Genomic DNA, 72,089 nt, shown 5'->3' with positions numbered 1-72,089 from the left:
AGTGCCGTGTAGGGCTGCTGCTAATGATTTTTTTCACATTGACTAATTGACTAAAATAATTTGGTCTATGATGTAACAGCTTCCTTAAGCCCAAGCTGACATTTTCATATAGCTCGATTTTTCCAACAGTCCAAAATTTTTTCAACAGAAGCTGGACCTGAGAAATGTTTGGCATTTTTGCTTCAAAAATGAATGGCTCATCGTTTAGCGAAACAAATTATGGTAAAATATGCAAGTGGCTGCTAGATTTGCTTCACTCACCAGTCAAAACAACAATGGTAGTCTATTGAGCGGCTGGTAGAGTTTGGAATCCACCAGCCACAGAGGCAGGTGGACAAAAATTTAACTTTCAACCTGAGCTCCAGTGCAGTCCGCAGTACAGTACAGTACAGTACAGTACAGTACAGTACAGTACAGTGGGGCCTGAGGTGGGCAAGAACAATCCGGAACAATCCATGTTTCAGCAGCTTGGATTAATAAGTTAATACTTCTTATTGGCAGTTTCATACATAATGATATAAAGCGAGATAATTTTTCGTGCGCTTCAGCCTGGCATTTTTCCAGCTGATGCCATTGAGACACTTTAACAAATCAGACAGTGATGTCACCCCACGGTCCCGCCCCCACACTTAACACTCATCCTTTTCATGTGTGCAGATGTAAGCATCTAACTAGCTACAAAAAGGGAGCAAGCATAAACTGAGGTGAATTTTTCTGAAGTGGTAGATCACACACTCGGCAAAGCAACATGTGCCACACAGCAGCAACACAAGTAACCTCTTCAAAAATTCATTATTAATCATAACTGGCTATTTCTGTAAAATACTGGACTATTTCTTACACTTATTAGCACAAAGATTTTATTTAGCTTTGCTCATATTTACTTTTGTGATAAATTTGTCATTAATGGCTGGTATGTGTCATGTGATTTGTCTTTTAGTGTGGTGATTTCTTCTTTTTTTCTTTTTTTAAATAGTCTTTATTTTGAAAAACCACATACCCGTTCAGAAATGACCAGTATCAGTATCTGTGTTGGTATTGTTAAAACTGTGACATATTGAATTTCAAAAGTTTGGTATCGCCCATCCCTAGGCCCTGCTAAGGGGGTTTCTGATGGACATCGCAAGCAGCACTTGCCACAGACAGCCGGGGGACACTAATTATAGTCTAGTTCAACCGTGCTGGCAATGACTGTCACAAACCCCTTACAAGGTCCCTCCTCCCCTGGTCTGTCTGCACTCCCTGAAGTGTCCTCATGTTAGAAAGTAATGTCCTCATGTTAATGTGTGATAACTTCTCTCTCAAAGATGGAGAGAAAAAGAGCACAGAAGAGGGGGACAACAGAAGATAATTACAGGTAAGAATGTTCAGATAAAGTGGAGGAAATTTAAAGCTTACATAAGTAATGTAATTCTTTCAGGATCTTTTTTTTATCAAGCAGTGGATATGCACATAATATTTTGTTATCAGGTTAACTAATGATGTTAAAACAACGAATGAATGATCATCATTTTTGAGTTATTCAGAGTCTGTGTGAGAATACTGGATAGTTAGAACAACGGAGGCTATGTAACTGTGTAGTTTGCAGTATTGTGGTAAAGTTCACAGTAATGGACTAATGTGGCCTGGTGCAGGACAGGCTTTGGTATCCATGCTCACTGTTAGCTTAGGTCAAGGGTAGCAGTCATCAATTTGAATTTAAGCTGATGACGCTCTTTAGTATCACTTGCCAAATTGCACATTGATGCTGTGGCTAAGGTTTGGAAAGCAGCCCTGACTGAATGATAGCCCATGTAAACTCTGCTGATATATTGTAGAATGCAGCCCAGAGCCACAGCAGCCTTAAAAGAAGGTCAGAGGATCATAAAGCCTGTTGAAAAAGAAAACAAGTCCACCGCAGGTGACAGTACAAATCAGTTTGGCAGTTATTTTGAGATGAATCATTTTTCTCCACTACACTGCTCCTATGGATTTGGGGGCTTCCCCACCAGGCCAAACCCCACTTCAGCCCCTGAGTACAGTGCCCTGCTTCAGTGATGATGAAGTACATATCTGCTCATGTTAATACTAATGCATTTCTCTGTCTTTTTTTACATGCAGGGGGAAGGCCAAGAAACGCAAGTGCTAATCCCAGAGGGAGAATAAGTTTTGGCAGATGGAAATTAAAACTGAAAAAAGAAGGCAAACACTCCCTGATACTCACTGGTTTATTATGATTTACTACCAACATGTTAAATTGAGTTAATCTGAGTTGTAGGGACATTACATATTTAAAGGTGTTTGGTTTTGATGTTAATCGTGTGAATTAATGTGGTAATCAAATCAAATATTAGTTTGACTTTGAGTGATTTTTGATTAGAGGTTGTTTTTGGTGTTATGGTTGCAACTTGGTCATTTTACTGTATCTTTGCTCACCTACTGCATTTATCATTAAGCCCAAAGGGCTGAAAGACACATTAAATTTTCATCAATGACTGGAAGTTGGGTGCAGATCTTGCTCAGGGGCGCCATAATTTAAGGTAAAATGTTTTTAACTTGAAAAGTCCCCTATACCATAAGTCTGACTTACATGGAACTTGGTACAGACATCTATCTATTTATACTCTATAAATTGTGTGAATTAATGTGGTAATCAGATCAGATATTAGTTTGACTTTGAGTGATTTTTGATTAGAGGTTGTTTTTGGTGTTGTGGTTGCAACTTGGTCATTTTACTGTATCTAAGGTAAGGTAAGGTAACTTTATTAGTACCTGAGGGTAGATTTAGTTTGCAGTTAGGTTAGGTGAGTCGGCTGCTTTCACACAGACAACACTTGCGACAAAGATATAAGACAGTGCTCACCTACTGCATTTATCATTACTTATTTACTGTTCATCTTTTAATTTGTTTGTGAAATGTCTCTTATATTGTTTGCATCTTTTATTAGGGTTTCAAGTCCAAAGAGCTGAAAGATTTTCACCAGAGGTTGGAAGTTGGGTGCAAATCTTGTTCAACAAATATGATCCCAATAAGCCACACTGGGGCGCCATAATTTAAGGTAAAAATGTTGAACTTGAAAAGACCCCTATACCATAAGTCCGACTTACATGGAACTTGGCACAGACATCTATCTGCCTGACTACATTTTCTGCCATTTTTAATATTTTTTAAACCTATTTATGACATCTCCTCCTAAACTGTAGGTCCAATTTGTACCACTAACCAATAAACTTTGAGTGGGCGTGGCTTAGCACAGAAATAGGCCAATCATTATGACACTTTTCAGGAATGTCAGCGCAGGTACCTGAAACATACCCTGAAAGTCTCATTCAAATCGAGCACTAGAGGGCGCTACAAATGCAGACTAGATTTACTGCCCTGCAGTTGTCTCTGCTAACCAGTCAAGTCAAGCTTTCATCCATGTCTCTGCAGACTGTATATGTAGCCGTAGACAATGTTTCAAATATGGAGATGCAAAGAAGCTATTTTAAAATGTGGATGCTTCACACACATCTTCAATCTTTTAAAACTGGCCCTTGGGAAGCACTTTGTATTTAATCTGTCAATATGAAATAAAATAATTAGGATTACTATTATGATGACATTATATATCACTATTTCTCACTGTAGTCATACCTTAAAGCTCACTTTGCTTTCTTTGATGTAACCATCGTTGTGTTTTGCTAATGGTGTGAAAATGTATCAGATTCTTAAAGTTTTTCTCAATTGTTTATACGCAATTTTGAAAACAGGGCTCCTTTTTTTAAAATATTCACACGATTATCCAAACACCACACTCAATTTGCATAACTCCTAGATTGTTTGCAAAATGACACACTTCAGTCAAAACATATACACATATTTATAAAAATGCTGTTTTGTTTTCATCTCACTAACACAGTCTTCAAATGATCAGACACTATTGCAGTCAGTTACACACTACAGTGATCAATGCAAAATACATTTGTAAAAACCCCTATTTTAGGAAATAGCTGGTCTAGTGCTACTTTTTTGCCAGACATTTTTATGTAAGGGATAATTTAGATGACAAAAAGATATTGTCAAACCCACAACATTCTTCATGATTACTCTGAGGTATACAGAGAAAGTACACAAATACAACAAACAAACACAACACTGATTGCAGACTGCTGCAGACTGAAAATATTTATTTCGTACCATACTCAGTTACAGTAACAGATCAACAATGAAAATCAGAACAAAATAGTAGTTTTTCTTACTACTGTAAAGTGTAGACAAATAAAAATTCCTCTACTGGGTTCAGGAATGGGGAGTATGGTGGAAGGTATAAGACTGCAAATTCAGGGTGCTCATGGGACCAATTGTGGACCAGAGCAGATTGATGGAAAGATACATTGTCCCAAACGACAATGTACTGCATGTGGTCCACTTGGTTTACAGTAAGCACCTGTGTGCTTCCACACCAGGTGGATGTGATTATCCAATTTGTTCATTAGTGTGGTCGTTGGCAAGCAGGGGCTTTGTAATGAGAAGGAAGTAACCTCACAATCCTTATCTGTGTCTAAGGTGTGATAATGTGTGTAGAGTTCTGCAAATCACTGTGTGTAATGTTTTGCAAAAAGTGTTAAGCTGAGTCTGTGCTTATTGTTGTGCAACTATGGACAGGTGTTTTGCTTCTTGAGTGTAAAGAGCTGTTAATTATGTGAAAATTTTCATTTTAGTGTGTAAACAACTGTAAAAAACTGTAATATGTGATGGGTCTGTAAAGGTAAACCTACCAAAGGTTATTAGAGCCTTTCAACTGTATTCCTATTGACATGGGTTGATAACAGATTATGCCTACCTGTTTGAAATAAAACTCTTTTTCCCTCGTCATTGTACAGTTTCACTTGTCCAACCCCAGATGACATCATCTGTACAAGTACCTTAAAATTGTACTTAAATACAGTACTTGACTTACTTTCCACCAACTATGTTTAATAATAGAAGTTGTGAGATATTCTGTTTCTACTCAAAACTAATGCTAATTTCTATAAACTGCTGATATTTTTAACATCACAACTCGCAAGAAATCTGTAAAGTAGGCTGAACAGCGGTGCACATTTCAATTTTTCAATGATTAAGCTCTGTATTTTTAATAAAAATAAGGTGCCAGAGTGCAAAAAAAAAAGCATCAAAACAGAGCTTGCTTATGGCAACATTTCCCTGGGAGTGTCCTCAAACCCAGGAAATTGTCTTGTCGTTTACCTTATTATTTAAAACTTCAACCTCCTTTAACATGAACATCTTTTATTGTAACATGATATATGAGACTCCAAATATGAAAACGCATAATAGCTCCCCTTTAATGTGTGTGCGTAATTATATATATTTTTTTACTTGTTTTGTATGTTTTTGTTACTAATTTTTGTGTTTTACTCAGCAAAGACAAAGATCAAGCATAAAAAAGCATGACTAATTCAAAATTACACATACAGTACTTAGTAAATACTCTTAGTTACCTTCTTGTGACCCGGCCTGTCAGCTTATTCACCACCTAATTCAGGGTGATTCCATTCTTTTATTTTATTTTATTTTATTTTATTTTATCTTTATTAGTAATCCTGTTTACATGAAGTTTTATCTTTATTTTATCTCAGTATAATCATGTTCATCTTTACTCACCTCATTTTCAGTTCTTAACAAAACACTAACCACATCAGTAATTAAAATATATCTAAACTAGTCCATACCCATTGAGTGCACAGTTGTCCACGTACAGTTTCACATGGTGTGTGTTTGGGATACAGGTCATAGGAAATTGCAGATTAAATAGTCAACTGAACCCATTAAGAAGAGCAATGTATTCAGACGGAGTTTGGATTGCAGCCACAGCGATCTGTCACATTTTAGCCATTTTTCTGTTGTTATAGCGCCACCCAGTTGCCAGTTAGAGTTACATTTCTCCAGTCACCTTGAGGCGTCCTGTTCTACATATCTACCAAGTTTAGTAAAAATCCATATGGCGGTTAGGCCTAGATAAGAAACGAGCTCTCTAGCGCCCCCACTGTGTTTGATGGGGTCAATAATGGAGGGGTCCCCTCAGATTATGTGTGGTCATATGCCTACAAAGTTGCGTGGTGATCGGTGAAACCCTTGAGATGTTATACACCTTTATGTGATGAGCCACGCCCTCCGCAATATTCATTGCCTTATAGAAGCTCAGTTTTAGTAAGTTTTCCAACTTTTACCAAGAGGGAACTTTAGATATTATTCCCTAGATTATGTTCACTGAGTTTCATGCAGATCGGTCAAACTTCCTAGGAAGAGATCGATTTTAAGTGTTTTTCAAAACGTTCAAAATGGCGGAAAATCTATATAACCGGAAGTTATGGGTTCTTGAGGTAAATTTGTGTGCAAAGTTTCATGTCTCTACGACATATGGGGCATGAGATATGCCCATTCAAAGTTTGCAATTAAAGTTAAAGTTTGCCAGTAAGAGTAAGCAGGCACGCAGGAACCTGAAATCAATGCAGCTTAATGGAATTCAGCCATTATTAATGTCATTATTTGCACCTGTGCGTTTCCTACTATGACATGTCAAAATGTTTTCCCTGGAAAAGACTCTTTCCCCAAACCCAACCACTGCCATTCTCCTGCCATCTACCAGATGTCCTCCTCACCTGACCGCCCCATGATCAACACACACCTGCATCTCATTACCTCATCAGTCACTTTGCATTCATTCCCTGCCACGTTGTCAAAGTGCCTAACACTTTTGCTTTCTAGGCACTGTAATCTGCATTCAGTTATCTGTTACTTGCCTGTTTTTGGACTGCCTCAAGTTTCCCAATGCTTTTGTTGCTTTTTTTTTGTTGCTATTAAACCCTGAACTGTTTCTGTCAGCTCAGATATCTGCATTTAGGTCCTGTCCCTGTTGTCTCACACTTACCAGCCATGACATGAGGACCTTGGCCCAAAAATAAGGTTTTATCATCTTGATGACGCCAAGAAAACCAACCACGCTATCAGCCTAGTCGGATAACAATTCTGATGTCAGTTGTCAAGACTTCTGAGGTTATCTGACACTACAGCAACTACAGCCTGTAATTAATATCTGCACAAAAAGTGTCTTAAAACCTCCACCTATGACGTCAAAACTAGAAAACTAGTAGAAAACGGTCATGTTCCCATTCTGGATAGGACGGGGGGAGAACATCACACATAACTTACAGAATTAAAATTAGAATTTTAGATAAATATACCAGGAAACCCAACAGCACCCAACAATGATAATATTACTAGAGATGTCCAACCTCCTTTGTTGAGATACAAATATTTCTAGATACACTTACTAACAAGATGGGGCGTCATCATCATAGAAGGAAAGACCAAAGTCCCCAGAGGACCAAAGAGTACTACTTAGTTGGGCATATGGTGCAGCAGAGCACATTTTATTGGAACAAAGCAGACTGAACTCTAAAGATTTGAGCAACAGTGACATCTTGTGGCCACTTGGTGTAGTTGTATAAAAATACCCATGTGTAGAGAACAAAAAGTGAGTTCACACAGAAGTGTGTAAATTATACATAGATCACTGCAGGCAGTGAGTTTACAATGGGAGAAAAGAACCAGAACTTTAATCGAAATATGTGTTACTGAACAGTTTCCTGATATTTCAGATGTACAATTTAGGATATTTCTGAATGCTTAATTGAGTGTTGCAGTAATACGTCTTGAAACCGGGAACTAAATTGGCTTCAGTTCAGTTGAAGTCAATGTATTTTGGAATGGGTTTTTGGTTAGATACCTTAAATAAGGTCGGTGGTCTGTGTGCAGATTTTCACATTTTGTTTGACAACATACACATCAGTAAATACCCCACTTGTGAATTTGGAAGCCTTTATGAGTCTTTAAAAAGAGAGTTGCTAACAAGTGGCTACATGTGACAGCGGAAGGTCATCGAACCCAACACGGCTTTACAGCCTTGTTGTGGTGGTGATGTTGAAGTCATGTGACTGTGGTGTGGTTTCAAAAAATCATGTAAGTGGTGTTCATTTGTGATCTTTTTTTTTTGATGAACAAAGTGTTTAAGTGTCATAAGAGTTTGTTTGCCACAGAGTCTATTTTCGGCAATAATCCATAGTTCAATGGAAAAATTCCATTAGCTTTTTAACAAGGGAACCACTTTAATCAGCCTTTAGTGTGCCTTTCAGTGCTTTTCAAAACAGGGTGTGCTGTAGCATGCATGTTAGCCAACAGTGTGCATCACATGTTGGCAGTAAAGCTCTTTTATTTTATTTGAAAGTATTTCCATCATTTATTCATAGACTGACTTTTTTTTTCAATCAAGCCTCGAAACATTTGTAACCTGACATTATTTTATTATATCTATCTTAACATATGACTAAACATACAGGGATTGTCTTATTATGTGACTTATTAACCATTTAACTATTTATTTAATAGTTAACAAACATTATGTCACAACATGGTATAATGATGAATTTGAAGGAAACAAATCCATAACACTATCATTACATCAGAAATATTATATCTCACACATACACCAATCAGCCAGAACATTAAAACCACTGACAGGTGAAGTGAACAACATTGATCATCTTGTTACAATGCAATGTTCTGTGGGGAAACCTTTGGTTCTGACATGTGGATGCTACTTGACACGCTCCACCCACCTAAACACCAGTGCAGACCAGATACCCCCCCTCATGGCAGTGGCAGTCCCCAGTAGCAGTGGCACCATGCCACACCAGACAAACTGCTCAGGAATAGCCTTAGAAACACGACAAAGAGCTCAAGGTGTCGACCTGGCCTCCAAATTTGCCAGATCCCAATCTGATCAAACATCTGTAAGATGTGTTGGTACCCCACCTCACATACCACAGGACTCAAAAGATCTGAAGCCAACACCCTGGTGCCAGACACTATGGCGCACCACTCAGAGGTCCTGTGTCCATGCCTTGACAGGTCAGAGTCAAGTCCAGTCCTAGGAGCACCCACCGTGGATCTTGGGCACCTCAAGTGTACCAGCACGTCCCTCAAATGTCCGATCAGATTGAGATCTGGGGTATTTGGAGGCAAAGTCAACACCTTGAGTTCTTTGTTCCGTTCCTCAGGTCATTCCTGAGCAGTGTTTGTGGTGTGGCATGGTGCATTGTCCTGCTGGGGGGCCACTGCCATGGACAAGTTCTATTGCCATGAGGGGGTTTATTTTGTCTGCAATGGTGTTCGGTTACCTGGCAGTGCCTTGTATACACCCTGCTGTGACACAGTGATGGAGGAAGTTAGGCACTTAGTAAATATTATCAGCAATATGAACTATAAGTGCCAAAATGAAACTATTTGTATTGCAGACAAATGGCCACTGTGATTTTCATATGATTATATATAACCTTTTGGATGATTATTGCTGCTACATTAATGTGTACGCAGCATTTTAATGTTGTAGTTGGTTGAGGTGGAGCAAATTTTAACCACTTTATAGACTGTTGGGTGGTGTGTCACCTTTCTTTAAACTAACCATGTGTTTTGTATGTAAAATCTCCACATGAAGCAGTAACTACAGCAGTCAGATCAATTAAGTGAAGTGAAAGTATAAAGTAACGCAGAATGGGAACACTAAATGAAAGAACAAGTAGCTCAAAACATGTACTTGGCGAGATTAGACTCCACCAAAGCAACATCCTCATGCCCAGGCGTCCTAAAAGATGGAATTTCATCCTGCGCACACAAGATAACATTGTGGTAAATTAGAAGATAAAAAAAAGTGATGAAAAAAGGTAAAGATGTGTTATTTTGGGGGTCATTGAGGAGTCTGCAGCATCTTATCACTGCGGACAGTTACAGTTCAGCAGCATTGGACAGCTACTTTGAAACTGTTTCTAGTAAAGTTCAACACTCTTTACTGATAAATGGGTGACAAAGTAAAGTTAAGTTTCAGTTTTACTCATCATGAGATGGATAAACCAGTTTTAAATGTATCATTCATTAAGTGTGTTGGCATGATGCTCTGTAAACACTGCAGCTTGTGACTCTTGTGTGACTGGTTGGCCCTATGTGCAGTGGCAGGTAAACACAGTGGAGGAGAAATTGAGCAGGACTGGCATCTGCTCTCTGTTACTGCGACAGTGCATTTAATATACTGTGAGGGAACTAACTGACTGTTGCTATCAGTTTTATCTTCCCCTAGACCGGGGATATAACAGTATGTACCCACAATGCAGTAAGGTCCAAACAAAAAGTTCTGGATTCTTTAAAGTTTTCATTTTCATGCTCACCTTTTCTCTCCTGTGCACTCTCTCAAAAATTCTAATAAGCTTCATCAGCAGGAAGATAACCAAATAAAATGAAGACAAAACTGGGAGTGGTTTTTCCTGGTACTATTTTGGGTCATAAATAGGTGTGTCTAATTCTTCTTTTGCCAGGTGCTTAATGATTTCATCAGCGTGTTTTTAAAGCCATCCCTGTGTAGCTGTGGCTTTATGCTTGGGCTCACTGGGCCTTATGCAAGAGCATTTTCCTATACTTATCCTGAGTCTCTTTTTCTTCTGTGAAGTTTGCTCCTTTGAGTGCTCCAAGTCCGATTCACCAAACCCTCGTAACTGCACAACATTCTTGTGAATTTCATGTCATTCTGATGAAAAGCAGCTGTGCATATTTGTGAGATTTAAAGGTGCTGTATGTAACTCTGGAGAAAGACAGGTGATTGTTGAGTCTCATTGCCAGGTCATCAAATACCGATGCTTTGGGGTGATGGTTCAACCAGACGACCAACCCAAAGCATTGGTGTTTGACGACCCGGGAATGAGACTCAACAATCAACTGTCTTCTTCCAGAGGTACATACCTTTAATCATTAGCACAATCAGTGTCCACACATTTCAATGTAGGGCTACCTCTGCTGTGTTTATGGGAAGGTTTTGTTTCAGTTTTATTAGTCAGTGCTCTGAAATGTTTTTGTTGTGTAATGAATCACAAAAGAATTTTATTATGATGGCAGTGACCAAACTGATAGGTGTGGCAACGACATAAAAGGCCGGTGTTGTTTAAACCCTGTCGTTGTGCAAGTCTGTCTTGATCAGCTGGATATACAACGTGGTATAACATTATTCATGTGACTATCCTGATATTGCCAGCGCTTGTCATATCAACATCAGAAAAGACAAATGCAGCTACGACCTCTAGACGCTACAAAGAATTGAACTGTGATTGATGGGAAGTGGATGAAACTTGTGAGTACCTACAAGTCGAAGAACGAGGACATAGGTGGATAAATTCAAAGGTAGGTTTTCTGGTTTGGTAAAATAAGTTGATGACTAGTGTCCATCTCACTGCTGGCCTAAATAAGTTAGCTGTTGAGAACTGTTTTTACATACAGAAATGCTTCGATGTTGTGCAGTGTGGTAACAAATATCAAGGTCATTTGTCATGATAAATACAATGTGATATGTAAAATATAAAATGAAACTATGCACACAATTCTGAAAGCTCATGTTTGAACACCAAGACTCCAGACTGCACAGTTCAATTGTTTTCACACAAATAGAAATTTAAATTATATTTTCGTAAAACTCAAAGCACAAATTGTATCATTTCGCACACTTTTTTTTCCACATGGAATACACTGACCTTCAAAACACCACAACCTAATTATGTCTCACCTCAACTCAGTTGGCAAAACACACTTTTAATACTGTGGATATATCAGATAAACATTGCATTAATACAATCTAGGTCATAACTCCAAATGATCTCCACTTGGACTAAACTCACAACCCAGAGTCACTCTGTAAACCTATAGTTGACACTGTAACATTGTTAGAGTTGTAAGAATACTCAGATGTTACCTGTTTTGGCCAGACTCACAGTAATTGAAGTGATAGAGTAAGTACAATGAGAAACACTACAGTAAGAAATGATAAGAATGTCTTTCTGGGGATGTGATGATGAAATAAGTGCTCAAATACAAAAAGGTCACAAAACAGATATTTATTTGTTACTGTAATACGATTAGATTTTCATCTGACTGTAAAACAAATGTTTTTTGGTCGGCCTTCCTCTCCGTTTTCTGTGCTGCTCCATTTTTCTCTGACACAGCAGAAGTCACCTGAGGCCTTTGTAATGCTCTGACACAGGATTGGTGTGTTTTGCTAATTGTGTTTGAGCAGGTGAGATGTGAGTCAGACCAGCTTGTAATAAGGGCGTGTTGTTTTACAGGCCAGATTTTTTCAGGTGAACAAAGTGTGCTAAATTATGCAAAAATGTGATTTAAAAATCTCTACTTGAGTTAAAACAATGGAATTGTGCTCAAAGTTCAGCAGTCTGGAGTCTTGGTGTTGATACATGAGCTTCAAGTTTTCAGAATTGTGTCCATAGTTTTACTCTGTGTGTGTATACAGTGAAGAAAAACTGTAACTTTAATCTGAGGTAAGACTCTGGGAAGTGAGTTTAGTCCAGCTGGATCGGACAGACAAATGTGCACTGTATCCTATACTGATACAAAGTAAATTCACATTGTATCACAATATGGAAACAGTCTTTACAGTTTACATATAGCAAAAAATTGCAGCCTATTTTGAGACGAAAAAACCTAAACTAAAAGCTGAAAAAGGAGAAAAAACGGAAAGTATTTCTACACAGTTTTAAAAATTTAAATAAGTAGCATGGCCTCATTAAGCCAAAGCATACAGTATATAAACAGTATTTTAATTGTTGCATTTTAAATTTCTCTGAGGTGGTTGCAGTTATTCAGTGCAAGAACACTCACCTCATTGGATTTGTTTTTCTTTCACGCCTCACTTTTCTTTCTTGAAGTCATTCCCTACTGTGCTCTTATGTACATTCTTTTTTCCATAGAAATCACTTTCTCCAGAAAATCCAGCACAGTATCAGGAAGCTTTGGAAGATGGAACAGCAAGGACAGCACAAGGTAACACATTGTGTTTAAATTAAAACATTTTCTATGTCAAAGTATAGCAGTTTGGTGTGGTCTCAAAGAGGTGTGATTTTAAATCTTCTCACAAGTTTTTTTTTTTTCAATGATCTGCCATTCATTTGAATGGAAACATTTATGTTGTTTTTTGTGATTTTCATAAAGACCGCTTGGCAAATCTCTGTTGAACAAGAAGAATAAACACAACGGATCATATATAGTTGCCTTGCTGTTGCACAGCAGGTACCCTCAATAAAGGAAAACTAGTTCACTAATTGTACCTTTACTGGAATCTCCTGGGTCATAGATAAACTAGGTGTGCCCCTTTTTTGTTGTATTTTGTTCTATCACATGCTCAGTGATCCTGTCAGGGTGTTGTTCAGCCATTCCTCTGTAGCTTTGGCTTCATGTTTGCTTCTGGTTTTACTGGTACTCTTGTAAACATAACAGGACTTGGTTTCTGTTCTATGTGCTGTGCCAGGTGTTTAATGATCCCATCCACGGGCATATGACGTTACACCCACTACTCGTCAAAATCATTGACACACCTCAGTTCCAGAGACTACGAAACATCAAGCAGCTTGGAGGGGCTTACTTTGTTTACCCTGGAGCATCCCACAACCGCTTTGAACACTCTATTGGGTAGGTCCGCATATTATCAGATAGATACAGTTTTGTGTCCCGAGGAAATCACAATCCAAAGCAGGAAGAAAAGCACCTAATATAACTGATACAACCAAAGCAAACACATTAGTATAGGTATAGTAAAAGTTGATGTTTCCAGTTTCGCAGCAGGATACTCGTGTGGTAATTGTGTAACCCGTTTTTTGTTGATGTGTTCTGTATGTGGGGATAAAGGGTGGGGTACCTAGCAGGAGAACTTGCAAAAGCTCTGAGTGCAACGCAGCCAGAACTCAACATCACTGAAAGAGACATCCTTTGTGTGCAGATTGCTGGTCTTTGCCATGACCTGGGTGAGTGACACACTCTTTTTCACTATTACATGTAACAGGTTTTAAATAGTATTTGCTGGGTGTGAATAAGAGCGGAAATGAAAGTGTAACTATCCACAAAATGTCACATAAAAGCCAGTTTTTCTTTTCTTAACAAAACTATTGTTTTCATTTCAGTGTTGAGCTAAACTCAACAGTTCCTGCAGGTCAATCAGATTAACCGCCTAACAGGAGAGGTGAAAGATTGTGCCCTTTGACCAAGTGGGAGAGCACTTATTGTGAAATATTTGCAGCAAGTACACAATTGTTTAAATGTACAACAGCATTTTCAGACAGTCTCTCCTGGAAGGCAGTTATAGTGTTGGCGCACATTTGTAGCTACACCAAAAAAGTGGCTCCCTCATTCATTATCAGTGAGATAGACAGTCAATAGTCATGTTTTTTAGTCCGCAGTTAAGATCTGAGATTTTATTAATCATAGTCACTATAAATCAACATAAACAGATACGCTCAATTTTTTCTGGAAATTCTGAAATTGATATTAGTGCTGAATTTGGATGGAAACTAATGTTTTATAGACACACAGTGGAACTGTGTGTATGGTATGACTACTGGTATGTTGTTGCTTTAAAGAAAATAAACAAACAATAATAACAGTCATTTGCAGCAGATTACAAAACATATTTTTATAATATCATCAATATCAGTAAAGGCCTGTCTCTAATACTAGCCTAAAATAAAACAGGCCTGATAAGATACACTCACAAATGTTTCACTTCACAGTTTGACTTATTTTATGGTATCTCCCATATCTAGGACATGGACCCTTTTCCCATCTGTATGATAAGATGTTCATCCCCGAGGCACGTCCAGGACATGAGTGGAGGGTGAGAAACTGTTATTTCTGTTGTCCCTGACATATGACATGATATGAAATACTGTAAAACTGTTACTGTTAAATAAACACCTGTCTTAATCAGACGCCTGGTCTGGTTTTCAAGCAGTTCATGTTTTATTATAGAAGTTCTTCAGATGTATAAAACCAGGTTGTTGGCTACCTCAAATCATGTGTCCATTCCTCTATTACTCTGTAAGTTATTCATATTCTTTAAGTCTGTAGGGGTCCTCACATCAAAAGAATCCAAATGGTTTTTCATAAAAAATGAATCCTAGTTGTAAATATTGTTTTTACAGGATAAAGTGATGTTGTGTTGGTATGCTGGGTGCCGTAACTCCCTCTCTCTCTCTCTCTCTCTCTCTCTGATGGGCTGTCTATCCGACCTAAATCGAATGAATGATTCATAATTGAGCCCTAAGGTTTAAACAAGTAATATTCATACTGGTTTACATAAACTGTTTGATTGTATTTACCATCTTTGCTGAGCAACAGTTTAACATTCCTTTCAACAGTGAAAGGAATTAAAGGCCTGTCCCATATAGACGCCTGTTGATGCAGTGATTTAAGCAATTAGTAGCCCGGGCTATTAACTGAAGTTTTGCAGTGATAACCACTGAAATCATCGTACATAGGTGAGTCGGGCTCAATGAGGAGAGGGGAGAGCGATTCTTGTCTCTGCTGCTGGTATTTTAGTGTGGGGCAGCGTGGTTCTTTCAGCCAGATGAACCTAAAGGCCAACATGGCACAGGCTTGAGAAGTTATAAGTCTTTACTGTATCAATACTCCATCTGTTACAATCAACAAAGTGAACCCAAGCACAGAACACAGACTCTGGAAGAAAGTGATACTTACACCTCTGTGAACAGATGTTCCTTTACCCAAGTTTGGACCTATTATGTAATATATAATGTGTGCAATTAAATATGGAATCCATCAGCTGTGTAATTCTGGGCTCATACTCATGTTTAAAATATCAATTTAATAATAATATTAATTATGAAAAAATTACTGAACTGTTCAGTCCTTCATTATGCTATCTTTGAATGAGCACAAATGTATTCATACAAATTTATGAAAGAACCTTTAAAATAACATTCTTTCATGTGAAAAAACTTTTTTTAAATAACTGCTTCAAAAGTCTTTTTACTATATTTCATAAATTCCCTCTCTAATATTTGTTTCATATTGGATACATCAACAAATTTCTTCTTCAAACAACTGCATTTATTCAAGTTTCTCACCAAACGCTACATTTTACAAGATCACATTTGAACACCTCATGAGAACAACCTTTGCCCAAAACTCATTTACTGACAAGAGTTTCAACACATCATAATGTGATTAATACGTTAAATAATTCTCCTCCTGCTGATGTCAAACACAAATTAGTTGTTCACAATGTAGCATTGTCAAGGAAACGATATGGTGTGTCACCTGACGTGTCGATGGACTTTACTTTGTTCTTTCATCCTGACAGCGTCCCGAGGAAGATCTCTGTTCATCCCAAACATGTTTTCTATTGTCACTATTGATGTGGTACAAAAGGAAAACATCAGCCACTGCCATCGGTGGATGTCATCTTATTTGCTAATAGGCCAATGGCAGTCAGCAAGGCTATTAATAGGTGCATCCTGAAATTAAATGACATCAACATGACATATTTAACAATGGAACAACAACAACAATGAAAATGTTGATTATCAACATTAATTATTGGTGCTGTAATAAATGTCAGCAGTATAATGTAAACGTCAAACCTTGGTATAATGAACCCACACAAAACATTTGTAATACATGAAATTGTGTCATTCACGAGGCAGAGTTTGTGCAGATTTTGGAGAGAGTCACTGTTGTTGGTTTTACACCAACACCCGTCACTGAGCATCTATCTATCAATCTATCTATCTATCTATCTATCTATCTTTTTGCTATTAATTCTCATATATTGATGAATCTATGTATCTTGCAGCATGAGGACGCCTCTCTACAGATGTTTGACCACCTAGTGGAACGTAATGGCCTACAGCAGGAGATGGAGAGGTACGGCCTGGTGCTGCCTGAGGACCAGACCTTCATCAAAGAGATGATTGTAGGACTGGACCCAGAGACAGTTGATGAGGTTTGTTCCAAATTGCATACTTAATCTTTTTACTTCTAGTAGGTGCTGCAGCCGCTCCTAAAAAGTACTTACTGTTGCATGCAGTATGAACACAGCCGGGACATACTACTTTCTCATAACATTAGGCCCTGAACTTTAACCATCTTGCTTTTATATCCGTTACCTTGGAGATACAACAAACGCCACTCACCAATGGTGAGAGCTCTGCTGTTGTTGTCTGCTGTTGTTACTTTGAAATATGTCTAGTTGAACTCAAAAGTTATGACTGCACAGATTGTAGATTCTAACATATTATATTTGCAACAGTGAGATTAAATCTGCAGTTCTCTTTATTTGTTATTTCCATCGTTATGTCCAGTTGTTAGCGCTGTCATCTGTCATTGCACCTTCTGACAGCCGTCAGTCAGCTGTCAAACAGATGTTAACAAGGTGTGAAGCTGTCATGTGTTTGTGGCTCAGTCAATGTGACGTGCGCAGAGGATTGTGGGTCAGAGTAGTCATAAAAGCATGCTGGCTTACATACTGCAAAATCGGACAGGATGTAGTAGAACATCCTGGTATGTTTGGTACTAATGTTGTGCTGTGGACTGTATTTCTTTACCACGTGGTCACTGGTTGTCTGTCATATATTTCTCCTTATATGTCTTGCTGTATGTTTCTTTTTACTGTGCCTGCCTCAGGAGTCACTCCTAAAGGGGCATACAGAGTTATCTGAACTGACTAAAAGGTGCAGAACATCAGTCCTGCCTGTGTAAACTGTTTGAAATCATTCAGTATCATTATTACTACAGCAGCCAGTGTCTAATGTCAATAATGTGCTGTCATCTCTGCAGTGGCCATATGAAGGCCGTTCAAAGGACAAGTCCTTCCTCTATGAAATTGTGGCCAACAAAACAAATGGCATTGATGTGGACAAGTTTGACTACTTTGCCAGGTGAGGCTTGTTGTTCAGCTACTGAAGAGAAATTCACTTTGTGATGCAGAGTGATAAATTATTATGTGTTATTTCCCCAGAACAATTAAGTTTAAGTTTATTTACTTTATTAATCCCCTGAGGGGAAATTCAGTGTTTTCACTCTTACTTGTCAATTACACACAGGTCTGAAAGACACACACATGCAAAAACAGGACCTATACATGCACAAAGTGGAGAGATGTCAGAGTGAGGGGGCTGCCCTTTGGTCAGGCGCCCCGAGCGGTTGGGGGGTTTGGTGCCTTGCTCAAGGACACCTCGGCAGTGCCCAGGAGGTGAACTGGCACCTCTCCAGCCACCAGTCCACGCTCCATATTTGGTCCGGATGGGGACTCGCACAGGCGACCCTCCGGTTCCCAACCCAAGTCCCTATGGACTGAGCTACTGCTGCCCCACAAAGTTTCCAGGGGGCATCCGCATCCAATTACAACATTCTCCTGATTTTAACAGTATGGAGCAATCTCCAGGGTGCTTTGGTTAGTTTAACATAAAAAGCCTATTTTCTTCACACATTTCTTTACTGTCTCCTCTCAGGGACTGCCACCACCTGGGCATCCGGAACAACTTTGACCATCTCCGCTACTTTAGGTTTGCCAGGGTGTGTGAGGTGGACGGGCAGAGGCACATCTGCACCAGAGACAAGGTGCTGACATTGCTACATCTAACTTTTTGATTGGATTTTAAAACAACAATCTGTTCAGATGATTAGATGTGACTAAAATACATGTAATTCTTTTAATAGGAGGTGAACAATCTGTATGACATGTTCCACACAAGGTACAGTCTCCACAGAAGAGCCTACCAGCACAGTGTGAACAAGATCATGGAGTTCATGTAAGTACTGACCCTTCTCAGGTTTATACTGAAACAACATTTTGCTTTGTCTGCTGTATGATGTAGCTTATTTCATAAAATTGACTCTCTTGTATAATATACATTAGGTGATCACATATTGTATATGATTATCCAGGATTGCAGAGGCCTTTGTAAAAGCAGACGAGCACATTCAGATTGAAGGCTCAGGAGGGAAGATGTTCACTCTCTCCACAGCCAAAGATAACATGGAGGCCTTCACCAAGCTGACAGGTCTGTAGATACCACTGTGTGCTGTAAGCTTGTGTTTAAACATTAATGCAGAGGGAGGAGTGGGCAGGATACACAAACCACCATCTGTGTTCAACAAAGACTACGTGTCTTCTGAATTGTCCAAACATATTCTGTCAGACTCCTGTCAGTATTACTTCTTGTGCTTAATTGTTTTTATTTACTAACATAAACCGTGATATAAAAAACTGACAATTGTCTGAATTATTCTAAGAATTTTGGTGGTAAATGCCATGCCGAGCTAATGTTGCTTATTGTTGTTTATTTGTGAAACACTACAAATGATTTTGTGACCTTGTCTTTGGTTTGTTCCAACTGATCTGTCTTCTGCTCTGTTGTTTGTCCTGTAGATTGTGTCTTTAACCAAATACTCAACTCCTCCGATCAGGGCTTGGCTGAGGCGAGGGAGATTCTACAGAGGATCATCACTCGAAACCACTACAAGTTACTGACTGAAACAAACTGTACACCAAACCAAATTGAGGTGTGCACCGCGTGTTTTTGTGCCTGTATAGCAAAACACTTCAGTTTGACATGTTATCTATTTCACTGCAGCTATAAGTACACCAATGATCATAAGAGCAGGTTTTGTTATAACAGAACTGGATGTTGTGCTCCTTTTGTGGTTGATGAGCGCAGATGTCTCTCTGGGTATTGTACCTGGATGTCATGTGTTCCTATCAGTCACAATTACTATTACAATTACCAATCCCTCAACTTCATAGAGAAATGCTTCTGTACCCTAGCTTTTAAACCAGGGAGTGCCAGTCAGACTGCACACGTATATCCACTTACAAAGTGGCGGTATTTGAAAAGTTGGGATGTGAACGTGTTGATACGACTTACAAGTTAACTCTAGCATGTCTGTGCTGTAGATTTTCCCCATTTTCCCCATACACAGTAAAATATTCATATTAAGATTTATATACTCTGAATAACGTTTTGAACCTTTGAATAACTGATCATGTTGCAGTGTGGACAGATGGCCAAAAATGAGAAACAAAGATATGGTTGTTTTTTTTTAATTTCTAATGTGGCCATACCCTTACTGTGTGTTGTCAAGATCCTTGAGGCCAACTGGAAAGAGGAATTGACTGGAGCCCTTCAAGGGGACGGGCTAAACCCAGAGGACTTTGTAGTTATAGTGAGTTTTTCGTCTTATCACTTTTACTTCACTTTTCTGTCAATCTTGGGTTTTGTGGATTATGATTTAATTTGTGAGATGCTTGTCATAATTAACTTGTGAATGTTAAATAGGGCTCTGTCTAACCCTTCTCTTTTAGGACAGTACTATGGACTATGGGAGGAAAGACAAAGACCCAATTGAAAAGGTGTATTTCTACAGCAAGAGAGATCCTACCAGAGCATTCCATATCCCCAGAGAGCGGGTCAGAACTAATGCAATGACAACAAAATCATCTCTGTCTTTCCATGAGCTATTCATTCCTTGTGTGTATTTCTTTATAACACAGCCTCTGTTACAGTATGGCATTTTCCTCAAGTTTATGCTGTTGTCATTCTTGTCAGGTGTCCAGCCTCCTCCCAACATGCTTTTCTGAGACGCTGATCAGGGTTTACTGTAAGAAGACTGATGAAGAGCCACTGGAGCATGCCCGCGTGTGCTTCAGGAAGTGGTGCAAAGATAGAGGGTTGCCAGTGCCGCAGGTAATATTCAGATGTAGGCTGTTAAATATAGAAAAGTACTGTGTGGGGCCCTCAGGCTTGAGGTTCTACTAAATGGCAGTGATACTGTAGTCTGTACTACATTAGGTGTATTAGGATGGGCACATGAGCAGGGAAGGTGCAATTATTTATGTTACATCTTGTCAGAGCTCCAAGATCTGAATGCAGTTCAGTTGCTCTCTGATCTTGGATCTGGAGTTAGTGCCGTGTAGGGCTGCTGCTAATGACTTTTTTCACATTGACTAATTGACTAAAATAGTTTGGTCTTTAGATGTATGAGGTTAACTAATGATGTGAAATGTCTTTGACAACAAATGAATGATAATCATTTTTGAGTTATTCAGCATCTGTGTGAGAATACTGGATAGTTAGAACAAACGCAGGCTATGTAACTGTGTAGTTTGCAGCAATGTGGTAAAGTTCACAGTAATGGACTAATTTGGAGGTGACAGTACAAATCAGTTTGGCAGTTATTTTGAGATGAATCATTTTTCCCCACTACACTGCTCCTATGGATTTGGGGGCTTCCCCACCAGGCCAACCCCACTTTAACCCCTGAGTACAGTGCCCTGCTTCAGTGATGATGAAGTACATATCTCAGTGCACTGCTCATGTTAAATATTAATGCACTTCTCTGTCTTTTTTTACATGCAGGTGGAAGGCCAAGAAGCACCACAGCAAAACCCAGGGGGAGAATAAGTTTTGGCAGATGGAGAGAAGGCAAACACTCCCTGATACTCACTGGTTTATTATGATTTACTACCAACATGTTAAATTGAGTTAATCTGAATTTTAGGGACATGACATATTTAAAGGTGTTTGGTGTTGATGTTAATTGTATGAATTAATGTGGTAATCAAATCAGATATTAGTTTGACTTTGAGTGATTTTTGATAAGAGGTTGTTTTTGGTGTTGTGGTTGCAACTTGGTCATTTTACTTTATCTTTGCTCATACTGCATTTATCATTAAGCCCAAAGGGCTGAAAGACACATTCAGTTTTCACCAATGACTGGAAGTTGGGTGCAGATCTTGCTCAATAAATATGATCCCAATAAGCCACACTGGGGTGCCATAATTTAAGGTAAAATGTTTTTAACTTGAAAAGTCCCCTATACCATAAGTCTGACTTACATGGAACTTGGTACAGACATCTATCTATTTATACTCTATAAATTGTGTGAATTAATGTGGTAATCAGATCAGATATTAGTTTGACTTTGAGTGATTTTTGATTAGAGGTTGTTTTTGGTGTTGTGGTTGCAACTTGGTCATTTTACTGTATCTAAGGTAAGGTAAGGTAACTTTATTAGTACCTGAGGGTAGATTTAGTTTGCAGTTAGGTTAGGTGAGTCGGCTGCTTTCACACAGACAACACTTGCGACAAAGATATAAGACAGTGCTCACCTACTGCATTTATCATTACTTATTTACTGTTCATCTTTTAATTTGTTTGTGAAATGTCTCTTATATTGTTTGCATCTTTTTTTCGGGTTTCAACTCCAAAGAGCTGAAAGATTTTCACCAGTGACTGGAAGTTTGGTGCAAATCTTGTTCAACAAATATGATCCCAATAAGCCAAATTGTGGCGCCATAATTTAAGGTAAAAATGTTGAACTTGAAAAGTCCCCTATACCATAAGTCCGACTTACATGGAACTTGGCACAGACATCTATCTGCCTGACTACATTTTCTGCCATTTTTAATATTTTTTAAACCTATTTATGACATCTCCTCCTAAACTGTAGGTCCAATTTGTGCCACTAACCAACAGACTTTGAGTGGGCGTGGCTTAGCACAGAAATAGGCCAATCATTATGACACTTTGAGGAATGTCAGTGCAGGTACCTCAAACATACCCTGAAAGTCTCATTCAAATTGAGCACTAGAGGGCGCTACAAATGCAGACTAGATTTACTGCCCTGCAGTTGTCTCTGCTTACCAGTCAAGTCAGGCTTTCATCCATGTCTCTGCAGACTGTATATGTAGCTGTAGACAATGTTTCAAATATGGAGATGCAAAGAAGCTATTTTAAAAGGTGGACGCTTCACACACATCTTCAATCTTTTAAAACTGGCTCTTGGGAAGCACTTTGTGTTTAATCTGTCAATATGAAATAAGATAATTAGGATTACTATTATGATGACATTATATATCACTATTTCTCACTGTAGTCATACCTTAAAGCTCACTTTGCTTTCTTTGATGTAACCATCGTTGTGTTTTGCTAATGGTGTGAAAATGTATCAGATTCTTAATATGTGATGGGCCTGTAAAGAGAAACCTACCAAAGGTTATTAGAGCCTTTCAACTGTATTCCTATTGACATGGGTTGATAACAGATTATGCCTGTCTGTTTGAAATAAAACTCTTTTTCTCCCGTCATTGTGCAGTTTCACTTATCCACCCCCAGATGACATCATACATTGGTGTTTTTCTGCTGATGATTATGTGTCTGCTAAATGTTTCAACAATGTGTCGTCAAAGAAAAACCTTTTGTGGACAAATTGTTAAATGCTGTATAAGCAGAAAAAGCCTCAATGATGTTAATGAAAAAATAAATCTTCCAGTGCTTTAAGTGTTAGGGAGTGTTTAAAATTCAATTAGGTATATACTGTAGAACTTCAAATACTAGCAGGCCTATATTTGGGACAGGCCTTTAATGTCTTTCACACAAAACTGTTAATCAGCAAAGATCGGAAAATACAATCAAATTGTTTATTTAAATCAGTATAAATATTACTTGTATAAAATTTTGGCTTCAGATAACATATTAATTATGAATCAGTCATTCGATCTAGATCTGACAGACACATCAGCTCCGTGCATCAGAGAGAGAGTTACGACACTTGAGGATTACAGCACCTGGCATACCGACACAGTCCTGTTAAAACAATACTCACAACTTGGATTCATTTTTATCAAAAAACCTTTTCATTCTTTTGATCTGAAGGTAACTGACGAATGGACACATAATTAGAGGTAGCCAACATCTGAAGAACCCCTAGAGAAAAAAGTACTGCTTTTAAACAAAAAGAAAAAACTACTGATACATAATACACCCCAAGAGAGCTGCAAAGAATAAGCATTCAGAAAAATTATCAGTTATACATCTGAAATATCAGGAAACTGTCCAGTAACACATATTTCGATTAAAGTTCTGGTTCTTTTCTCCCACTGTGAACACACTGCCTGCACTCATCTATGTATAATTTACACACTTCTGTGTGAGCTCACTTTTTGTTCTCTACACATGGGTATTTTTATACAACTACACTAAGTGGCCACAAGATGTCACTGTTGCTCAAATCTTTAGAGTTCAGTCTGCTTTGTTCCAATAAAATGTGCTCTGCTGCACCATATGCCCAACTAAGTAGTACTCTTTGGTCCTCTGGGGACTTTGGTCTTTCCTTCTATGATGATGACGCCCCATTTTGTTAGTAAGTGTATCTAGAAATATTTGTATCTCAACAAAGGAGGTTGGACATCTCTAGTAAAATTATCATTGTTGGGTGCTGTTGGGCAAAAGTGTTAGGCACTTTGACAACGTGGCAGGGAATGAATGCAAAGTGACTGATGAGGTTATGAGATGCAGGTGTGTGTCAATCATGGGGTGGTCAGGTGATGAGGACATCTGGTGGATGGCAGGAGAATAGCAGTGGTTTGGTTTGGGGAAAGAGTCTTTTCCAGGGAAAACATTTTGACATGTCATAGTAGGAAACACACAGGTGCAAATAATGACATTAATAATGGCTGAATTCCATTAAGCTGCTTTTATTTCAGGTTCCTGCGTGCCTGCTTACTCTTACTAGGACACTTTAATATAACAGAGCCATCGTTCATGTTATCAGTAACACCTGTGCTTTTCCTACTATGACAAGTCAAAATGTCTGCTGTGATAAAGGCCTACATGTGGCTGTAGATGAGGGACAGAGAATCAGACCGTTATACCTTAACTGAAAAGTATGGACTTAATTAAAATGCAGCAACAAAAAGATCAAGTGAAGATAAACTGATATTTATCTATAATGATGAAAACTCTGTCTGTGTGTGTGTCTGTTCCACGTTTTTCTCCTCACTGACTTGGTCAATCCATGTGAAATTTGGCACAGTGGTAGAGGGTCATGGGAGGATGTGAATGAAGCACTATTACATCATTTGGCCAAATGGGGGCGCTATAGCAACTGATTGAAATTGCAAACTTTGAATGGGCATATCTCATGCCCCGTATGTCGTAGAGACATGAAACTTTGCACAGAGATGCCTCTCCTCATGAGGAACAAATTTGCCTAAGAACCCATAACTTCCGGTTATATAGATTTTCCGCCATTTTGAATTTTTTGAAAAACACTTAAAATCGATCTCTTCCTAGAAGGTTGGACCGATCTGCATGAAACTGGGTGAACATAATCTAGGGACCAATATCTAAAGTTCCCTCTTGGCAAAAGTTGGAAAACTTACTAAAACTGAGCTTCTATAAGGCAATGAATATTGCGGAGGGCGTGGCTCATCACATATAGCTGTAGGCTATAACATCTCAAGGGTTTCACCGATCACCACGCAACTTTGTAGGTATATGAGCACACATAATCTGAGGGGACCCCTCCATTATTGACCCCATCAAACAAAATGGGGGCGCTAGAGGGCGAATTTCTAAGCTAGGCCTAACCGCCATATGGATTTTTACTAAACTTGGTAGATATGTAGAACAGGACTGCAATTTCCTATGACCTGTATCCCAAACACACACCATGTGAAACTGTACGTGGGCAACTGTGCACTCAGTGGGTATGGACTAGTTTAGATATATTTTAATTACTGATGTGGTTAGTGTTTTGTTAAGAACTGAAAATGAGGTGAATAAAGATGAACATGATTATACTGAGATAAAATAAAGATAAAACTTCATGTAAACAGGATTACTAATAAAGATAAAATAAAATAAAATAAAATAAAAGAATGGAATCACCCTGAATTAGGTGGTGAATAAGCTGACAGGCCGGGTCACAAGAAGGTAACTAAGAGTATTTACTAAGTACTGTAAGTGTAATTTTGAATTAGTTATGCTTTTTTTTTTTTTTTTTTTTGATCTTTGTCTTTGCTGAGTAAAACACAAAAATTAGTAACAAAAACATACAAAACAAGTAAAAAAATATATAATTACGCACACACATTAAAGGGGAGCTATTATGCGTTTTCATATTTGGAGTCTCATATATCACGTTACAATAAAAGATGTTCATGTTAAAGGAGGTTGAAGTTTTAAATAATGAGGTAAACGACAAGACAATTTCCTGGGTTGAGGCCACTCCCAGGGAAATGTTGTCATAAGCAAGCTCTGTTTTGATGCTTTTTTTTTGCACTCTGGCACCTTATTTTTATTAAAAATACACAGCTTAATCACTGAAAAATTGAAATGTGTAGCTCTGTCCAGCCTACTTTACAGATTTCTTGTGAGTTGTGATGTTAAAATTATCAGCAGTTTATAGAAATTAGCATTAGTATTGAGTAGAAACAGAATATCTCACAACTTCTATCATTAAATATTTATTAACTATAGTTGGTGGAAAGTAAGTCAAGTACTGTACTTAAGTACAATTTTGAGGTACTTGTACTTCACCTGATTATTCCTATTTTCCGCTGCTTTATATTTATACTCCACCACATCTCAGAGGACAATATTTCACTTGTTGTTACATTTATCTGACAGCTTTAGTTACTGTTTCAGATTATGAAAACAAAATATAAATTAACTGATAAATTATAATATTGCTATTTTATTTGCACTTTGGTAATTAACGTGCAGTGCTCTGACTGCTGAGCTACATGCACTGAATGTCATATACAGAGATGTAGCAGAGGTGACATTGCAATGTGAGGAAACATAATGACATAAAGTAAATGAAGCACATGTGTAATATTGAGTATATTAGGGGAATACGTTTCAGGCAAATTGTAAAAGTTACCCACACCTTGGTTAATCTTTGCAGCTCTAATGGGGTGTATTATGTATAAGTAGCTGTTTTTATTTTTTATATATAGCTGGACGTTGAAGAGTGCACGTGTGTGTGTGTGTACATCCTGTGCCATGGATCATCTCATGATTTTGACAGAGTTGTAAAGAAAAGAAACTGTATTAGTCGTTAAAAAATACTCAAATAATTTAATAAGCAGCAACCATAAAACCAATTAAAAGCCAAGTCCCAATGCCCAGTCCCTTTAACGTCCCAGTCCCTGTCTCAATTAGACGCCTGGTCTGGTTGCCAAGCAGTACTTTTTTTCTCTACGGGTTCTTCAGATGTTGGCTACCTCAAATTACTGTATGTGTCCATTCCTCAATTACCCTCAGATCAAAAGAATAAAAAGGTTTTTTGATAAAACAATGAATCCAAGTTGTGAGTATTGTTTTAACAGGACTGTGTCGGTATGCCAGGTGCTGTAATCCTCGAGTGTCGTAACTCTCTCTCTCTGATGCACTGTCTGTCAGAGCTAGATTGAATGACTGATTCATAATTAATATGTTACCTGAAGCCAAAGTTTTATACAAGTAATATTTATACTGATTTAAATAAACAATTTGATTGTATTTTCCGATCTTTGCTGATTAACAGTTTTGTGTGAAAGACATTAAAGGCCTGTCCCAAATACAGGCCTGTTGACTTCAATGATTTAAGCAAATAGTAGCCTGGGCTATTAAATGAAGTTCTACAGTATATATCTAATTGAATTTTTTAAAATATTGTTGTTTATATGCTACTTATTTAAAATGTTAAAATTGTGTAGAAATACTTTCCGTTTTTTTCTCCTTTTTCAGCTTTTAGTTTAGGTTTTTTCGTCTCAAATAAGCTGCAATTTTTTGCTATATGTAAACTGTAAAGACTGTTTCCATATTGTGATACAATGTGAATTTACTTTGTATCAGTATAGGATACAGTGCACATTTGTCTGTCCAATCCAGCTGGACTAAACTCACTTCCCAGAGTCTTACCTCAGATTAAAGTTACAGTTTTTCTTCACTGTATACACACATAGAGTAAAACTATGGACACAATTCTGAAAACTTGAAGCTCATGTATCAACACCAAGACTCCAGACTGCTGAACTTTGAGCACAATTCCATTGTTTTAACTCAAGTAGAGATTTTTAAATCACATTTTTGCATAATTTAGCACACTTTGTTCACCTGAAAAACTCTGGCCTGTAAAATAACACGCCCTTATTACAAGCTGTTCTGACTCACATCTCACCTGCTCAAACACAATTAGCAAAACACACCAATCCTGTGTCAGAGCATTACAAAGGCCTCAGGTGACTTCTGCTGTGTCAGAGAAAAATGGAGCAGCACAGAGAACGTAGAGGAAGGCTGACCAAAAAAACATTTATTTTACAGTCAGATGAAAATTTTATTGTAATACAGTAACAAATAAATATCTGTTTTGTGACCTTTTTGTATTTGAGCACTTATTTCATCATTACCAAAGATACTGGATTACTACAAGATGGCCCACCTACAATATACTCCCATTGTATGAAATGGTATACATTTCTGGTCTCCTAAGTAGGCATTGTCCCCCGTACGCCAATCAAAGATGATGGAGAACCGCCAATCAAAGACGAGTATCCCCAACCTCGCTTCTGTCAACATGTGTGTACCCTTACTGGCCGTAAGCTAAATAAATAAACGGTCCGTGAAAAAAATGTTTTTTCCAGCAGATGTCTTAGTTACAACATGATTGAGCTAACTGGAGTAGTTTCATGTTGTATCCGGCAACGGGAGACTTTTAACAGATGACATCCTGATGTTATCTTTGCTGCTAGTGTTAGCTGTCCCCGTCAGCTGCAGCCACTGATGCTTTCTAGACATCGTGATTTCCCAAAACTTGCGGGTTGTGAGTTTAGTCCAGGTGGAGATCATTTGATAGACAAATGTCTGCCATATTCTATGATGCACGTACATTTGTCTGTCAAATGAGCTGTGACCTAGATTGTATCAATGCAATGTTTATCTGATACATCCATAGTATGATATTAAAATATGGCACCAGTCTTTACAGAAAATACATACACCAAAAAAATGCAGCTTATTTTGGGGCAAAAAAACCCGACACTTTAAAAATGGAGAAAGAAATGAAACAGTAGTTTCGGGAAATGTGTTTAAATAACTTGAGAAAAAACTGTAATACTGCGACATTGTCAGAATTTTGAGAATACACAGATGTTATCTGTTTTGGCAAAACTCACAGTAATTTAACTGAAACTGTTTGTAAAACACTACAGTAAGAAAAGTGTGTTTTGAAAGCTGAGATGAGGTGAGACATGAGTGAGACCAATATGTAATTAGGTTGTGGTGTTTTGAAGGTCACAATGGAGAAACAGTGTAATAGCAAGCTGGTCTGTCTCACATCTCACCTGCTAACCAAATAAACCAAATCTGGGAGTGGTTTTTCCTGGTACTATTTTGGATCATAAATAGATGAGTCTAATTCTTGTTCTGCCAGGTGCTTAATGATTTCATCAGCGTGTTTTTAAAGCCATCCCTGTGTAGCTGTGGCTTTATGCTTGGGCTCACTGGGCCTTATGCAGGAGCATTTTCCTATACTTATCCTGAGTCTCTTTTTCTTCTGTGAAGTTTGGTCCTTTGAGTGCTCCAAGTCCGATTCACCAAACCCTCGTAACTGCACAACATTCTTGTGAATTTCATGTCATTCTGATGAAAAGCAGTTGTGCATATTTGTGAGATTTAAAGGTGCTGTATGTAACTCTGGAGAAAGACAGGTGATTGTTGAGTCTCATTCCCAGGTCGTCAAATACCGACGCTTTGGGGTGATGGTTCAACCAGACGACCAAACCAAAGCATTGGTGTTTGACGACCCGGGAATGAGACTCAACAATCAACTGTCTTCTTCCAGAGGCAGTGGTCGAATTGAAGGGGGATGAGGGGGGATGCCATCCCCTCTATTAGAAAATTGACTAAAAAGCATCCCCCTTGTTAATCTAGAATGTGTGTGTGCAGGCACAAACGTAATTTGTCGCACTTCCTGTATCTGTGCCCTCCGTCCCCCGCACTTTTTTACAGCCCTTACAACTGTTAAATTCGTTTTTAACATGTGGTAACATGTTTTTCCGAGCCGTCTTTAAACGCACCATGAATAGGCGGTGCCAGGCGGCAGACACGCTGTCATGTTGTTATCAACCGCACACAGACAAGAGGTGTGCCCCTGGGCAGTACCTCTGTGTTAACTATGTTCAGCAAACCAGCTAGCAAGTGTAAGTTGAGTAATGCTGTTGCATGTAGATAATGTTAGCTAAATGATGACTAATTAATAGATGCCAATATATCAAGTTAAGCTACTTAACAAGAATACTAATGTTATTATTACCTATGTAAAATCGCTTGCTAGCTAGTTTCATGCTAGGAAAAAACCCACTCCTCCTTAATAAGAACTTATGGTCACTATTGCTTTGCACATATTTTTTTAATCTTTATTGCCACAATATGAAGAGCAGGGTCAGGGAGGAGATAGTGGACCAGAAGCCAGCAAGGATGATCATGCAGGATCTTCACAGGAGAGATTATAACTGGCTGAGAGAAAATATCTATAGCATAAAAGTGACTGTGCGATTAATTTCCACAGCTATGTCAGCACTATTATTCCTAATTTTATTTATGAATTTTGCTTTGCACATTTATTATCTATATTATTGCAATAGATAGAAGAGAGCCAGGGAGAAACCAGGCAGGTATCAGGACAGGGACCTGACAGCAGCACCAATTATCAGCCCAAGGCTTCACAGGTAAGGAGAAATTATAACTGGCTAAGGAAATGTCTATAGGATAAGAGTGACTCTAAGATTAATATTCACAGCTATTTCAGAACTAGTCTTATTTATACTCTAAAATGTTTGTGTGTATTGCAATAGCAATACTACTGCATTATTTGTGTTTTTAAAGGCAGCAGGTATAGGTCATGCCATTTTTCTTTATCTTGATTAATTTTGCACATCTGTGCTGTCATATTTGATGATGTGTGTGCACGCAAAAAAATCAAAGCTACATTGCATCCCCCTTGTTAAAAATTAACAATTCGACCACTGTCCAGAGGTACATACCTTTAATCATTAGCGCAATCAGCGTCCATACATTTCAATGTAGGGCTACCTCTGCTGCATTTATGGCCAGGTTTTGTTTCAGTTTTTTTAAGTCGGTGCTCTAAAATATTTTTGTTGTCTAATCTATCACAAAAGAATTTTACTTTCACGACAGTGAACAAACTCATGTGTGGTGGAGACATTAAGTAATGTCTCCCCTGAAGGGGGTAAAGACCGTGAAGGGAGTTATTTTCCCACTATTCACCGGCTCATTATACATTATCCCGATTATTACACAGCTAATTATCAGTTAAATAAATAATGTTGTCTACCTCCGCGAAGTGCATTAAAACCGACCGGATTCGACAACTTTTGGTGAAAGTTTTGTACTCACTCAGGCTCAGTGGACTGAACCGAGGCATAAAACTCGCGTAAAATGTCATTAAGCATGACTGCTGAGTGTGTATTCAAATCTGTGTTCTTTTGTTTTTGGCAGAGAAAGTCCGTCAGTATAGTAGTAACGTTAGTAGTACAGTATAGTACAGTAGCCCATTTTGTTGTCTTTTTTGTATTTATCTCATCTTTCTCCTCCTCTATCACTTGAAGGTCTTCAGGTGTCAGTTCCTTGTGCCGTTTTTCGCTTGATTTTTTTCTTTCCTTCTCCATTTCTTTTCTTCAGCGGCATCCCATTCCTCAAAATCCTTGTAGCTACTCTCCAAATAAGTTAAAAGAAATGTTAAAATCAGCCACTTCTGTTTGTTTTTCCCTCGGAAGTTGTTTGACAGCTGCAGTGTTGCAGGGCAACGCTGGGCTACATAGCAACTGTGTAATGACCGTTGCTACTCGCAGCGGTCATTACACAGTAATATCAGACCGTCAGTGAAAGTTGGTCATGACCTTTAATTAAACACAGCACCTGGGAGGGAGGAGCTGTGACAATAACATCATTAGTGTGACTATCCTGATATAGCCAGCGCTCGTCAGATCAACATCAGAAATGACAAACAGCTACGACCTCTAGACGCTACAAAGAATTGAACTGTGATTGATGGGAAGTGGATGAAACTTGTGAGTAACTACAAGACGAAGAACGAGGACATAGGTGGATAAATTTAAAGGTAGGTTTTCTGGTTTGGTAAAATAAATTGATGACTAGTTTTCATCTCACTGCTGGCCTTAATAAGTTAGCTGTTGAGAACAAGCTGTTGCAGCTGTATTTACAAAAAAAAAATGTTGTGCAGTATGGTAGAAATTATCATAATAAATACAATGTAATATAGGACTGCTATTACACTGTTTCTCCATTGTATACACATATGAAATTAAACTATGCACACAATTCTGAAAACTTGGAGCTCATGTATCAACGCCAACAAATGTTTTTTTGGTCGGCCTTCCTCTCCGTTCTCTGTGCTGCTCCATTTTTTTCTGACACAGCAGAAGTCACCTGAGGCCTTTTTAATGCTCTGACACAGGATTGGTGTGTTTTGCTAATTGTGTTTGAGCAGGTGAGATGTGAGTCAGACCAGCTTGTAATAAGGGCGTGTTGTTTCACAGGCCAGAGTTTTTCAGGTGAACAAAGTGTGCTAAGTTATGCAAAAATGTGATTTAAAAATCTCTACTTGAGTTAAAACAATAGAATTGTGCTCAAAGTTCAGCAGTCTGGAGTCTTGGTGTTGATACATGAGCTTCAAGTTTTCAGAATTGTGTCCATAGTTTTACTCTATGTGTGTATACAGTGAAGAAAAACTGTAACTTTAATCTGAGGTAAGACTCTGGGAAGTGAGTTTAGTCCAGCTGGATTGGACAGACAAATGTGCACTGTATCCTATACTGATACAAAGTAAATTCACATTGTATCACAATATGGAAACAGTCTTTACAGTTTACATATAGCAAAAAAATTGCAGCCTATTTTGAGACGAAAAAACCTAAACTAAAAGCTGAAAAAGGAGAAAAAACGGAAAGTATTTCTACACAGTTTTAAAAATTTAAATAAGTAGCATGGCCTCATTAAGCCACAGCATACAGTATATAAACAGTATTTTAATTGTTGCATTTTAAATTTCTCTGAGGTGGTTGCAGTAATTCAGTGCAAGAACACTCACCTCACTGGATTTATTCTTGTTTCACACCTCACTTTTCTTTCTTGAACTCATTCCCTACTGTGCTCTTATGTACATTCTTTTTTCCATAGAAATCACTTTCTCCAGAAAATCCAGCACAGTATCAGGAAGCTTTGGAAGATGGAAGAGCAAGGACAGCACAAGGTAACACATCGTGTTTAAATTAAAACATTTTCTATGTCAAAGTATAGCAGTTTGGTGTGGTCTCAAAGAGGTGTGATTTTAACTCTTCTCACGTGTTTTTTTTTCTTTCAATGATCTGCCATTCATTTGAATGGAAAAAATTATGTTGTTTTTTGTGATTTTCATAAAGACCGCTTGGCAAATCTCTGTTGAAGAAGAAGAATAAACACAATGGATCATATATAGTTGCCTTGCTGTTGCACAGCAGGCACCCTCAATAAAGGAAAACTAGTTCACTAATTGTACCTTTACTGGTATGTCCTGGGTCATAGATAAACTAGGTGTGTCCCATTTTTGTTGTATTTTGTTCTATCACATGCTCAGTGATCCTGTCAGGGTGTTGTTCAGCCATTCCTCTGTAGCTTTGGCTTCATGTTTGCTTCTGGTTTTACTGGTACTCTTGTAAACATAACAGGACTTGGTTTCTGTTCTATGTGCTGTGCCAGGTGTTTAATGATCCCATCCACGGGCATATGACATTACACCCACTGCTCGTCAAAATCATTGACACACCTCAGTTCCAGAGACTACGAAACATCAAGCAGCTTGGAGGGGCTTACTTTGTTTACCCTGGAGCATCCCACAACCGCTTTGAACACTCTATTGGGTAGGTCCGCATATTATCAGATAGATACAGTTTTGTGTCCCGAGGAAATCACAATCCAAAGCAGGAAGAAAAGCACCTAATATAACTGATACAACCAAAGCAAACACATTAGTATAGGTATAGTAAAAGTTGATGTTTCCAGTTTTGCAGCAGGATACTCGTGTGGTAATTGTGTAACCCGTTTTTTGTTGATGTGTTCTGTATGTGGGGATAAAGGGTGGGGCACTTAGCAGGAGAACTTGTAAAAGCTCTGCATGCAAGTGAAAAGCAGCCAGAACTCCTCATCACTGAAAGAGACATCCTTTGTGTGCAGATTGCTGGTCTTTGCCATGACCTGGGTGAGTGACACACTCTTTTTCACTATTACATGAAATAGGTTTTAAATAGTATTTGCTGGGTGTGAATAAGAGTGGAAATGAAAGTGTAACTATCCACAAAATGTCACATAAAAGCCAGTTTTTCTTTTCTTAACAAAACTGTTGTTTTCATTTCAGTGTTGAGCTAAACTCAACAGTTCCTGCAGGTCATTCAGATTAACTGTCTAACAGGAGAGGTGAAAGATTGTGCCCTTTGACCAAGTGGGAGAGCACTTATTGTGAAATATTTGCAGCAAGTACACAATTGTTTAAATGTACAACAGCATTTTCAGACAGTCTCTCCTGGAAGGCAGTTATAGTGTTGGCGCACATTTGTAGCTACACCAAAAAAGTGGCTCCCTCATTCATTATCAGTGAAATAGACAGTCAATAGTCATGTTTTTTAGTCCGCAGTTAAGATCTGAGATTTTATTAATCATAGTCACTATAAATCAACATAAACAGATATGCTCAATTTTTTCTGGAAATTCTGAAATTGATATTAGTGCTGAATTTGGATGGAAACTAATGTTTTATAGACACACAGTGGAACTGTGTGTATGGCATGACTACTGGTATGTTGTTGCTTTAAAGAAAATAAACAAACAATAATAACAGTAATTTGCAGCAGATTACAAAACATATTTTTATAATATCATCAATATCAGTAAAGGCCTGTCTCTAATACTAGCCTAAAATAAAACAGGCCTGATAAGATACACTCACAAATGTTTCACTTCACAGTTTGACTTATTTTATGGTATCTCCCATATCTAGGACATGGACCCTTTTCCCATCTGTATGATGGGACGTTCATCCCCGAGGCACGTCCAGGACATGAGTGGAGGGTGAGAAACTGTTATTTCTGTTGTCCCTGACATATGACATGATATGAAATACTGTAAAACTGTTACTGTTAAATAAACACCTGTCTTAATCAGACGCCTGGTCTGGTTTTCAAGCAGTTCATGTTTTCTTATAGAAGTTCTTCAGATGTATAAAACCAGGTTGTTGGCAACCTCAAATCATGTGTCCATTCCTCTATTACTCTGTAAGTTATTCATATTCTTTAAGTCTGTAGGGGTCCTCACATCAAAAGAATCCAAATGGTTTTTCATAAAAAAAGAATCCTAGTTGTAAATATTGTTTTTACAGGATAAAGTGATGTTGTGTTGGTATGCTGGGTGCCGTAACTCCCTCTCTCTCTCTCTCTCTCTCTCTCTCTCTCTCTGATGGGCTGTCTATCCGACCTAAATCGAATGAATGATTCATAATTGAGCCCTAAGGTTTAAACAAGTAATATTCATACTGGTTTACATAAACTGTTTGATTGTATTTACCATCTTTGCTGAGCAACAGTTTAACATTCCTTTCAACAGTGAAAGGAATTAAAGGCCTGTCCCATATAGACGCCTGTTGATGCAGTGATTTAAGCAATTAGTAGCCCGGGCTATTAACTGAAGTTTTGCAGTGATAACCACTGAAATCATCGTACATAGGTGAGTCAGGCTCAATGAGGAGAGGGGAGAGCGATTCTTGTCCCTGCTGCTGATATTTTAGTGTGGGGCAGCGTGGTTCTTTCAGCCAGACAAACCTAAAGGCCAACATGGCACAGGCTTGAGAAGTTATAAGTCTTTACTGTATCAATACTCCATCTGTTACAATCAACAAGGTGAACCCAAGCACAGAACACAGACTCAGGAAGAAAGTGATACTTACACCTCTATGAACAGATGTTCCTTTACCCAAGTTTGGACCTATTATGTAATATATAATGTGTGCAATTAAATAAGGAATCCATCAGCTGTGTAATTCTGGGCTCATACTCATGTTTAAAATATCAATTTAATAATAATATTAATTATGAAAAAATTACTGAACTGTTCAGTCCTTCATTATGCTATCTTTGAATGAGCACAAATGTATTCATACAAATTTATGAAAGAACCTTTAAAATAACATTCTTTCATGTGAAAAAACATTTTTTAAATAACTGCTTCAAAAGTCTTTTTACTATATTTCATAAATTCTCTCTCTAATATTTGTTTCATGTTGGATACATCAACAAATTTCTTCTTCAAACAACTGCATTTATTCACGTTTCTCACCAAACGCTACATTTTACAAGATCACATTTGAACACCTCATGAGAACAACCTTTGCCCAAAACTCATTTACTGACAAGAGTTTCAACACATCATAATGTGATTAATACGTTAAATAATTCTCCTCCTGCTGATGTCAAACACAGATTAGTTGTTCACAATGTAGCATTGTCAAGGAAACAATATGGTGTGTCCCCTGACGTGTCGATGGACTTTACTTTGTTCTTTCATCCTGACAGCGTCCCGAGGAAGATCTCTGTTCATCCCAAACATATTTTGTATTGTCACTATTGATGTGGTACAAAAGGAAAACATCGGCCACTGTCATCGGTGGATGTCATCTTATTTGCTAATAGGCCAGTGGCAGTCAGCAAGGCTATTAATAGGTGCATCCTGAAATTAAGTGACATCAACATGACATATTTAACAATGGAACAACAACAACAATGAAAATGTTGATTCTCCTGACATTAATTATTGGTGCTGTAATAAATGTCAGCAGTATAATGTAAACGTCAAACCTTGGTATAATGAACCCACACAAAACATTTGTAAAACATGAAATTGTGTCATTCACGAGGCAGAGTTTGTGCAGATTTTGGAGAGAGTCACTGTTGTTGGTTTTACACCAACACCCATCACTGAGCATCAATCAATCAGTCTATCTATCTATCTATCTATCGATCTATCTATCTATCTATCTATCTATCTATCTATCTGTCTATATTTTTGCTATTAATTCTCATATATTGATGAATCTATGTATCTTGCAGCATGAGGACGCCTCTCTACAGATGTTTGACCACCTAGTGGAACGTAATGGCCTACAGCAGGAGATGGAGAGGTACGGCCTGGTGCTGCCTGAGGACCAGACCTTCATCAAAGAGATGATTGTAGGACTGGACCCAGAGACAGTTGATGAGGTTTGTTCCAAATTGCATACTTAATCTTTTTACGTCTACTAGGTGCTGCAGCCGCTCCTAAAAAGTACTTACTGTTGCATGCAGTATGAACACAGTCGGGACATACTACTTTCTCATAACATTAGGCCCTGAACTTTGACCATCTTGCTTTTATATCCGTTACCTTGGAGATACAACAAACGCCACTCACCAAGTGCGCCAGAGATGGAGATCAACCCGTAGAGCTCTGCTGTTGTTGTCTGCTGTTGTTACTTTGAAATATGTCTAGTTGAACTCAAAAGTTATGACTGCACAGATTGATTCCTGTTCCACTGGTTAAAAGCGCTGTCATCTGTAATTGCACCTTCTGACAGCTGTCAGTCAGCTGTCAAACAGATGTTAACGAGGTGTGAAGCTGTCATGTGTTTGTGGCTCAGTCAATGTGACGTGCGCAGAGGATTGTGGGTCAGAGTAGTCATAAAAGCATGCTGGCTTACATACTGCAAAATCGGACAGGATGTAGTAGAACATCCTGGTATGTTTGGTACTAATGTTGTGCTGTGGACTGTATTTCTTTACCACATGGTCACTGGTTGTCTGTCATATATTTCTCCTTATATGTCTTGCTGTATGTTTCTTTTTACTGTGCCTGCCTCAGGAGTCACTCCTAAAGGGGCATACAGAGTTATCTGAACTGACTAAAAGGTGCAGAACATCAGTCCTGCCTGTGTAAACTGTTTGAAATCATTCAGTATCATTATTACTACAGCAGCCAGTGTCTAATGTCAATAATGTGCTGTCATCTCTGCAGTGGCCATATGAAGGCCGTCCACAGGACAAGTCCTTCCTCTATGAAATTGTGGCCAACAAAACAAATGGCATTGATGTGGACAAGTTTGACTACTTTGCCAGGTGAGGCTTGTTGTTCAGCTACTGAAGAGAAATTCACTTTGTGATGCAGAGTGATAAATTATTATGTGTTATTTCCCCAGAACAATTAAGTTTAAGTTTATTTACTTTATTAATCCCCTGAGGGGAAATTCAGTGTTTTCACTCTTACTTGTCAATTACACACAGGTCTGAAAGACACACACATGCACAAACAGGACCTATACATGCACAAAGTGGAGAGATGTCAGAGTGAGGGGGCTGCCCTTTGGTCAGGCGCCCCGAGCAGTTGGGGGGTTCGGTGCCTTGCTCAAGGGCACCTCGGCAGTGCCCAGGAGGTGAACTGGCACCTCTCCAGCCACCAGTCCACGCTCCATATTTGGTCCGGACGGGGACTCGCACAGGCGACCCTCCGGTTCCCAACCCAAGTCCCTATGGACTGAGCTACTGCAGCCCCACAAAGTTTCCAGGGGGCATCCGCATCCAATTACAACATTCTCCTGATTGTAACAGTATGGAGCAATCTCCAGGGTGCTTTGATTAGTTTAACAAAAAAAAAAAAAAGCCTATTTTCTTCACACATTTCTTTACTGTCTCCTCTCAGGGACTGCCACCACCTGGGCATCCGGAACAACTTTGACCATCTCCGCTACTTTAGGTTTGCCAGGGTGTGTGAGGTGGACGGGCAGAGGCACATCTGCACCAGAGACAAGGTGCTGACTTTGCTACATCTAACTTTTTGATTGGATTTTAAAACAACAATCTGTTCAGATGATTAGATGTGACTAAAATACATGTAATTATTTTAATAGGAGGTGAACAATCTGTATGACATGTTCCACACAAGGTACAGTCTCCACAGAAGAGCCTACCAGCACAGTGTGAACAAGATCATGGAGTTCATGTAAGTACTAACCCTTCTCAGGTTTATACTGAAACAACATTTTGCTTTGTCTGCTGTATGATGTAGCTTATTTCATAAAATTGACTCTCTTGTATAATATACATTAGGTGATCACATATTGTATATGATTATCCAGGATTGCAGAGGCCTTTGTAAAAGCAGACGAGCACATCCAGATTGAAGGCTCAGGAGGGAAGATGTTCACTCTCTCCAAAGCCATAGATAACATGGAGGCCTTCACCAAGCTGACAGGTCTGTAGATACCACTGTGTGCTGTAAGCTTGTGTTTAAACATTAGTGCAGAGGGAGGAGTGGGCAGGATACACAAACCACCATCTGTGTTCAACAAAGACTACGTGTCTTCTGAATTGTCCAAACATATTCTGTCAGACTCCTGTCAGTATTACTTCTTGTGCTTAATTGTTTTTATTTACTAACATAAACCTTGATATAAAAAACTGACAATTGTCTGAATTATTCTAAGAATTTTGGTGGTAAATGCCATGCCGAGCTAATGTTGCTTATTGTTGTTTATTTGTGAAACACTACAAATGATTTTGTGACCTTGTCTTTGGTTTGTTCTAACTGATCTGTCTTCTGCTCTGTTTGTCCTGTAGATGATGTCTTTAACCAAATACTCAACTCCTCCGATCCGCTCTTGGCTGAGGCGAGGGAGATTCTACAGAGGATCATCACTCGAAACCACTACAAGTTACTGGCTGAAACAAACTGTAAACCAAGCCAAATCGAGGTGTGCACCGCGTGTTTTTGTGCCTGTATAGCAAAACACTTCAGTTTGACATGTTATCTATTTCACTGCAGCTATAAGTACACCGACAATCATAAGAACAGGTTTTGTTATAACAGAGCTGGATGTTGTGCTCCTTTTGTGGTTGATGAGCGCAGATGTCTCTCTGGGTATTGTACCTGGATGTCATGTGTTCCTATCAGTCACAATTACTATTACAATTACCAATCCCTCAACTTGATAGAGGCCGAAATGCTTCTGTACCCTAGCTTTTAAACCAGGGAGTGCCAGTCAGACTGCACACGTATATCCACTTACAAAGTGCCAGTATTTGAAAAGTTGGGATGTGAACGTGTTGATATGACTTACAAGTTAACTCTAGCGTGTCTGTGCTGTAGATTTTCCCCATTTTCCCCATACACAGTAAAATATTCATATTAAGATTTATATACTCTGAATAACGTTTTGAACCTTTGAATAACTGATCATGTTGCAGTGTGGACAGACGGACAAAAATGAGAAACAAAGATGTGGGTTTTTTTTTTTATTTCTAATGTGGCCATACCCTTACTGTGTGTTGTCAAGATCCTTGAGGCCAACTGGAAAGAGGAATTGACTGGAGCCCTTCAAGGGGACGGGCTAAACCCAGAGGACTTTGTAGTTATAGTGAGTTTTTCGTCTTATCACTTTTACTTCACTTTTCTGTCAATCTTGGGTTTTGTGGATTATGATTTAATTTGTGAGATGCCTGTCATAATTTACTTGTGAATGTTAAAACAGGGCTCTGTCTAACCCTTCTCTTTTAGGTCAGTACTATGGACTATGGGAGCAACAACGAGGACCCAATTAGAAAGGTGTATTTCTACAGCAAGCGAGATCCTACCAGAGCATTCCATATCCCCAGAGAGCGGGTCAGAACTAATGCAATGACAACAAAATCATCTCTGTCTTTCCATGAGCTATTCATTCCTTGTGTGTATTTCTTTATAACACAGCCTCTGTTACAGTATGGCATTTTCCTCAAGTTTATGCTGTTGTCATTCTTGTCAGGTGTCCAGCCTCCTCCCAACATGCTTTTCTGAGACGCTGATCAGGGTTTACTGTAAGAAGACTGATGAAGAGCCACTGGAGGGTGTCCGTGAGCGCTTCAGGAACTGGTGCGAAGATAGAGGGTTGCCAATACCACAGGTAATATTCAGATGTAGGCTGTTAAATATAGAAAAGTACTGTGTGGGGCCCTCAGGCTTGAGGTTCTACTAAATGGCAGTGAATACTGTAGTCTGTACTACATTAGGTGTATTAGGATGGGCACATGAGCAGGGAAGGTGCAATTATTTATGTTACATTTTGTCAGAGCTCCAAGATCTGAATGCAGTTCAGTTGCTCTCTGATCTTGGATCTGGAGTGAGTGCCGTGTAGGGCTGCTGCTAATGACCTTTTTCCACATTGACTAATTGACTAAAATAGTTTGGTCAATAGATGTATGAGGTTAACTAATGATGTGAAATGTCTTTGACAACAAATGAATGATAATCAGTTTTGAGTTATTCAGCATCTGTGTGAGAATACTGGATAGTTAGAACAAACGCAGGCTATGTAACTGTGTAGTTTGCAGCAATGTGGTAAAGTTCACAGTAATGGACTAAATTGGAGGTGACAGTACAAATCAGTTTGGCAGTTATTTTGAGATGAATCATTTTTCCCCACTACACTGCTCCTATGGATTTGGGGGCTTCCCCACCAGGCCAAACCCCACTTTAACCCCTGAGTACAGTGCCCTGCTTCAGTGATGATGAAGTTCATATCTCAGTGCACTGCTCATGTTAAATATTAATGCACTTCTCTGTCTTTTTTTACATGCAGGTGGAAGGCCAAGAAGCACCACAGCAAAACCCAGGGGGAGAATAAGTTTTGGCAGATGGAGAGAAGGCAAACACTCCCTGATACTCACTGGTTTATTATGATTTACTACCAACATGTTAAATTGAGTTAATCTGAATTTTAGGGACATGACATATTTAAAGGTGTTTGGTTTTGATGTTAATTGTGTGAATTAATGTGGTAATCAAATCAAATATTAGTTTGACTTTGAGTGATTTTTGATTAGAGGTTGTTTTTGGTGTTGTGGTTGCAACTTGGTCATTTTACTTTATCTTTGCTCATGCTGCATTTATCATTAAGCCCAAAGGGCTGAAAGACACATTCAGTTTTCACCAATGACTGGAAGTTGGGTGCAGATCTTGCTCAGGGGCACCATAATTTAAGGTAAAATGTTTTTAACTTGAAAAGTCCCCTATACCATAAGTCTGACTTACATGGAACTTGGTACAGACATCTATCTATTTATACTCTATAAATTGTGTGAATTAATGTGGAAATCAGATCAGATATTAGTTTGACTTTGAGTGATTTTTGATTAGAGGTTGATTTTGGTGTTGTGGTTGCAACTTGGTCATTTTACTGTATCTAAGGTAAGGTAAGATAACTTTATTAGTACCCGAGGGTAGATTTGGTTTGCAGTTTAGTTAGGTGAGTCAGCTGCTTTCACACAGACAACACTTACGACAAAGATATAAGACAGTGCTCACCTACTGCATTTATCATTACTTATTTACTGTTCATCTTTTAATTTGTTTGTGAAATGTCTCTTATATTGTTTGCATCTTTTTTTCGGGTTTCAAGTCCAAAGAGCTGAAAGATTTTCACCAAAGGTTGGAAGTTGGGTGCAAATCTTGTTCAACAAATATGATCCCAAAGAAGCTATTTTAAAAGGTGGACGCTTCACACACATCTTCAATCTTTTAAAACTGGCCCTTGGGAAGCACTTTGTGTTTAATCTGTCAATATGAAATAAGATAATTAGGATTACTATTATGATGACATTATATATCACTATTTCTCACTGTAGTCATACCTTAAAGCTCACTTTGCTTTCTTTGATGTAACCATCATTGTGTTTTGCTAATGGTGTGAAAATGTATCAGAGTCTTAATATGTGATGGGTCTGTAAAGAGAAACCTACCAAAGGTTATTAGAGCCTTTCAACTGTATTCCTATTGACATGGGTTGATATGCCTGTCTGTTTGAAATAAAACTCTTTTTCTCCCGTCATTGTGCAGTTTCACTTATCCAACCCCAGATGACATCATACATTGGTGTTTTTCTGCTGATGATTATGTGTCTGCTAAATGTTTCAACAATGTGTCGTCAAAGAAAAACCTTTTGTGGACAAATTGTTAAATGCTGTATAAGCAAAAAAAAAGCCTAAAGGATGTTAATGAAAAAATAAATCTTCCAGTGCTTTAAGTGTTAGGGAGTGTTTAAAATTCAATTAGGTATATACTGTAGAACTTCAATTACTAGCAGGCCTATATTTGGGACAGGCCTTTCATTTCTTTCACACAAAACTGTTAATCAGCAAAGATCGGAAAATACAATCAAATTGTTTATTTAAATCAGTATAAATATTACTTGTATAAAACTTTGGCTTCAGATAACATATTAATTATGAATCAGTCATTCGATCTAGCTCCGACAGACAGTGCATCAGAGAGAGAGTTACGACACTTGAGGATTACAGCACCTGGCATACCGACACAGTCCTGTTAAAACAATACTCACAACTTGGATTCATTTTTATCAAAAAACCTTTTCATTCTTTTGATCTGAGGGTAACTGACGAATGGACACATAATTAGAGGTAGCCAACATCTGAAGAACCCCTAGAGAAAAAAGTACTGCTTTTAAACAAAAAGAAAAAACTACTGATACATAATACACCCCATTAGAGCTGCAAAGAATAAGCATTCAGAAAAATTATCAGTTACACATCTGAAATATCAGGAAACTGTCCAGTAACACATATTTCGATTAAAGTTCTGGTTCTTTTCTCCCACTGTGAACACACTGCCTGCACTCATCTATGTATAATTTACACACTTCTGTGTGAGCTCACTTTTTGTTCTCTACACATGGGTATTTTTATACAACTACACTAAGTGGCCACAAGATGTCACTGTTGCTCAAATCTTTAGAGTTCAGTCTCCATAGTTCCAATAAAATGTGCTCTGCTGCACCATATGCCCAACTAAGTAGTACTCTTTGGTCCTCTGGGGACTTTGGTCTTTCCTACTATGATGATGACGCCCCATTTTGTTAGTAAGTGTATCTAGAAATATTTGTATCTCAACAAAGGAGGTTGGACATCTCTAGTAATATTATCATTGTTGGGTGCTGTTGGGCAAAAGTGTTAGGCACTTTGACAACGTGGCAGGGAATGAATGCAAAGTGACTGATGAGGTAATGAGATGCAGGTGTGTGTTGATCATGGGGTGGTCAGGTGAGGAGGACATCTGGTGGATGGCAGGAGAATGGCAGTGGTTTGGTTTGGAGAAAGAGTCTTTTCCAGGGAAAACATTTTGACATGTCATAGCAGGAAACACACAGGTGCAAATAATGACATTAATAATGGCTGAATTCCATTAAGCTGCTTTGATTTCAGGTTCCTGCGTGCCTGCTTACTCTTACTGGGGCACTTAAATATGACAGAGCCATCGTTCATGTTATCAGTAACACCTGTGCTTTTCCTACTATGACAAGTCAAAATGTCTGCTGTGATAAAAGCCTACATGTGGCTGTAGATGAGGGACAGAGAAACAGACCGTTATATCTTAACTGAAAAGTATGGACTTTATTAAAATGCAGCAACAAAAAGATCAAGTGAAGTTAAACTGATATTTATCTTACTATATAATGACGAAAACTCTGTCTGTTCCACGTTTTTCTCCTCACTGACTTGGTCAATCCATGTGAAATTTGGCACAGTGGTAGAGGCTCATGGGAGGATGCGAATGAAGCAATATTACATCAATTGGCCAAAGGGGGGCGCTATAGCAACCGATTGAAATTGCAAACTTTGAATGGGTGTATCTCATGCTCCGTATGTCGTAGAGACAAGAAACTTTGCACAGAGATGCCTCTCCTCACGAGGAGCAAATTTGAAGAGTGCATGTGAGTGTGTGTGTGTGTGTGTGTGTGTGTGTGTGCATTGCACTATGTGGTGATGTGTTTCTGCATACATCCTGTGCCATGGATCATCTCATGATTTTGACAGAGTTGTAAAGAAAATAAACTGTATTGGTCGTTAAAAAATACTCAAAGAATTTAATAAGCAGCGACCATAAAACCAATTAAAAGCCAAGTCCCAATGCCCAGTCCCTTTTACGAGCCCAGTGTGGCTCCACATTTTGACAAATATACGCCTGTCTCAATTAGACGCCTGGTCTGGTTGCCAAGCAGTACTTTTTTCTTCTTTTTTTTTTTACTTAGTTCCTCAGATGTTGGCTACCTCTAATTATGTGTCCATTCCTCGATTACCCTCAGATCAAAAGAATTAAAAGGTTTTTTAATAAAAATGAATCCAAGTTGTGAGTATTGTTTTAACAGGACTGTGTCGGTATGCCAGGTGCTGTAATCCTCGAGTGTCGTAACTCTCTGTCTGTCAGAGCTAGATCGAATGAATGATTCATGATTAATATGTTATCTGAAGCCAAAATTTTATACAAGTAATATTCATACTGATTTAAATAAACAATTTGATTGTATTTTCCGATCTTTGCTGATTAACAGTTTTGTGTGAAAGTAAATGAAAGGCCTGTCCCAAATATAGGCCTGTTGACTTCAATGATTTAAGCAAATAGTAGCCTGGGCTATTAAATGCCCCAATTGTAGTCAGCTACATAACATATATTTTTAACCTGTCGGTTTTATCTGGTACAGTTCCCACAGTTTGGAAGGCTGCTTTTGTGTCTCCTTTAGGCGGTGACACAGCTATACTTAACAATTATAGGCCTATCTCTAAATTGCCATGCCTAGCAAAAATACTAGAATCTCTAGTAAATGTCCAACTTAAATCATTCCTTTCAGCACATTCTATTCGAAGTACTCCCCAATCTGGTTTTAGAGAAAAGCACAACACTATTACTGCGGTCACTCTTGTTTTAAATGACATCATTTCAACTTTGGATAATAAGAAACACTGTGCAGCTCTTTTTATTGACCTTTCTAAAGCATTTGATACAGTTGATCATGCTTAATAAACCTATTGGTACTTATTGGTACAATATTGGTTTTGATGAAGTTGCATATAATTGGTTCCAGAGTTGGTTGGTTCCCAGATTGCAAAAGGAGTCCCACAAGGCTCAGTCCTTGGTCTTGTTCTGTTTACACTTTATATAAATGATATTGTTTCTGCTATAACTGGGTACGCTGATGATACTATTTTGTATTGCACTGCGGATACTGCACAGTCTGCTGTTGCATCTCTTCAACTCTGTTTTGCTGATTTAGAAGTTGCATTCAGTATCCATAAGTTAGTCTTAGACGCAGATAAAACCAAATTTATGTTTTTCACTAGAGCCAATAATATTAATTTGGATAACCTCATCATCACAACTAAAAGTGGCACCAATATTGAAAGAGTCATGGAATACAAATACCTTGGCATTTGGATTGATGTGATGTTATCTTTCAAAAATCATGTAATAAATTTGGGAAGCAAACTAAGGCAAAAGATTGGCTTTAGCAATAAATCCTGCTTCCCACTGCATTGTAGAAAAATGCTTGTTGAGGCAACTTTTCTATCAGTTTTAGATGATGGTGACATCTTGTACAGGCATGCTTCGACAGCGACTTTAAAACCCCTTGATGCTGTCTACCATTCTGCACTCAGGGTCATTACTGGTGATGCTTATAACATTCATCACTGTATCCTGTACAAAAAAGTTGGGTGGTCCTCTCTCTCTGAGAGGCGAGATTTGCACATGTATTCGTTTATTTCCAAGGCCCTTATTGGAAAGCTGCCTTCTTACATTAATTTACATTAACATTAAACTAGAACTAATGACTGGCTTACACTCTACGTCCCCCGTGTTCATACAGAGCTTAGAAGAACTGCTTTTGGCTTCTTTGCACCATCAACCTGGAACACACTACACAGCACTGATTAATTTATTAAAAATGAATTCATTGGTAACTGTTGGTCATTTTAAATCCACAGTCTCAAACCTTTTCATTTCTGTTTGTACCTGTTTTTAATTGATTTTGTTGTTACACTATTTTAATTGTATTCATATGTTTGTTTTATTGATTGTCCTCTTTCTTGCTCGACGTCATTGTAAATGAGGGCTTTGCCCTCAATGATCTTCGAGTTTAAATAAAGACATATAAATAAATAAATGAAGTTTTACGGTATATACCTAATTGAATTGAAGTTTCGGTTTTACTTATCTTCCTCTGGCTATACTCTCTGTCTGTCTGATGAGGTGGATAAACCAGTTTTATATGCCAGAATCATTTATTGAAAGTGTGGTGTCATGTTGCTCTGTAAACACTGCAGCTTGTGACTCTGACGTGGTTGGTTGGTCCTATGTGCAGTGGCAGGTAAACACTATGAAGGAGAAATTGAGTAGGACTGGTACCTGCTGTCTGTTACTGCAGCCCAACACTGCAATCCAGCAGTGCATTTAACATACTGTGAGGGAACTACCTGAGTGTTACTATCAGTTTTATCTGTATTTTTTATTAGTATGTACCCACAATAATTTTCATTTTGAATTTTTTGAAAAACACTTAAAATCGATCTCTTCTTAGGAAGTTTGCGGAGGGCGTGGATCATCACATAAAACTGTATAACATCTCAAGGGCTTCACTGATCAACATGCAACTTTGTAGGCATATGACCACACATAATCTGAGGGGACCCCTCCATTATTGACCCCATCAAACAAAATGGGGGCCCTAGAGAGCTAATTTCTTATCTAGGCCTAAAAGCCATATGGATTTTTACTAAACTTGGTAGATATGTAGAACAGGACGCCTCAAGGTGACTGGAGAAATGTAACTCTAATTGGCAACTGGGTGACGTTATAACAACAGAAAAATGGCTAAAATGCAACAGATCGCTGTGGCTGCAATCATACTATCAAATTCACAAAAAAACTGTCTGAATACATTGCTCTTCTTAATGGGTTCAGTTGACTATTTAATCTGCAATTTCCTATGACCTGTATCCCAAACACACACCATGTGAAACTGTACGTGGGCAACTGTGCACTCAGTGGGTATGGACTAGTTTAGATATATTTTAATTACTGATGTGGTTAGTGTTTTGTTAAGAACTGAAAATGAGGTGAATAAAGATTAACATGATTATACTGAGATAAAATAAAGATAAAACTTCATGTAAACAGGATTACTAATAAAGATAAAATAAACAAAGAATGGAATCACCCTGAATTAGGTGGTGAATAAGCTGACAGGCCGGGTCACAAGAAGGTAACTAAGAGTATTTACTAAGTACTGTAAGTGTAATTGTGAATTAGTCATGCTTTTTTATGCTCGATCTTTGTCTTTGCTGAGTAAAACACAAAAAATTAGTAACAAAAACATACAAAACGAGTAAAAAAATATATAATTACGCACACACATTAAAGGGGAGCTATTATGCGTTTTCGTATTTGGAGTCTCATATATCATGTTACAATAAAAGATGTTCATGTTAAAGGTGGTCGAAGTTTTAAATAATGAGGTAAATGACAAGACAATTTCCTGGGTTTGAGGACACTCCCAGGGAAATGTTGCCATAAGCAAGCTCTGTTTTGATGCTTTTTTTTGCACTCTGGCACCTTATTTTTATTAAAAATACACAGCTTAATCATTGAATAATTGAAATGTGTACCTCTGTCCAGCCTACTTTACAGATTTCTTGCAAGTTGTGATGTTAAAAATATCAGCAGTTTATAGAAATTAGCATTAGTATTGAGTAGAAACAGAATATCTCACAACTTCTATCATTAAACATTTATTAACTATAGTTGGTGGAAAGTAAGTCAAGTACTGTACTTAAGTACAATTTTGAGATACTTGTACTTCACCTGATTATTTCCATTTTCTGCTGCTTTATATTTATACTCCACCACATCTCAGAGGACAATATTTCACTTGTTGCTACATTTATCTGACAGCTTTAGTTACTTTGCAGATTCAGATTATGAAAACAAAATATAAATTAACTAATACATTATAATATTGTTATTTTATTTGCACTTTGGTAATTAATGTGCAGTGTTCTGCCTGCTGAGCTGCAGCCATATGCACTGAATGTCATATACAGAGATGTAGCAGAGGTGGCATTGCAATGTGAGGAAACATAATGACATAAAGTAAATGAAGCACATGTGTAATATTGAGTATATTAGGGGAATATGTGTCAGGCAAATTGCAAAAGTTACCCACACCTTGGTTAATCTTTGCAGCTCTAATGGGGTGTATTATGTATAAATAGCTGTTTTTATTTTTTATTTATAGCTGGACGTTGAAGAGTGCATGTGAGTGTGTGTGTGTGTGTGTGTGTGTGTGTGTGTGCATTGCACTATGTGGTGATGTGTTTATGCATACATCCTGTGCCATGGATCATCTCATGATTTTGACAGAGTTGTAAAGAAAATAAACTGTATTGGTCGTTAAAAAATACTCAAAGAATTTAATAAGCAGCGACCATAAAACCAATTAAAAGCCAAGTCCCAATGCCCAGTCCCTTTTACGAGCCCAGTGTGGCTCCACATTTTGACAAATATACGCCTGTCTCAATTAGACGCTGGTCTGGTTGCCAAGCAGTACTTTTTTCTTCTTTTTTTTTTTTTTTTTACTTAGTTCCTCAGATGTTGGCTACCTCTAATTATGTGTCCATTCCTCGATTACCCTCAGATCAAAAGAATTAAAAGGTTTTTTAATAAAAATGAATCCAAGTTGTGAGTATTGTTTTAACAGGACTGTGTCGGTATGCCAGGTGCTGTAATCCTCGAGTGTCGTAACTCTCTGTCTGTCAGAGCTAGATCGAATGAATGATTCATGATTAATATGTTATCTGAAGCCAAAATTTTATACAAGTAATATTCATACTGATTTAAATAAACAATTTGATTGTATTTTCCAATCTTTGCTGATTAACAGTTTTGTGTGAAAGTAAATGAAAGGCCTGTCCCAAATATAGGCCTGTTGACTTCAATGATTTAAGCAAATAGTAGCCTGGGCTATTAAATGCCCCAATTGTAGTCAGCTACATAACATATATTTTTAACCTGTCGGTTTTATCTGGTACAGTTCCCACAGTTTGGAAGGCTGCTTTTGTGTCTCCACACACTACACAGCACTTAAAAAATGAATTCACTGGTAACTGTTGGTCATTTTAAATCCACAGTCTCAAACCTTTTCATTTCTGTTTGTACCTGTTTTTAACTGATTTTGTTGTTGCTCTATTTTAATTGTATTCATATGTTTGTTTTATTGATTGTCCTCTTTCTTGCTCGACGTCATTGTAAATGAGGGCTTTGCCCTCAATGATTTTCGAGTTTAAATAAAGACAAAAAAATAAATAAATGAAGTTTTACGGTATATACCTAATTGAATTGAAGTTTCGGTTTTACTTATCTTCCTCTGGCTATACTCTCTGTCTGTCTGATGAGGTGGATAAACCAGTTTTATATGCCAGAATCATTTATTGAAAGTGTGGTGTCATGTTGCTCTGTAAACACTGGAGCTTGTGACTCTGACGTGATTGGTTGGTCCTATGTGCAGTGGTTGGTAAATACTATGGAGGAGAAACTGAACCGGACTGGCACCTGCTCTCTGTTACTGCAGCCCAACACTGCAATCCAGCAGTGCATTTAACATACTGTGAGGGAACTACCTGAGTGTTACTATCAGTTTTATCTGTGTTTTTTATTAGTATGTTCCCACAATAGTTTTCGCTTTCATGCTCACTTTTTCCCTCCTGTGTGCTCTCTCAAAAATGCAGATAAGCTTCATCAGCAGGAAGATAACCAAATAAAATGAAGACAAAACTGGGAGTGGTTTTTCCTGGTACTATTTTGGGTCCTAAATAGATGTGTCTAACTTTGTTCTGCCAGGTGCTTAATGATTTCATCAGCGTGTTTTTAAAGTCATCCCTGTGTAGCTGTGGCTTTATGCTTGGGCTCACTGGGCCTTATGCAAGAGCATTTTCCTATACTTATCCTGAGTCTCTTTTTCTTCTGTGGAGTTTGGTCCTTTGAGTGCTCCAAGTCCGATTCACCAAACCCTCGTAACTGCACAACATTCTTGTGAATTTCATGTCATTCTGATGAAAAGCAGCTGTGCATATTTGTGAGATTTAAAGGTGCTGTATGTAACTCTGGAGAAAGACAGGTGATTGTTGAGTCTCATTCCCAGGTCGTCAAATACCGACGCTTTGGGGTGATGGTTCAACCAGACGACCAACCCAAAGCATTGGTGTTTGACGACCCGGGAATGAGACTCAACAATCAACTGTCTTCTTCCAGAGGTACATACCTTTAATCATTAGCACAATCAGTGGCCATACATTTCAATGTAGGGCTACCTCTGCTGCGTTTATGGCCAGGTTTTGTTTCACTTTTGATAGTCGGTGCCCTGAAATGTTTTTGTTGTCTACTCTGTCACAAAAGAATTTTACTATCACAACAGTGAACAAACTTATGTGTGGTGGAGACATTAAAGACAGGTATTGTTCAAACCTATGACGAGTGTATTGAGGACCCAAATGCTGCACTCTGAAAGTCAGTGACAGTTGGTCATGACCTTTAATTAAACACAGGCAAAGAAGGCACTTGGGCAGATGAAGAAACACAGTTTGTCTTCAGGCCCAGAGCCCACACACAGACCAGGTGAGTAGACAGGACAGGCAGATGAGCCGACGAGGGACCAGCAGGAGGTAAGTCAGGCGATGGATCAAGGAGCCGACAGGTAGGTGAAAGGAGAATACACACACAAGGCAGTGTGTAGCGTCTCACAGACAGTTCCTGAGCTGCAGCAGGCCACTGACATCCATCTCAGCCTCCTCTTCCACGGCAGGTGAGTTGTCCGGCCCTGAGGATGGCTCCTCCTCAGGGGAGCAGAGGTAGGAAGACTGGAAAATTACTAAAGGAGAGGGAGAGCAGGGCACCTGGGAGGGAGGAGCTGTGACAATAACATCATTAGTGTGACTATCCTGATATAGCCAGCGCTCGTCAGATCAACATCAGAAATGACAAACAGCTACGACCCCTGGACGCTACAAAGAATTGAACTGTGATTGATGGGAAGTGGATGAAACTTGCGAATACCTACAAGACAAAGAACGAGGACATAGGTGGATAAATTTAAAGGTAGGTTTTCTGGTTTGGTAAAATTAATTGATGACTAGTTTTCATCTCACTGCTGGCTGAAATAAGTTAGCTGTTGAGAACAAGCTGTTGCAGCTGTTTTTACAAAAAAAAAAAAAATAAATAAATAAAATGTTGTGCAGTATGGTAGAAATTATCAAGGTTATTTGTCATAATAAATACAATGTAATATAGGACTGCTATTACACTGTTTCTCCATTGTATACACATATGAAATTAAACTATGCACACAATTATGAAAACTTGGAACTCATGTATCAACACCAACAAATGTTTTTTTGGTCAGCCTTCCTCTCCGTTCTCTCTGCTGCTCCATTTTTCTCTGACACAGCAGAAGTCACCTGAGGCCTTTGTAATGCTCTGACACAGGATTGGTGTGTTTTGCTAATTGTGTTTGAGCAGGTGAGATGTGAGTAAGACCAGCTTGTTATTACAGTGTTTCTCCATTGTATACACATTAAACTATGCACACAATTATGAAAACCTGAAGCTCATGTATCAACACCAAGACTCCAGCTGGCAAAACACACTTTTCTTACTGTAGTGTTTTACAAACAGTATCAGATATTAAATTACTGTGAGTTTTGCCAAAACAGGTAACATTTGTGTATTCTCAAAATTCTGACAATGTCGCAGTATTACAGTTTTTTCTCAAGTTATTTAAACACATTTCCTGAAACTACTGCTTCCTTTTTTTCTCCATTTTTAAAGTGTTGGGTTTTTTTGTCACAAAATAAGCTGCATTTTTTGGTGTATGTATTTTCTGTAAAGACTGTTGCCATATTTTAATATCATACTGTGGATGTATCAGATAAACATTGCATCGATACAATCTAGGTCATAGCTCATTTGACAGACAAATGTGCGTGCGTCATAGAATATGGCGGACATTTGTTCGGAAATGATCTCCACCTGGACTAAACTCACAACCCAGAGTCACACTGTAAACCTATAGTTGACACTGTAACATTGTTAGAGTTGTAAAAATACTCAGATGTTACCTGTTTTGGCCAGACTCACAGTAATTGAAGTGATAGAGTAAGTACAATGAGAAACACTACAGTAAGAAATGATAAGAATGTCTTTCTGGGGATGTGATGATGAAATAAGTGCTCAAATACAAAAAGGTCACAAAATAGATATTTATTTGTTTCTGTAATACGAAAAGATTTTCATCTGACTGTAAAATAAATGTTTTTTGGTGTATATATTTTCTGTAAAGACTGGTGCCGTATTGTAGTATCATACTGTGGATGTATCAGATAATCATTGCATTGATACAATCTAGGTCATAGCTCATTTGACAGACAAATGAGCGGACATTTGTCAATCAAATGAGCTCCAACTGGACTAAACTCACAACCCAGAGTCATACTGAATGTCTTTCTGGGGATGTGATGATGAAATAAATGCTCAAATACTAAACAGATATTTATTTGTTACTGTAATACGATAACATTTTCATCTGACTGTAAAACAAATGTTTTTTGGTCGGCCTTCCTCTCCGTTCTGCTGCTCCATTTTTCTCTGACACAGCAGAAGTCACCTGAGGCCTTTGTAATGCTCTGACACAGGATTGGTGTGTTTTGCTAATTGTGTTTGAGCAGGTGAGATGTGAGTCAGAACAGCTTGTAATAAGGGCGTGTTGTTTTACAGGCCAGATTTTTTCAGGTGAACAAAGTGTGCTAAATTATGCAAAAATGTGATTTAAAAATCTCTACTTGAGTTAAAACAATGGAATTGTGCTCAAAGTTCAGCAGTCTGGAGTCTTGGTGTTGATACATGAGCTTCAAGTTTTCAGAACTGTGTCCATAGTTTTACTCTATGTGTGTATACAGTGAAGAAAAACTGTAACTTTAATCTGAGGTAAGACTCTGGGAAGTGAGTTTAGTCCAGCTGGATCGGACAGACAAATGTGCACTGTATCCTATACTGATACAAAGTAAATTCACATTGTATCACAATATGGAAACAGTCTTTACAGTTTACATATAGCAAAAAATTGCAGCCTATTTTGAGACGAAAAAACCTAAACTAAAAGCTGAAAAAGGAGAAAAAACGGAAAGTATTTATACACAGTTTTAAAAATTTAAATAAGTAGCATGGCCTCATTAAGCCAAAGCATACAGTATATAAACAGTATTTTAATTGTTGCATTTTAAATTTCTCTGAGGTGGTTGCAGTAATTCAGTGCAAGAACACTCACCTCACTGGATTTATTTTTGTTTCACGCCTCACTTTTCTTTCTTGAACTCATTCCCTACTGTGCTCTTATGTACATTCTTTTTTCCATAGAAATCACTTTCTCCAGAAAATCCAGCACAGTATCAGGAAGCTTTGGAAGATGGCAGAGCAAGGACAGCACAAGGTAACACATCGTATTTAAATTAAAACATTTTCTATGTCAAAGTATAGCAGTTTGGTGTGGTCTCAAAGAGGTGTGATTTTAACTCTTCTCACGTGTTTTTTTTTCTTTCAATGATCTGCCATTCATTTGAATGGAAAAAATTATGTTGTTTTTTGTGATTTTCATAAAGACCGCTTGGTAAATCTCTGTTGAACAAGAAGAATAAACACAACGGATCATATATAGTTGCCTTGCTGTTGCACAGCAGGCACCCTCAATAAAGGAAAACTAGTTCACTAATTGTACCTTTACTGGAATCTCCTGGGTCATAGATAAACTAGGTGTGTCCCATTTTTGTTGTATTTTGTTCTATCACATGCTCAGTGATCCTGTCAGGGTGTTGTTCAGCCATTCCTCTGTAGCTTTGGCTTCATGTTTGCTTCTGGTTTTACTGGTACTCTTGTAAACATAACAGGACTTGGTTTCTGTTCTATGTGCTGTGCCAGGTGTTTAATGATCCCATCCACGGGCATATGACATTACACCCACTGCTCGTCAAAATCATTGACACACCTCAGTTCCAGAGACTACGAAACATCAAGCAGCTTGGAGGGGCTTACTTTGTTTACCCTGGAGCATCCCACAATCGCTTTGAACACTCTATTGGGTAGGTCCGCATATTATCAGATAGATACAGTTTTGTGTCCCGAGCAAATCACAATCCAAAGCAGGAAGAAAAGCACCTAATATAACTGATACAACCAAAGCAAACACATTAGTATAGGTATAGTAAAAGTTGATGTTTCCAGTTTTGCAGCAGGATACTCGTGTGGTAATTGTGTAACCCGTTTTTTGTTGTTGTGTTCTGTATGTGGGGATAAAGGGTGGGGCACCTAGCAGGAGAACTTGCAAAAGCTCTGCATGCAACGCAGCCAGAACTCCTCATCACTGAAAGAGACATCCTTTGTGTGCAGATTGCTGGTCTTTGCCATGACCTGGGTGAGCCCTTTGACCAAGTGGGAGAGCACTTATTGTGAAATATTTGCAGCAAGGGCAACAATTGTTTAAATGTACAACAGCTTTTTCAGACAGTCTCTCCTGGAAGGCAGTTATAGTGTTGGCACACATTTGTAGCTACACCAAAAAAGTGGCTCCCTCATTCATTATCAGTGAGATAGACAGTCAATAGTCATGTTTTTTAGTCCGCAGTTAAGATCTGAGGTTATATTAATCATAGTCACTATAAATCATCATAAACAGATACGCTCAAATTTTTCTGGAAATTCTGAAATTAATATTAGCGCTGAATTTGGATGGAAACTAGTGTTTTATAGACACACAGTGGAACTGTGTGTATGGCATGACTACTGGTATGTTGTTGCTTTAAAGAAAATAATGCAAACAATAATAACAGTCATTTGCAGCAGATTACAAAACATATTTTTATAATATCATCAATATCAGTAAAGGCCTGTCTCTAATACTAGCCTAAAATAAAACAGGCCTGATAAGATACACTCACAAATGTTTCACTTCACAGTTTGACTTATGTTATGGTATCTCCCATATCTAGGACATGGACCCTTTTCCCATCTGTATGATGGGACGTTCATCCCCGAGGCACGTCCAGGACATGAGTGGAGGGTGAGAAACTGTTATTTCTGTTGTCCCTGACATATGACATGATATGAAATACTGTAAAACTTCAATTAAAAGCCTTGTCTCAATTAAACACCCAGTCTCTTTCACTAGCCTGGTGTGGCTACACACTTTGCTAAATGAACACCTGTCTTAATCAGACGCCTGGTCTGGTTTTCAAGCAGTTCATGTTTTATTATAGAAGTTCTTCAGATGTATAAAACCAGGTTGTTGGCGACCTCAAATCATGTGTCCATTCCTCTATTACTCTGTAAGTTATTCATATTCTTTTAGTCTGTAAGGGTCCTCACATCAAAAGAATCCAAATGAATCCTAGTTGTAAATATTGTTTTGCAGGATAAAGTGATGTTGTGTTGGTATGCTGGGTGCCGTAACTCTCTGATGTGCTGTCTATCTGACCTAAATCGAATGAATGATTCATAATTGAGCCCTAATGTTTAAACAAGTAATATTCATATTGGTTTACATAAACTGTTTGATTGTACAGTACAGGCCAAAAGTTTGGACACACCTTCTCATTCAATGCGTTTTCTTTATTTTCATGACTATTTCCATTGTAGATTCTCACTGAAGGCATCAATACTATGAATGAACACATGTGGAGTTATGTACTTAACAAAAAAAGGTGAAATAACTGAAAACATGTTTTATATTCTAGTTTCTTCAAAATAGCCACCCTTTGCTCTGATTACTGCTTTGCACACTCTTGGCATTCTCTCCATGAGCTTCAAGAGGTAGTCACCTGAAATGGTTTCCACTTCACAGGTGTGCCTTATCAGGGTTAATTAGTGGAATTTCTTGCTTTATCAATGGGGTTGGGACCATCAGTTGTGTTGTGCAGAAGTCAGGTTAATACACAGCCGACAGCCCTATTGGACAACTGTTAAAATTCATATTATGGCAAGAACCAATCAGCTAACTAAAGAAAAACGAGTGGCCATCATTACTTTAAGAAATGAAGGTCAGTCAGTCCGGAAAATTGCAAAAACTTTAAATGTGTCCCCAAGTGGAGTCGCAAAAACCATCAAGCGCTACAACGAAACTGGCACACATGAGGACCGACCCAGGAAAGGAAGACCAAGAGTCACCTCTGCTTCTGAGGATAAGTTCCTCCGAGTCACCAGCCTCAGAAATCGCAAGTTAACAACAACTCAGATCAGAGACCAGATGAATGCCACACAGAGTTCTAGCAGCAGACCCATCTTTAGAACAACTGTTAAGAGGAGACTGCGCCAATCAGGCCTTCATGGTCAAATAGCTGCTAGGAAACCACTGCTAAGGAGAGGCAACAAGCAGAAGAGATTTGTTTGGGCCAAGAAACACAAGGAATGGACATTAGACCAGTGGAAATCTGTGCTTTGGTCTGATGAGTCCAAATTTGAGATCTTTGGTTCCAACAGCCGTGTCTTTGTGAGACGCAGAAAAGGTGAATGGATGGATTCCACATGCCTGGTTCCCACTGTGAAGCATGGAGGAGGAGGTGTGATGGTGTGGGGGTGTTTTGCTGGTGACACTGTTGGGGATTTATTCAAAATTGAAGGCACACTGAACCAGCATGGCTACCACAGCATCCTGCAGCGACATGCCATCCCATCCGGTTTGCGTTTAGTTGGACGATCATTTATTTTTCAACAGGACAATGACCCCAAACACACCTCCAGGCTGTGTAAGGGCTATTTGACCAAGAAGGAGAGTGATGGAGTGCTGCGGCAGATGACCTGGCCTCCACAGTCACCGGACCTGAACCCAATCGAGATGGTTTGGGGTGAGCTGGACCGCAGAGTGAAGGCAAAGGGGCCAACAAGTGCTAAACACCTCTGGGAACTCCTTCAAGACTGTTGGAAAACCATTTCAGGTGACTACCTCTTGAAGCTCATGGAGAGAATGCCAAGAGTGTGCAAAGCAGTAATCAGAGCAAAGGGTGGCTATTTTGAAGAAACTAGAATATAAAACATGTTTTCAGTTATTTCACCTTTTTTTGTTAAGTACATAACTCCACATGTGTTCATTCATAGTTTTGATGCCTTCAGTGAGAATCTACAATGTAAATAGTCATGAAAATAAAGAAAACGCATTGAATGAGAAGGTGTGTCCAAACTTTTGGCCTGTACTGTATTTCCCATCTTTGCTGAGCAACAGTTTTATATTCCTTTCAAAAGTGAAAGGAATTAAAGGCCTGTCCCATATAGACGCCTGTTGATGCAGTGATTTAAGCAATTAGTAGCCCGGGCTATTAATTGAAGTTTTGCAGTGATAACCACTGAAATCATCGTACATAGGTGAGTCGGGCTCAATGAGGAGAGGGGAGAGCGATTCTTGGTCTCTGCTGCTGATATTTTAGTGTGGGGCAGTGTGGTTCTTTCAGCCAGATGAACCTAAAGGTCGACATGGCACAGGCTTGAGAAGTTACAAGTCTTTCCTGTTTCAATACTCCATCTGTTACAATCAACAAAGTGAACCCAAGCACAGAACACAGACTCAGGAAGAAAGTGATACTTACACCTCTGTGAACAGATGTTCCTTTACCCAAGTTTGGACCTATTATGTAATATATAATGTGTGCAATTAAATATGGAATCCATCAGCTGTGTAATTCTGGGCTCATACTCATGTTTAAAATATCAATTTAATAATAATATTAATTATGAAAAAATAACTGTTCAGTCCTTCATTATGCTATCTTTGAATGAGCACAAATGTATTCATACAAATTTAGAAGAAAGAACTAAAATAACTGCTTCAAAAGCCTTATTACTATATTTCATAAATTCCCTCTCTAATATTTGTTTCATATTGGATACATCAACAAATTTCTTCTTCAAACAACTGCATTTATTCACGTTTCTCACCAAACGCTACATTTTACAAGATCACATTTGAACACCTCATGAGAACAACCTTTGCCCAATACTCATTTTACTGAAAAGAGCTTGAACACATCATAATGTGATTAATACGTTAAATAATTCTCCTCCTGCTGATGTCAAACACAGATTAGTTGTTCACAATGTGGCATTGTCAAGGAAACGATATGGTGTGTCACCTGACGTGTCGATGGACTTTACTTTGTCCTTTCATCCTGACAGCGTCCCGAGGAAGATCTCTGTTCATCCCAAACATGTTTTCTATTGTCACTACTGATGTGGTACAAAAGGAAAACATCGGCCACTGCCATCGGTGGATGTCATCTTATTTGCTAATAGGCCAATGGCAGTCAGCAAGGCTATTAATAAGTGCATCCTGAAATTAAATGACATCAACATGACATATTTAACAATGGAACAACAACAACAATGAAAATGTTGATTCTCCTGACATTAATTATTGGTGCTGTAATAAATGTCAGCAGTATAATGTAAACGTCAAACCTTGGTATAATGAACCCACACAAAACATTTGTAATACATGAAATTGTGTCATTCGCGAGGCAGAGTTTGTGCAGATTTTGGAGAGAGTCACTGTTGTTGGTTTTACACCAACACCCGTCACTGGGCATCTATCTATCTATCTATCTATCTATCTATACTTTTGCTATTAATTCTCATATATTGATGAATCTATGTATCTTGCAGCATGAGGATGCCTCTGTACAGATGTTTTATCACCTAGTGGAACGTAATGGCCTACAGCAGGAGATGGAGAGGTACGGCCTGGTGCTGCCTGTGGACCTGACCTTCATCGAAGAGATGATTGCAGGACCACTCAAAAAAAGACAGGGAGAACCGCACACAGAGACAGTTGATGAGGTTTGTTCCTTTGTTCCTAGCTAATAAGATCAACCCGTAGAGCTCTGCTGTTACTTCGAAATGTGTGTAGTTGAACTCAAAAGTTATGACTGCACAGATTGTAGATTCTAACATATTATATTTGCAACAGTGAGATTAAATCTGCCGTTCTCTTTAACTGTTATTTCCATCGTTATGTCCAATTGTTGTTTCTAATATTGATGACTATTTTGTTTACTTCAACAATTAATTTTCCTATCATTACATCAGTTACTTAAAAGAGAACTGCAGATGTAATTTCACTGTTACAAATATAATATGTTATATCAATCAGCTGTCAAACAGGTGTTAACGAGGTGTGAAGCTGTCATCTGTTTGTGGCTCAGTAAATGTGTCGTGTGCAGAGGATTGTGGGTCAGAGTAGCCAGAAAAGCATGCTGGCTTGCACACTGCAAAATCGGACAGGATGTAGGAGAACATCCTGGTATGTTTGGTACTAATGTTGTGCTGTGGACTGTATTTCTTTACCACATGGTCACTGGTTGTCTGTCATATATTTCTCCTTATATGTCTTGTTGTATGTTTCTTTTTACTGTGCCTGCCTCAGGAATCACTCCTTAAGGGGCATACAGAGTTATCTGAACTGACTAAAAGGTGCAGAACATCAGTCCTGCCTGTGTAAACTGTTTGAAATCATTCAGTATCATTATTACTACAGCAGCCAGTGTCTAATGTCAATAATGTGCTGTCATCTCTGCAGTGGCCATATGAAGGCCGTTCAAAGGACAAGTCCTTCCTCTATGAAATTGTGGCCAACAAACCAAATGGCATTGATGTGGACAAGTTTGACTACTTTGCCAGGTGAGGCTTGTTGTTCAGCTACTGAAGAGAAATTCACTTTGTGATGCAGAGTGACAAATTATTATGTGTTATTTCCCCAGAACAATTACAACATTCTCCTGATTTTAACAGTATGGAGCAATCTCCAGGGTGCTTTGATTAGTTTAACATAAAAAGCCTATTTTCTTCACACATTTCTTTACTGTCTCCTCTCAGGGACTGCCACCACCTGGGCATCCGGAACAACTTTGACCATCTCCGCTACTTTAGGTTTGCCAGGGTGTGTGAGATGGACGGGCAGAAGCACATCTGCTCTAGGGACAAGGTGCTGACTTTGCTACATCTTCTTTTTGATCGGATTTTAAAACAACAATCTGTTCAGATGATTAGATGTGACTAAAATACATGTAATTCTTTTAATAGGAGGTGAACAATCTGTATGACATGTTCCACACAAGGTACAGTCTCCACAGAAGAGCCTACCAGCACAGTGTGAACAACATCGTGCAGTTCATGTAAGTACTGACCCTTCTCAGGTTTATACTGAAACAACATTTTGCTTTGTCTGCTGTATGATGTAGCTTATTTCATACAATTGACTCTCTTGTATAATATACATTAGGTGATCACATATTGTATATGATTATCCAGGATTGCAGAGGCCTTTGTAAAAGCAGACGAGCACATCCAGATTGAAGGCTCAGGAGGGGAGATGTTCACTCTCTCCACAGCCAAAGATAACATGGAGGCCTACACCAAGCTGACAGGTCTGTAGATACCACTGTGTGCTGTAAGCTTGTGTTTTAACATTAATGCAGAGGGAGGAGTGGGCAGGATACACAAACCACCATCTGTGCCATGTTCAACAAAGACTACATGTCTTCTGAATTGTCCAAACATATTCTGTCAGACTCCTGTCAGTATTACTTCCTGTGTTCGATTGTTTTTATTTACTAACATAAATGATATGAAACACTGACAATTGTCTGAATTATTCTAAGAATTTTGGTGGTAAATGGCTCAGTTAGGCAACTTACCTGCACACATCATGTCATCAGCTGACATCATGTCTTACAGCCGACCCACTTTATTTGTGCACTTTAGCAGTTTAGTTACAACAATAACAGCTTAGCAAGCAAGGTCAGTACTATTTATAAACTAACACAAAGACATGGACGAATCTTACGTCTGACCCTCGAGTGAGACAAAGATCGTCTTTATGGGCTCAAAAACTCACCATGCCGAGCTAATGTTGCTAAGCTATGATCAGACAGTTGGGTTTAGCAAATAATTGAGAGCAGAACAAACTTGCTCAGGTTTATTCATGTTTTTTCATTAAGCAGAAGTAATTTTATCAGATATATTGGTGAGTTAAACCTCTTAGTTTACAGCGTCAGTTGTTTATTTGTGAAACACTACGAATGATTTTGTGACCTTGTCTTTGGTTTGTTCTAACTGATCTGTCTTCTGCTCTGTTGTTTGCCCTGTAGATGATGTCTTTAACCAAATACTCAACTCCTCCGATCAGGGCTTGGATGAGGCGAGGGAGATTCTACAGAGGATCATCACTCGAAACCACTACAAGTTACTGGCTGAAACAAAGTGTAAACCAAGCCAAATCAAGGTGTGCACCATGTGTTTTTGTGCCTGTACAGCAAAACACTTCAGTTTGACATGTTATCTATTTCACTGCAGCTATAAGTACACCAATGATCATAAGAGCAGGTTTTGTTATAACAGAACTGGATGTTGTGCTCCTTTTGTGGTTGATGAGCGCAGATGTCTCTATGGGTATTGTACCTGGATGTCATGTGGAGCGCAACACATTCCTATCAGTCACAATTACTATTACAATTACAATTACTATACAATTATCGCTGCACCTTTATGCATCAAAATGTATTTCTATAAATTCTATAGATTTCTATACATCATTTCTTTTTCCCACTGTGTGACTACCATAATTAAATAAACAGATGAATTTACATGCACACAATGTGACTTGACCAGATCCCTCTTTCAACTTCATAGAGGCTGAAATGCTTCCATGCCCTAACTTTTAAACCAGGGAGTTCCAGTCAGATTGCAGCCATCTACGGTTGCTCCTGCTAATCCATTGTGGGGATATTTATGTCGTCACAGTGTCCAGTATTTGCATACTGTAACGTTTCATAGGAAACAGTATGTAACTCACATAGTGTCAAATTATAATTAGTATGCAGCCTTTTTATTTTAAAAAGTAAACTTCATCAGTTAATGACTTAGTTGATTTGAAAGCACTTTACATTCTCCAGCCTGCATAAGAGTAACACAATGAGGGGGAGGTGCTTCGCTGTGTTGTTACTGACGTCTCCAGCAGTGGAGAGCAGGGTTTCTCTCCGTTAGCTCCAGGTAAAGCCAAGATGCTGAGCGGACCAGGAACAAGATTTTTGAGGTGAAACAGACTGAGCACAGATTTATTTTCTTCACAGCAGAGGTTTTAAGTTGTTTAACGCTGCAGCATGTGTTGATCAGCTGGTCTCGTTTGTTTACATTACTGCTGATCATTGCTCCATATCATTAACATCAGTTTCTGAGTAATGGCATAGAAAGTATTCACGTTATACTTCACATTCACTTTGCAAATATTGTTATTTAGATACTTAATCAAAACATGCTCGGAATTACTGCCTTTGTGAAGATATAGCCTGTTCTCCCTCCTAGCTCGCCAAATACTGCCGCTTTGTCAGTGACTTTGGCATCAGAGACCGACGCACAGAAGCACCTTTCATGGTGATATGTTGGCAGCAGTTTGTAATGGCACTACGCCCTACTACCAAAACAGGCGCATGAGGGTACCTAGTGCGTCATATTTTGACACGTATATCCACTTACAAAGCGGCGGTATTTGAAAAGTTGGGATGTGAACGTGTTGATATGACTTACAAGTTAACTCTAGCATGTCTGTGCTGTAGATTGTCTGGATGGCGCACTGCTCTCATGGATGACAGCCCCCAGCTTACATCATCATTTTGCAAAAGCTCCATTTTCCCCATACACAGTAAAATATTCATATTAAGATTTATATACTCTGAATAGCGTTTTGAACCTTTGAATAACTGATCATGTTTCAGTGTGGACAGACGGCCAAAAATGAGAAACAAAAATATGTTTTTTTAATTTAAATTTCTAATGTGGACATATCCTTACTGTGTGTTGTCAAGATGGACTATAACTCAAACCTCTTGCCCCTCCCACTTGTCATCTTTTATCCTCCCTCCTTAAAAAGATGTTTCCCAGGTGGAAAGAGGCATTGCTTAGTGACCTTCAGGATGACAGGCTAAACCCAGAGGACTTTGTAGTTTTAGTGAGTTTTTCGTCTTATCACTTTTACTTCACTTTTCTTTCAATCTTGGCTTTTGTGGATTGAGATTTATTTTGTGAGATGCTTGTCATAATTAACTTGTGAATGTTAAATAGGGCTCTGTCTAACCCTTCTCTTTTAGGACAGTACTATGGACTATGGGAGGAAAGACAAAGACCCAATTGAAAAGGTGTATTTCTACAGCAAGAGAGATCCTACCAGAGCATTCCATATCCCCAGAGAGCGGGTCAGAACTAACGCAATGACAACAAAATCATCTCTGTCTTTCCATGAGCTATTTGTTCCTTGGGTGTATTTCTTTATAAGACAGCCTCTGTTACAGTATGGCATTTTTCTCAAGTTTATGCTGTTGTCATTCTTGTCAGGTGTCCAGCCTCCTCCCAACATGCTTTTCTGAGACGCTCATCAGGTTTTACTGTAAGAAGACTGATGAAGAGCCACTGGAGCGTGCCCGTGTGTGCTTTGGGTACTGGTGCGAAGATAGAGGGTTGCCAGTGCCTCGGGTAATATTAGGATCTAGGCTGTTAAATATAGAAAAGTACTGTGTGGGGCCCTCAGGCTTGAGGTTCTATTAAATGGCAGTGATACTGTAGTCTGTACTAGGGATGTCACGATACCAAAAATTCAGTAGTCGGTGCCGATACCAGTAAAATTACACGATTCTCGATACCAAAGTCGATACCACGGTAAAAAAAAAATCCTAAGATCCCATGTACTTAAACAAGAAAAATAGTTTATTAAAATATTTGCATATAAAATAACATTTCTATCAACAGATTGATATTACTTATATACAGGGGGGGAAAGTAGTTTTAAAGTCTTGCCAGTACTATTACCAGAACCTTCATTGCTTCATATTGTTCACCTCTCCCCGCTTCATGCGTTTTTAAAGGCAAAGTCAAAAACCAAACAAACAAATAAAAACATTTTCAATATTTTACTGTACCTGTATGGAGTAGAAAGAAATTAGACACTTCACAATGTGTATAGTAAAATATTTGTTTTAACCTCTCCGCCTGGACACTGATGTCCTTGCTCCCTCCCTCCTCGCTCCTCCCTCCTCTGTTAAATGGTATCTCACAGGCGCACTACGTCATCAAACCATGTGATGTTTGGTACTGCCGGATTCAGGAAGCTCTTGGCTTTTCAAAAATAACATTCTTTTTCTTTTATTTTTTATGGATTTCGCACCAGAGCAGCCTAAACACACAAAGTCCAAAATCGCGATGAGTGGTGACAAGTCATGTCATGCCATTTTTCGACAGGAAAAGTTAAAAGATTACTTGCGATCTTATGTGGAGCCGTCTGTGGACACATAGCTCTTTTATAAAAGGTAAGAGTCTCACTCGTACCACTATTTTTGGCTGAGATACACCGTCTAGAAAGTGGGATCACAACTTTCACGTTTCACATGGCTTTATTTGGTGATATTTTATGGTGTTTCTGTGTCATAAACAACATCAGCTATCATAATCACACCTGATTTCAATAAGGTAAAATGTTTGAAGCTGGCTGAGTGTTGTTTGATCACTGATAGTACTGTTTTGAAGCCGAGTGAGCGCTCTTGTCATGTGGAGCTCCGCATGGATCTTTTCATGGAAAAAACACTGTAGAATGGTCATACTTTGAGCATCTTCCTCAAATTTGAAACAAATGTTCATTGATAGTGTGCCTACATCCCCACAGTGCCATTCACCTGCTCAGATGAAGCCACAGACAGACTTCTGCTTACATAACATATTACCAGCATTGTTGCATGCTGTTCTTGAACAAGAACTGCTCCTATGCCGACTGTTCCTGCATTGGCTATGACCTTGGTGGGAGCATCCTTGTCAAATATGCCAAAGTGCCGGCCTCAGCTAGTTTTTCTTTAAGCGCTTTGGACGCTTGTTTTTGCTCAGGCCCGAAGTGAAACGGTGTGTCCTTCTTTGTTTATCTCCACAGAGGCTCTGATATGCTGGTGAACTGGGGTATTACGTAATCGGCTACTGTAGCCAGCTAAGCCCAGAAAGCTGCGTACCTCCGATGCATTCTCAGGTTCTTGTGCCTCAGCTACAGCTCTCACTCTCTCTGTGGTGGGACCATTGCCCTCTTTGGAAAGTAGCATGCCCATGAATATTAACTTGTTCATGTTAAACTGACACCTCTCTGTGTTTAGGGTCAGCCTACAACTCTCCAGTCTTAACAAAACTGCATGGAGTCGTTGATCGTGGGCATGAACGATTATGTCATCGGAGATATTCTCTACCAATGCCAGACAGTGTTGTTGCAATTTCGTGTTGGTATTGTTCACTTGCAGAGAAAACGCCAAATATGAGTCTCTTATACCTAGAGGTAGACTCACAAGTCAGTCTTTAGACGCTTTGCTTAACTAAAGACTGATGTCTTTCTCCCTGATTTTGTGTTTAGATGGACGGATACAATTTCAGAGTTTACAAAAACTCCCTACGTTGCAGAACCGATAGTAAATCTGCAGCGCGGTCCATCTGTGGCTCGCTGAACTCTTGTGCTCGTACACATAGTCCGACTAGAAACACGTGTAGCGGTACAAAATGGCTCAGCTGCGCTCGCAGAAAATGCCCTCAAAGTTAGTGGATGTTTGTTGCGTTTGCGGCGACATTCTCGCCAACTAAAAGAAACAAACATAATCTTTTACAAGGCCATGACTCATCCGTCCGGCCGAACAATACATTGGCATTGGCGGACGAGAAAAGGGGGAGCGCACATTTCCGGGAGGGCGTGTCCTTTTCAAAAATGCAAGAGGCGGTGCTTTGTTGCCGGCCGTTTTCTCCAGTGTGTTAAACACACTTTAGAAAGGAGTGTCCCCAGACTATCAGAAGGCGGAGATCTCTGATTGTCTGGTGGCGAGACTAACCTAGAGGTACCTGTATGCACTGCAAACATAGTGATGTCTCTTGACTCTGGTGTGAGCTCCAGCTGGTGGTAGCCCCACTTTCGGTCCAGTTTTCTGAAAATGGCTGATCCATTCATTCCTTGTAAAAGCTTGTCCACTGTGGGAATCAGGTATCTCTCTGATGATGGCTGCATTTGCTCTTCTCATATTGAGGCACATTCTGATGTCACCTTCTGCTGCTTTTGGGGCGAGTACAACAGGATTCACCCATGGTGTGGGCAGATCTACTTATTTTATAATGTCCATTTCTAGCAGCTGATTTATTTTTTTCTCTACTGCTTTCTTTAGATGGAAGGGCACCCGTCTCAAGGGTTGTGCCACAGGTGCTACACTCTCATCAATATGTAGACTTATTTGCTTGGTGTTAGGATAGTGGTGTTAGTATTTTAAACGTTTAGTATCGGCCATCCCTAGGCCCTGCTAAGGGGGTTTCTGATGGACATCGCAAGCAGCACTTGCCACAGACGGCCGGGGGACACTAATTATAGTCTAGTTCAGCCGTGCTGGCAATGACTGTCACAAACCCCTTACAAGGTCCCTCCTCCCCTGGTCTGCCCTCCCTGTCAGCATCATATCATGAGAAGCATGAAGTGTCCTCATATTAGAAAATATATTATTAATGCTAATGTGTGATAACTTCTCTTTCAAAGATGGAGAGAACAAGAGCACAGAGGGGGCCGGCAGAAGATCCTCACGGGTAAGAATGTTCAGATAAAGTGGAGGAAATTTAAAGCTTACATAAGTAATGTAACTCTTTCATGATCTTTTTTTATCAAGCAGTGGATATGCACATAATATTTTGTTATCAGGTTAACTAATGATGTTAAAACAACGAATGAATGATAATCATTTTTGAGTTATTCAGAGTCTGTGTGAGAATACTGGATAGTTAGGACAAACACAGGCTATGTAACTGTGTAGTTTGCAGTATTGTGGTAAAGTTCACAGTAATGGACTAATGTGGCCTGATGCAGGACAGGCTTTGGTATCCATGCTCACTGTTAGCTTGGGTCAAGGGTAGCAGTCATCAATTTGAATTTAAGCTGATGACGCTCTTTAGTATCACTTGCCAAATTGCATGTTGATGCTGTGGCTAAGGTTTGGAAAGCAGCCCTGACTGAATGATAGCCCATGTAAACTCTGCTGATACCTATATTGTAGAATGCAGCCCAGAGCCACAGCAGCCTTAAAACCTGTTGAGCCCTAAAGTCCCCCAACTGGGGGGTATCAATACACTGATCAGAAGAATATAGTGATGTTGCCCATCAAATTTAACAGCAGAACCTCAGCTACAAGGCTGTAAAGAAACTTTTTACATGCCCCAAACTCAGTTTTAACATCAACTAAATAAACAACAACAACAACTAACTCCAAACAGCATCGATATCCCAACGCACTCGGTATATTTCGGGCTCCAACTCGACCACATGTTATTCAAAACACACACCATTCATCTCAAATGAAAGCTGAGACTCCACTCTTTCCACATGTATACTCCAAATCACTCTCCCTTTAACCATCACAGAGCTACAGCCCAAAGAACAACAACAACAGAAATCTCTTTGCCAAAATATATTTGTAATATGGCTCTTAGCTTATTAATTTCGCCGTAAAATGCGCATTCTGCTGTTCATTCACGCTCCGTTCGCGTACTACCGAAAGTTGTCAGTCATTCAAATGAATCCGGGCGGAAAAAAAGGTTCCGGGGGAACAAAAACAATGACCACACACAGCAGCCGACATCTCCCCACTGCGCGTTCTGCTGACTCTGATTGGCTTACAGTGCTGTCAGTCTCGTTTTGGTGGGTATGGCGTCATTCTATTGGCTCTAACGAATCAAACGAGGTGTCAATCACTCAAATCGGCCAAGCCGTCGCGGAATTACGGGCATCCAAATCTCAGAATAGAAACAGGTTCAAATGTACAGTAGTAGGTGCATATTGGTCAGTTTGGAGTGGGAAACAGAGTAAAAAAATTAAACAGACAGTTGTATGTGTATACCCTAAACATCAGTAGGGATTTACAGAAACAAAAATGAAAGAAATAGGATTGTACATGACAAAAATCGCATGCAAACATGATGCAATTTTGGAGAGCTCACCTGAATTTTCTGTACTATAACCTCTCTAATGTTGTTTTGCTTCACTTTATCAGAATCAGCCTTTGCAGAGTTAATGTTCACATATTGAGCTATATGATTTAATAGAGGTTTAGAGCTGCTGCTGCTGCTGTTGCTGCTGCATCATGCCAAAGGGATACTCATCCTAAAAATGCTTCTTTTTTTTTTAGGCAAACCTCAAAATATTTCATTTGTGCTGTGTGCCATCTTCATTTACTCTTCACATATAACACATATACTGATATTTACACATCTTAACAAATCTCACAAGTGTGCCCTTTACCATGACACCAGAAGTATTCAAATAGACCTTGTGGTTGCAGAGATATATTCATTTCATTATGGATATGCAATTTTCGAGCAGAGGCCTATAAAATAGGGTCAGGTACCAAGAAGGTCAGAGGATCATAAAGCCTGTTGAAAAAGAAAACAAGTCCACCGCAGGTGACAGTACAAATCAGTTTGGCAGTTATTTTGAGATGAATCATTTTTCTCCACTACACTGCTCCTATGGATTTGGGGGCTTCCCCACCAGGCCAAGCCCCACTTTAACCCCTGAGTACAGTGCCCTGCTTCAGTGATGATGAAGTTGATATCTCAGTGCACTGCTCATGTTAATATTAATGTCTTTTTTTTTACAGGCAGGGGGGAGGCCAAGAAGCACCACAGCAAAACCCAGAGGGAGAACAAGTTTTGGCAGATGGAAATTAAAACTGAAAAAAGAAGGCAAACACTCCCTGACATCACTGGTTTATTATGATTAAAAATGATTGAAAATGATTTAAATGTTCTGTAAGGTGAGCATGTTAACACAGCAACGTGTAAACCTTGAGGACCCTGAAGTACTTATAATCAGCACTTATAATCAGCTTTATTTTAGACTCCATCTGCAGCAGTATATGTCACACTACCACAATACTATACTGCCATTGTGTAATTCAGCTGTCAACAAATCAGTTGTCTTTGTCTGAAACTGAGTATGTATGCAGTATATTTTAGGGAATTGTTTTAGTCTCCTATCAATCACATTTATTCTTTTTTATGCATTCTCTGTGTATTCCCTCTGATCAGGGCAAGCTGTAAAGCACTACCAACATGTGCACTGGAGTGAAAGTGAACATATAATCTGAGTTTTAGGGACATGACATATCTAAAGGTGTTTGGTTTTGATGTTAATCGTGTGACTTAATGTGGTAATCAGATCAGATATTAGTTTGACTTTGAGTGATTTTTGATTAGAGGTTGTTTTTGGTGTTGTGGTTGCAACTTGGTCATTTTACTGTATCTTTGCTCACCTACTGCATTTATCATTATAGCCAAAGGGCTGAAAGACACATTCAATTTTCTCTTATGACTGGAAGTTGGGTGCAAATCTTGCTCAACAAATATGATCCCAATAAGCCAAACTGGGGCGCCATAATTTAAGGTAAAAATTTTGAACTTGAAAAGTCCCCTATACCATAAGTCCGACTTACATGGAACTTGGCACAGACATCTATCTGCCTGACTACATTTTCTGCCATTTTCAATATTTTTCAAACCTATTTATGACATCTCCTCCTAAACTGTAGGTCCAGTTTGTACAACTAACCAATAAACTTTGAGTGGGCGCGGCTTAGCACAGAAATAGGCCAATCATTAGGACACTTTCAGGAATGTCAGTGCAGGTACCTCAAACATACCCTGAAAATCTCATTCAAATCGAGCACTAGAGGGCGCTACAAATGCAGACTAGATTTACTGCCCTGCAGTTGTCTCTGCTAACCAGTCAAGTCAAGCTTTCATCCATGTCTCTGCAGACTGTATATGTAGCCGTAGACAATGTTTCAAACATGGAGATGCAAAGAAGCTATTTTAAAATGTGGACACTTCACACACATCTTCAATCTTTGAAAACAGGCTCTTGGGAAGCACTTAGTGTTTAATCTGTCAATATGAAATAAAATAATTAGGATTACTATTATGATGGCATTATATATCACTATTTCTCACTGTAGTCATACCTTAAAGCTCACTTTGCTTTCTTTGATGTAACCATCGTTGTGTTTTGCTAATGGTGTGAAAATGTATCAGATTCTTAATATGTGATGGGTCTGTAAAGAGAAACCTACCAAAGGTTATTAGAGCCTTTCAACTGTATTCCTATTGACATGGGTTGATAACAGATTATGCCTGTCTGTTTGAAATAAAACTCTTTTTCTCTCGTCATTGTGCAGTTTCACTTATCCACCCCCAGATGACATCATACATTGGTGTTTTTCTGCTGATGATTATGTGTCTGCTAAATGTTTCAACAATGTGTCATCAAAGAAAAATCTTCTGTGGACAAATTGTTAAATGCTGTATAAGCAAAAAAAGCCTCAAGGATGTTAATGAAAAAATGAAATCTTTCAGTGCTTTAAGTGTTAGGGAGTGTTTAAAATTCAATAAGGTATATACTGTAGAACTTCATTTAATAGCCCAGGCTACTATTTGCTTAAATCATTGAAGTCAACAGGCCTATATTTGGGACAGGCCTTTCATTTCTTTCACACAAAACTGTTAATCAGCAAAGATCGGAAAATACAATCAAATTGTTTATTTAAATCAGTATGAATATTACTTGTATAAAACTTTGGCTTCAGATAACATATTAATTATGAATCAGTCATGCGATCTAGCTCTGACAGACACATCAGCTCCGTGCATCAGAGAAAGAGAGTTTGACACTTGAGGATTACAGCACCTGGCATACCGACACAGTCCTGTTAAAACAATACTCACAACTTGGATTCATTTTTATCAAAAAACCTTTTCATTCTTTGGATCTGAGGGTAACTGACGAATGGACACATAATTAGAGGTAGCCAACATCTGAAGAACCCCTAGAGAAAAAAGTACTGCTTTTAAACAAAAAGAAAAAACTACTGATACATAATACACCCCAAGAGAGCTGCAAAGAATAAGCATTCAGAAAAATTATCAGTTATACATCTGAAATATCAGGAAACTGTCCAGTAACACATATTTCGATTAAAGTTCTGGTTCTTTTCTCCCACTGTGAACACACTGCCTGCACTCATCTATGTATAATTTACACACTTCTGTGTGAGCTCACTTTTTGTTCTCTACACATGGGTATTTTTATACAACTACACTAAGTGGCCACAAGATATCACTGTTGCTCAAATCTTTAGAGTTCAGTCTGCTTTGTTCCAATAAAATGTGCTCTGCTGCACCATATGCCCAACTAAGTAGTACTCTTTGGTCCTCTGGGGACTTTGGTCTTTCCTTCTATGATGATGACAGCCCATCTTGTTAGTAAGTGTATCTAGAAATATTTGTATCTCAACAAAGGAGGTTGGACATCT

The 72,089-nt window shown here is 38.7% G+C and overlaps 3 protein-coding genes across 3 annotated transcripts; all 3 read left to right on the top strand.

Annotated features, from left to right (window-relative positions):
- Positions 1–12,925: 12,925 nt before the first annotated feature.
- LOC144464192 (deoxynucleoside triphosphate triphosphohydrolase SAMHD1-like) lies at positions 12,926–21,466 on the top strand. Its single transcript, XM_078170404.1, has 14 exons — positions 12,926–12,933; positions 13,346–13,537; positions 13,754–13,869; positions 14,647–14,735; positions 16,716–16,865; positions 17,699–17,799; positions 18,373–18,481; positions 18,581–18,672; positions 18,809–18,924; positions 19,293–19,426; positions 20,006–20,086; positions 20,226–20,330; positions 20,470–20,607; positions 21,280–21,466. Exons 1-14 carry the CDS (start codon positions 12,926–12,928, stop codon positions 21,322–21,324), a joined length of 1,476 nt encoding a protein of 491 aa, XP_078026530.1. The 3' UTR covers positions 21,325–21,466.
- An 8,426-nt stretch (positions 21,467–29,892) lies between these two features.
- LOC144464145 (deoxynucleoside triphosphate triphosphohydrolase SAMHD1-like) lies at positions 29,893–42,643 on the top strand. Its single transcript, XM_078169979.1, has 16 exons — positions 29,893–30,419; positions 31,627–31,831; positions 32,911–32,983; positions 33,469–33,629; positions 33,846–33,967; positions 34,763–34,833; positions 36,864–37,013; positions 37,804–37,904; positions 38,485–38,593; positions 38,693–38,784; positions 38,921–39,036; positions 39,402–39,535; positions 40,118–40,198; positions 40,339–40,443; positions 40,583–40,720; positions 41,396–42,643. The coding sequence occupies exons 3-16, from the start codon at positions 32,960–32,962 to the stop codon at positions 41,438–41,440; spliced, it is 1,449 nt and encodes a 482-aa protein (XP_078026105.1). The 5' UTR covers positions 29,893–30,419; positions 31,627–31,831; positions 32,911–32,959; the 3' UTR covers positions 41,441–42,643.
- Positions 42,644–50,827: 8,184 nt separating this feature from the next.
- On the top strand, positions 50,828–70,947 carry LOC144464191 (deoxynucleoside triphosphate triphosphohydrolase SAMHD1-like). The gene is made up of 17 exons (XM_078170403.1): positions 50,828–50,912; positions 51,461–51,506; positions 54,067–54,139; positions 54,625–54,785; positions 55,002–55,117; positions 55,692–55,762; positions 59,350–59,523; positions 60,263–60,363; positions 60,559–60,667; positions 60,766–60,857; positions 60,994–61,109; positions 61,833–61,966; positions 63,611–63,688; positions 63,828–63,932; positions 64,072–64,209; positions 67,271–67,317; positions 69,381–70,947. Exons 1-17 carry the CDS (start codon positions 50,828–50,830, stop codon positions 69,448–69,450), a joined length of 1,716 nt encoding a protein of 571 aa, XP_078026529.1. The 3' UTR covers positions 69,451–70,947.
- Positions 70,948–72,089: the final 1,142 nt, after the last annotated feature.

The sequence above is a fragment of the Epinephelus lanceolatus genome, chromosome 8 (assembly GCF_041903045.1).
Source record: "Epinephelus lanceolatus isolate andai-2023 chromosome 8, ASM4190304v1, whole genome shotgun sequence".
NCBI classification, from domain to species: Eukaryota; Metazoa; Chordata; class Actinopteri; order Perciformes; family Serranidae; genus Epinephelus; species Epinephelus lanceolatus.
Note: the sequence above shows the minus strand (reverse complement) of the source record. Positions and strands in the feature narration are given on the sequence as shown.

Bases quoted from the DNA above. Each gene is read 5' to 3' on its own strand.
- LOC144464192 (XM_078170404.1), top strand. The intron at 13,538-13,753 runs GTAGGTCCGCAT...GTGGGGATAAAG, and splicing joins CGCTTTGAACACTCTATTGG to GGTGGGGTACCTAGCAGGAG. The intron at 13,870-14,646 runs GTGAGTGACACA...GACTTATTTTAT, and splicing joins TGGTCTTTGCCATGACCTGG to GGTATCTCCCATATCTAGGA.
- LOC144464145 (XM_078169979.1), top strand. From the start codon at position 32,960: ATGGAAGAGCAAGGACAGCACAAG. The intron at 38,785-38,920 runs GTAAGTACTAAC...ATGATTATCCAG, and splicing joins AACAAGATCATGGAGTTCAT to GATTGCAGAGGCCTTTGTAA. The intron at 39,037-39,401 runs GTCTGTAGATAC...TTTGTCCTGTAG, and splicing joins GGCCTTCACCAAGCTGACAG to ATGATGTCTTTAACCAAATA.
- LOC144464191 (XM_078170403.1), top strand. From the start codon at position 50,828: ATGGTTCAACCAGACGACCAACCCAAAGCATTGGTGTTTGACGACCCG. The intron at 60,858-60,993 runs GTAAGTACTGAC...ATGATTATCCAG, and splicing joins AACAACATCGTGCAGTTCAT to GATTGCAGAGGCCTTTGTAA. The intron at 63,689-63,827 runs GTGAGTTTTTCG...CTTCTCTTTTAG, and splicing joins CAGAGGACTTTGTAGTTTTA to GACAGTACTATGGACTATGG.